A 60,953-nucleotide genomic window follows, 5' to 3' on the forward strand; every position below is an offset into this window, starting at 1 on the left:
TCGTATGTGGTTAACCGAAGCGAGGAAGAGAATTAAGAGAAAAAAAAATGGACAGGATCAGACGATAGAAAATGGTTTAATTGGGGTGGGACAGGACATGTCGCCCGGGAGTGTATGGCTCTCTGTAAACATGGTGACTGAGTAGGAGACAACCACCGAAATTACTGAGTAGAGAAAGGGTGAGAGTAAGTTTAAAGAAGGATATCAGCAAGGGAAAAATGATGTGCGTGTGAGATAGGTTCATTAACAAGTCAAGAGTCATAAGAAATGATAATTTGCCCAAGTGTGAGACCTAATAACTTATCAAGAGTCACAATAGTAACTATTCCTAAATTTTGATAGAAGAGAGTGAGATTAATGAGAATCCTCGCTGATGAAAAGCTTGGGTTTTTAAATTTAGGGCTATTTTTGTTGTCTCGGTGCCGGCGTTACAAACACAAACAAATGTAAAGTGGGTGTATTTGCGGAGAGTCTTGGTTATCCAAATAGCTTTGGTCGTTCAGTGGTAGAATTCTCGCCTGCAACGCGAGAGGCCCGGATTCGGCTCCCGGTAAATGTTTGACTAAAATTTTTGATTTGATTGATTGTAATTCAACTATTTGTATGTTTTGCCTAGAAAGATATGATCGCTAGTGTTTGTATAAGATATAAATTGAACTTTTTAATAGATTGTTTAGGTTAAATTGAGTGACTAAATTTTTTTTTTTTAAATAATAGGGAAACGAATTCCGATGCAAGACGGTGTCTGTTGCCTAAATTATCTGTTTGGATAATGTATTGGGAATGGAGTCGTAATTAAAATGCTGAATCAAAGAAGAGACAGTTACCTAAATCTAATGAATTCTAAATAATAATGAAGAGACAATTACGATAGATTTGTGCCCATCGAAATGTTCTTATAAATTTAGCGAAGTACATGGTACGTTTAAATTTTGGAGTAGGGAAAGTTTGATTTACTTTGACCATAGAATTAAAGCAAAATTAAGCCAAAGGTACACACTTTTCTGTACTTCTGGCAGTACAATTTTGATTGAGAGATGTTAATTGATGTTGTAAGTTCTATTCGAGGTTCTATTTGTGATAAATTGGGTTTATCGAACCCGTACTACTGCTGCTGCAGAGAGCCAACAATGATTTGCAATTCGTTGAAAGTCGCTGCGGCTTGGGCACGGGCTGAGCGCCTGTTACTGACATCCCTCACAATGCACTTTTGCCGCCACGGCAATGATGTTGTAACTGAGGGTGACAGAGAAAATTGTTTGTGTCAATTAGAAGGAAAATGCGTGCATTATAGCTCTGAGTCACCTTTCAGAAGTTGATAAAAGTTCCAAATACATTTTTAAAAGTAGCTGAATATCGTCAGGGTAGTCTGAAAAGATGCTAAAACTAGCAACAAAATTGCTAGGTGGCCATCACTGATTGGTGGCGTTCACTGGGCTATATTTGGGTATAGGAGAGGGAGGTCTGAATAGTTGAATCGTAAATGTTTGTGATAGTTCCCGGTTATTGATTTTTGGTTTGATTGTTTAGGTAACACCAGTGAATTTTAACAAGAGTTTAATGTATTCTAAACGTTATCTGTTTTCATTACGGGGAACAATGACAGGTCCGCAAAGTTTATTGCTGGCTGAGTTTGTTTTATTTTAAAGGGACAGTGCACGTTTATCACAGTTGTGTGGGTCTAATGGCAGTGTATTCCTAAAAAGTATTTGGAGAAAGACTGAATGAGTTACATGAAACATTGAGGAAATCTTAAAGGGGTACACTCACATGGAATATTAGGAGTTTTATTTTCTGAGTTTTAATTACACAAGTTAATTTTTGTTTAGATAAAGGGTTCTTTAATATGTCTAATATGGTATGGAACATGACTATAAAGGGTGGTATAACCTTTGACCTTTATCATGGCTTTCTCTTGTGGTCTGATCAGCCTCAGGGGAGGGCCATTTGGATAATGAATTTGTGGTCATTTGGGATACTGGTTTAAAGGAAAATGAATTACAATGGAGTTTATAGCTCTCGGACATAATTATAGTTTGAACCACAGAGGAAAAAGTGGAATTGAGGTAGGACAAATTATGGGGAGCGGGGGAATAAACTCTAGTGAGGAAGAGGAAGAGGTTCAGGATTCTGTTTTTAAACATTGGCTGTGAAGGTTTTGAATTGGCTATTATTGATTTGGTATTACAACAGAATAAAATCCTATTTATCATCGATAATAAATGGGGGAAGATATGGTACGTTTGGACAGGAGACATTTTAAGCCAATAGGGCAGGAAAATACAAAAATAATGATTTTATAAGCATTACAATTATTAATGAAAATAAATAAGTTTCAGTTCTTAGGGGTGGTAAATTACTGTAGATAAGGTATCCCACACTATGCAACATATATTAAATTATTGATGAGACTGATTTTAACCCATGTTATTGTTAGATAAAATACTGTGGACCCCTGAAGGAGAGAGCTTATTAGTATAGGAAGGATTTGATAGGGTTAGCATTTGTTTTGGCTTTATTTGACCATTAGAAGTGTTTTATTTAAATAGTATTCAAGTTAACAGGGATATATGACTTCTGTGATGATTTAGGATTATTGATAGGACTGAGATAGGTTGATTAAGGTTATGTAAGGACTTTAGAGATTGACGCCATAGACATGTTTTTTCTAAAATCAATGATTTTAGATAAAGCCAAACAGTGTGACGCTTAGTTAATATTTGAAAGATAGGAGAAAAAAGGGTTACTGTTTAAATCGATAAATATATTTAAGAACATATATAAGCAGCACAGATACCTCTTAAAGTAGATAAGAGACTTGTCCGAGAATTGGTAAAGGATAGATATGAATGGACGCCCAAGGGAGAATTGGACATGTGGAGAATGAAAGGGGCGCTCCTACATGATAATGTCAGACATAATGATAATTTATTAATCTGACCTAAGTCATTGTTTAGAGTAGGCAAGGTTGTTACCTGGGCAGAGCCAGGTATCAAAGGGGGGATGGGTAAGTTGTGGTCTAGGATAGGATGTGGCCTATTGGATAAGAAACTAATAATAAATAAATAAATAGCTAACAAGTAGGCATAGAAGTTAAAGATATAAACAGAAGAACAAATGAGAAACTGTTTGTTAAACAACCTCTTAGAACCACCCATCCCGGATCCGGTATATTTGTCATCAGCAACGTTGAATAGCATAGCGCAACAGTCAAATAATATTACTAGAAAATATTCCAATTCATGAAATCACAAGTGAAATATAGCGAAACACAGCTTAGCCTTTTGTTAATCACCCTGTTGTCTCAGATTTTTAAATTATGCTTTGCAGCGAAAGCAATACAAGCGTTTGTGAAAGTTTATCGATAGCATAACAAAACAATAAGTACACCTAGCATCAGGTAACTTGGTCACGAAAATCAGAAAAGCAATCAAATTAATCGTTTACCTTTGATGATCTTCGGATGTTTTCACTCACGAGACTCCCAGTTAGACAACAAATGTTCTTTTTGTTCCATAAAGATATTTTTTATATCAAAATACCTCCGTTAGTTTGGTGCGTTATGCCCAGGAATCCACCGGGAAGAGCGGTCACGACAACGTAGACAAAAATTCCAAATTATATCCACAATGTACACAGAAAGATGTCAAACGTTTTTTATAATCAATCCTCAAGGTGATTATATCTATTCGATAATATATCAGCCGGGACAGTTGGCTTTTCACTGGGACCGGGAGTAACAATGGCCGCCTCTCTCTTTTGCGCACAAAGGGCCGGTGTGGATAGTTCAGATGAAAGATTTTAAGGAAGTAATTGAGGTGGAAACTGGTTATGGGGATTCTAACCTATGGTTAGAATGGATTCAGTATAAAGCCAGATCAGTAGCGAAAGAAGAATGTTAGGCCTGCGCCTCAGCAAAACCTCAGTTCATAACCATTCCCTTTCCATTTGATGGAATTGATACACCCAGGGGAATGGCCTGTATGGTAATACAGTTCAAGCGGGCAGGGAGCTGAACAATGACAGTTGCATTGATATATGATATCTGTGTCCCCAGGTGCCGATTACATCCAGACTTTCCTCCTATCACAGTTACAGGAGGATATTATTAATGTATGGCTCGCTACATAACACACGGATGGGAAGTAGGGGAAGTCAGTACATGCAATAGGACGGAGAGTGTTACTACTGATGAGACTATGAGTGATCTGACAGGCTGGTTGAGCTCTGGGAATTTCAGTAAGATTAAGTGGCCCAGGGCTGACATCTGGTGGTTGTGTGGGGGACTGACGTTATGGCCAAAAATTGCCTACCAATTGGACCAGTAGTATGCATGCCCTTTACCCTTACCCAGAGCCAGGTAGAAGAGAGAAGGAGTGCTCAGTCAGGATCTTTTGACAATAGAGTTTACATTGATAGTATTGGTGTTCCAGGGGGGTGCCAGATGAGTTCAAAGCAAGAAATCAGATCCTAGCAGGATTAGAGTCAAGTATTTTCTGGTGGTCCACTCTCAATAAGAATGTGGACTGGATCAATTATATTTATTATAATCAACAGCCCTTCGTCAATTATACCAGAGATGTAATGAATGCCTTGGCTGAATAGAATAGTCTTGGATATATTACTGGCTGAAAAGGGTGGGGGGGTGTATTGGGGTAATTTAAAGCCCGATGACACAGCTCCAGATGGATCAGTGACCAAGGTCTTGGCTGGTTTAACCACCCTAGCTCACAAGTTGGCAGTGAACTCAAGGGTGGATACTTCTCTGACTAATTGGGTTGACAGTATGTTTGGAAAATGGAAAAATTTCATGATCACTGTGTTTTGGGCAACCTTCACCTGTGTGAATGTGTTAGTTTTTTGTGTGTGAATGTGTTCGTTTTTTGTGGATGTTGTGAGAAAGGTATTCATTTCTAGGACTCTGGAGTATTTGATGACAACAGATGGTGATATACGGACCAATCCTAAACTCTGACCAGTGGAATGATGAATACATGGTTCCGGACCTAGTAGATGAATCCGTATCTTTCACTCACGAGGAGACCATATTTGATATTTAGGAAATTTAGATGGTTACTTGTTTCAATGTGTAGATTGTTTCTTTGATGAAGATTGTAACGAAAATCCTGATAAGAAGAGTTATGATTCTGATGTACACTGTAGGCCCAGAGCATTCAATGTAAATACATATATTGATATTTGCTAGGTTGATTTTGGAGAACAATAGATGTGTAATCCTTACTATTTAGTCAAAGTGTGGAGTGTTATCAAATAAGAATAGATGTGTGCTAGTGAGTATAATATTTAGTCAAAGGGTGGATTCTTATGGGATTTTTTAATCAATAATGACTAGATGAGGTATACTGCACTATAACTGGCAATAATTCTACCCTGTCTTTCTTGTAGTATTAAATAATGTTTGTTCATTAGGAAGGGGTTATATGACATGTACCTAGGAAGAAAGGAATGTATGTGGAGATAGGAAAGGACTGGGAGAGCTCCTCCAGGGTTATAGTGTCTGGGGGAGCCTGGAACCGTCAGCTGAGGGGTTATAAACTGTGGTTAGACTCACGAGAAAATCCCTGTTGGTGTGTATGTATGTGTGTAGTTGAGGATGGTATAAGAAGAAATGTAATTGTCAAAACTTGGGAGCTCTCGCAAATGAATTGGGATCTGATAAATTGTGAGCTGGGAATTCTGTCTGTTTTATTTAAGACCAGAACTTTACAAACTCTGGGTATCAGACAGATAAATATAATTGGAATTTATGAACACTGATTAAATAATTACTTGACAATTGTTTAATAATTGCGCCAACAGTTGTTGCCTTCTCACCAAGCTGCTTGCCTATTGTCCTGTAGCCCATCCCAGCCTTGTGCAGGTCTACAATTTTATCCCTGATGTCCTTACCCAGCTCTCTGGTCTTGGCCATTGTGGAGAGGTTGGAGTCTGTTTGATTGCGTGTGTGGACAGGTGTCTTTTATACAAACAGGTGCAGTTAATACAGGTAATGAGTGGAGAACAGGAGGGATTCTTAAAGAAAAACTAACAGGTCTGTGAGAGCCGGAATTCTTACTGGTTGGTAGGTGATCAAATACTTATGTCATGCAATAAAATGCAAATGAATTACTTAAAAATCATACAATGTGATTTTCTGGATATTTGTTTTAGATTCCGTCTCTCACAGTTAGATCTGGGCTCCATTCAGACTGCAGTGTAAACCCCTGTGTTCTGCAATGTTTCTCAGATCCTGATCCGATGGTTTGAATCAGAGCTGGCTATATATCTAGAATTTTGAATAAGATTTTTGACGTTGCTGTCTAACCCTTCCTTATGTCATTGTAATTGTCTCTATGTTGTAAAGCTTTACAGAATCTTCTGTGCCTTGCTGAATATCTATACTACATGTACTGTATGTCTTCCTAACTCTCAGATCCTGAGATACTGGATACAGATACTGTGATATGAACTATGACCAGCCCTAACAGCACGGGCAGTGGGTGAGACACACACACATTTTAAATATTTTATTTGAATCCACCAAAATGTCAAGGTCCGCATGGTACTCAAGAGTACCGAAAGCATTCTCCAAACGACTAGGCTGCCCATGACAGCTGAAACAGAGCAGTACCTAGCAAATTGCTTTGCCCTAGTTTTTGTCAGTCCTGCAGTCTGGAGGTCACACACTGCAAGCCTGTGTACGTGGCTGAGACTGCCAAATATCAGAACCACCAGCTTGCACCTCCACCCCAGGCTGTCCCAGCATGCCTCTAGGGGCTGGTATTTAAGCAGGTTCTCTGCAAAGGCCTGCTCCATGTAGGCGTCCAATGAGCAGCCCACTTCCAAAATGAGCGCCTCCCCAAACAACAACAATATCTGGTGTATTTGGCACACAGGTGTATTCATCAACATCAAACCTGGTTCACCTTTTGTGCTGTTGGTGAGACTACTTGTCAAAAAGACGGTAATGTCTGAAGGATTGCACAGTGATCCACAGCAGAGTGCTGCTGTCCATCCCTACCCACTACGTCACTTTTAAAACCCTCAGGTAATGCAGTGTCTTACAGGTAACATAGCATGACACACCTCATCAATGGTGACATTACATTTCATCCAATACAACTTGATTATTTGCCTCCAGAGTTGTTTAAGAAGGTGAAGAAACTTTGATCTCCAGTCAGAGTGAGTGTGAGACTCCAGAGTCTGGCAATGCGAGACTATGACCTTGGAGAACAAGCTAAAAATTCCATAGCCCAAATGCATAAATCTTATGGACCAAACTTAATTTTAGGAATCAGAAAACACAATAGCCTGTGTACATAACAATCAGGAAGACAAAAGTAGTACTAAAAATATGATATTATATAATATACATATTGTGCTCAGAAGTGTAATATACTGTGTGTGTCCTCTTACTGTAATCCTAATATAATAACAATATATATCTCTGGCAGATGAGAGAATCTGTAAAGGCTCATGTAGAAATATGTGAATAGGAGCAGCAGTAACCAGAAGCTCTTGGTTTGGTATTTGGTTTTCGTCGTTGATTATTTGGAGGGATCAGGATTGGGCGAAGGCGGAGCTTAAACTGATGCAGTAATTTTCAAGCCTGTATGCAGATGATAAATCGTTTCCACTAGATTCCACAGCCACAATGTCAAAATTGGCTGTATTGTCAAAATGAATGAAACAAAAATGTGCTTTTTGGCCATGATAAACATGGGTGAAATCTACGGAAGGGAGGGGTTTGCTCGAGAGTTTCCGTTTACGAAGGAGTCGACTTTTGCTTCATTCCTTTGCACAAAGGAACACACTCATACACACACACACACACACACACTCATACACACACACACACACACTCATACACACACACACACACACACACACACACACACACACACACACACACACACACACACACACACACACACACACACACTCTCCCTCTTCTCTCCCCTACAGACCCAGGTTAGATGACCATTCCGTCAGTGTTTGACCCTACTCTGGCTCCCCCTGGCTGTCACTTAGTGTCACTGTTCACCCAGTTTTCTCCATAATGTTTGGACGGAAGGAGAGTGTGGACAGACCAGGACAGAGAGGCCTTCCCAGACTCAGGTTACAACGCACACACACACACACATACACACACACACACACACATGGACACGCACACACACTCTTAGAGCAGTGGTCACTAAAGCTATATAACTTAGGTGAATAGACAGCAACACATACATTGTCACAGAACGTGATCAAATGTCTGCGTGTGCCTGTGTATCTTTGTAGCATTTAGTTGGATTGAGCAGTACGCCCCTGGGTTCAAATCATCCATTGTTGGCAAGACATCCTGACTCCTTCTGACCTGGAGAGGATATCTGGCCTAACTGGAGGGGTGTGTGAGTGAATATTTCTGTGTGTACAGAAATATAGAGTAAATAGTGTTCCACTGGGATGGATTTGCATACCGCTAAACCACTGGCTCTGGACCAGAAAGTGATTTGTATAGCAGCGGCTCCCTTCCTCCTTCTGCTTTCCTTTAGAGAGAGAGAGAGAGAGAGAGAGAGAGAGAACAGAACAAAGCATATAACTAATGGCATTGAACAGTTAATGCTTAGGCCAACAGTTACCATTATACTGTCCTTCAGAATCAAAGTTCATATCTGATATTCAAAGTAGTTCAAGCACTTGGGTCTGCAGTATTTGTGTAAGTGTTTATCATATGTTGGAGGTTGATATTGTAGTATGTCCGTATTTGCATGCTTAAACTACTGATGAGTTTACAGTTCTGCTTTCACAAAGCCGATGAATGGACTCTGAAAGTGCATTAAAACTTATTGAGGGCTGGTGGCAGTATTCAGTATTTCGGATGACTGACGTGCCCAAAGTAAACTGCCTGTTCCTCAGGCCCAGAAGCTATGACTTGGTAGTATTTGATAGACTCTGAAGTTTCTAAAACTGTTAAAATAATTTCTGTGAGTATAACAGAACTGACAAGGCAGGCGAAAACCCGAAGAGAATCCATCCAGAATATTTTTTTTGAGGTGTCTGCACATCCAAATCCTTTTTTATGAGAAAATCTAAGGAATTCCTCCCATATTGCAGTTCCTATGGCTACCAGTAGATTTCAACAGTCTTTATAAAGAGTTTCAAGCTTGTTTTATGAAAAATGAGCTAGAATTTGTAGTTTTTCCAGGTGTCTCCCATTTTGACTGTAGTATTGTGTCACGCATGGATGATGGCGCACACTTCATTATTTTCCCCAGTAATGAACATGCTATTCTCCGTCTTAAATTGTATCGTTTATTTACATATTAGGGTACCTGAGGATTGTTAAAGAAATGTTGTTTGACTTGTTGAACAAAGTTTATTGGTAACTTTTGGGATTCATTTGTATGCATTTTGAACGAGGGAAACAGGTAGATTACTGAATCAAGCTCGCCAACTAAACAGACTTTTTTGGGATATAAAGAAGGACTTTATCAAACAAAACGACCATTTGATGTGTAGCTAGGAACCTTGGGATGGCTTAAAAGGTAAGTGATTCACTTTATCGCTCTTTCTGACTTTTGTGACACATCTGCTTGTTTGGAAAATGTTTGTAATGCTTTTGTATGCGGGGGGCTGTCCTCAGATAATCGCATGGTATGCTTTTGCCGTAAAGCCTTTTTGAAATCTGACAAAGCGGCTGGATTAACAACAAGTTAATTTTTTAAACTATGTATTTTCATGAATGTTTAATATTACAATTTTGTATTTTGAATTTGGTGTGCTCCGATTTCACCAGATGTTGTCAAATTTGATCCCGTTAACCTCTCTGGGATCGTTCGGGATGCTAGCGTCCCACCTCGCCAACAGCCAGTGAAATTGTAGGGCGCCAAATTCAAAACAACAGAAATCTGCAAAAGTACAATATTCAATCATCTGAGAACAGCGTTCAGCCACAAAAGCAAGCCATACAGTTACTTGCCAAATTGTGGAGTCAACAAAAGTCATAAATAGCATTATAAATCTTCACTTACCTTTGCTGATCTTCATCGGAATGCACTCCCAGGACTCCCACTTCCACAAGAAATGTTTGTTTTGTTCAATTACGTCCATGTTTATGTCCAAATACCCCTATTTTGTTTGTACGTTTAGTTCACTATTCCAAAGGCACAATGCGCGAGCGCAAAATCCAGACGAAAAGTCAAAAGTGTTCCATTACAATTTGTAGAAACATGTCAAATGATGTTTTATAATGAATCTTCAATAATATTCCAACCGGACAATAGCGTCTTCATTACAGAGGAAAAAGAAGGAACTGCACGCCCGCGTGACTGCGCAGTAAACAACTGATTGGCCTCAGCCTAGTCCACTTGTTGAAACAGCTCTTATTCGACACCCTTCCACAATAGAAGCCTCAAACAGACCGTTGACATCTGCTGGGAGCCTTGGGAAGTGCAATCTGGCCCCATAGACACAGCATATTGGATAGGCAATCACTTACATGAAACTACAAACCTCAGATTTCCCACTTCCTGGTTGGATTTGTCTCAGGTTTTCAACCTGCCATATGAGTTATGTTATACTAAAAGACATCATTCAAACAGTTTTAGAAACTTCAGAGTGTTTTCTATCCAACACTACTAATAATATGCATATATTAGCATCTGGGACAGAGTAGTAGGCAGTTTACTCTGGGCACCTTATTCATCCAAGCTACTCAAAACTGCCCCCCTGTCACCAAGAAGTTAACGGGATTTCCATGCTAAGAGTTAAGGACTTAAGTCTTAGACTAGTGCAGTTAGTACTGTAAGTCCAAGTCTATTACTATCTTGACTGTATAAATCAAGATGTTATCAACAGAACTAACGTTCCCTTTTTCAATCTCCTCTACTCATTCAGAGACTCAATTCCATTTCTGCTTTTTTCACTCAGTTCTGTTCTTTTCACTCTCTCGGTTCCCCCTCAGGGGAATCCCTCAGAGACGAGGATGAGTGAAACAAAGCCCCTGTATTCTTAGTCATGCCTAAATGAGAAGTGTGGTTAGCAAAGTTATGCTCTAAACCCTTATTGTTTCTCCGTTCCCTAAATTTCAATCTTTTATCCTTCCTCCTGAAGTGTGCACTCGTATACTCACCATGTATCAAGGCATAGAGCCTATCCACACAATCAGAAACTCCCTATTCTACTTGCATGGCTAAAAGTTTCAAAAGGATGGAGTGGTGTAAGAAATATGGTGGGAACTCTCCCTAGCACATGCTCACTCCAATAGAATGCTTTGATCATTGAGGGGGTTTGAACAAGAGGGCACTTTAGGGAGAAGGGTGAAATTGGACTTGGGTTTATGTAGTATGTTCTTTTATCCTTTACAGAATATCTTCCACGGAGCGATGTCATTGGATCAGCTCTACCTCGCTCGACCTTTGCCCTCCCTTTCAGACTACCGTCCACCAAAGGACTTTACCTGTGTGGCAGCGGCTACCATCCAGTTTTGTAATTGGTCGTAAATGGTTTATTGGTGTTTTATCCGGTGTCAGCTCCAAGTCATCCTAGTGTGTGTGTGTGTTCTACACTTGGCACCATATTGTTGGACGTGTACAGTAATATCACTTTTGGAGCTTTGGACATTGTAAGAGACAATTCTTTAAAGCTACAATATGTACCTTTTTGGGCAACCCATCTACATTCACATAGAAATGTAAGTTATAGATCTGTCATTCTCTTTGAAAGAAAGCCCAAGAAGTGGTAGATATGTTCTATGTGTGGTATTTCTATGCTTCCCGTACTTAAGTTTTGTTTTTGTTTTTGTGTCTTTTACTTTCGGTTTTGTACACAAACTGCTGAAAATATAATATTTTTGGTTATTGAAAATATATTTCACAGCGCTTTAGATGGTACAAAGATTGCTTGCTTTGGCACATAAATAGAAATTAGGTAAACTATTAGAAATTTAGCAACCAGGAAATTGTGGAGCGATTCCAATATACGGCACCTTTAAGATAAGAGAATTGGATTAATGGGGAGATGTAATTGCTGTTACTGCAGCTGTTCTCATATGCAACACACAGATATAGAATTACTAGAATGTTACTAGAAGTTCTGTGTACTCTGTGACAGGAGAAAAGGCTTGAGTGAGTGTGTGTTCTCAGGTGTGTATGTTCCATTCTCAAGTAGGTGAATGAATGCACAGTATGTAGATCTAGAGTATATGCTTTCAGGTTATGTCGATATAGGACGTGTTTTACTGTGGATATAGATACTTTTGTACCCGTTTCCTCCAGCATCTTCACAAGCTCCTTTGCTGTTGTTCTGGGATTGATTTGCACTTTTCGCACCAAAGTACGTTCATCTCTAGGAGACAGAACACGTCTCCTTCCTGAGTGGTATGACGGCTGCGTGGTCCCATGGTGTTTATACTTGCGTACTGTTGTTTGTTCAGATGAACGTGGTACCTTCAGGCGTTTGGAAAGGCGTGTGTGTGTTCCACCTTTAGGTGGTGGAGTGATGGGTTCTCTGGGGTGGAATGCTGCTCTGGCTGCCATAACTGACCTGAAACGTGGCTGAAACCTTACCAACCCACTCTGATTGGAGGGAGTGATGGAGAAATAGGGAGGTGGTCCATGCCAATGCCTCAACACTAGATTCCCAGCTGTAGGTGCTTTATAGCTCGCTTCACCGTTTGGGCGGAGTTTGCGCTTTAGGATTAGGATAATGACTAATGATGTGCAAAATATGCCCACCCGGTAACCATGCAGAGCTAAAACAAACACTCTCACTGATGTCTCTTTCCAGAGGAATGATCTCACATCCACATAGATCTCCATCCATTTGCATGGTACGGGGACACCATGACATGCATTTTATTGAACATTCAACTCATTACGACTGATGACATTCCAAAGGGCTGCTAATTCAATCCTTAGCAAACTAGATTTGTAGAATAGAACACTGTAAGGGTATCACATTTTAGGAAAGACCCATATGCAGACAGTGTTGAAGTAACACAAGTTTATTACTAGACCAGGGTGCAGGCAAAACAACAGGTCAGGGGCAGGCAGAGGTCAATAATCCAGTGTGATGTGACAAGGTACAGAATGGCAGGCAGGCTCAGGGCAGGCAGAATGGTCAAAACTGGGAAAACTAGAAAACAGGAACTAGAAACAGACAGGAGCAAGGGGAAAACCGCTGGTAGGCTTGACGAACAAAACAATCTGGCAACAAACAGAGAACACAGGTATAAATACACCGGGGATAATGGGGAAGATGGGCGACACCTGAATGGGGTGGAGACAAGAACAAAGACAGGTAAAACAGATCAGGGTGTGACGATGGGGTTGAATTCTGGAATAGAACACTATAAGGAGTCGAATTCTGGAATAGAACATTATAAGGAGTTGAATTCTGGAATAGAACACTATAAGGAGTTGAAATCTGGAATAGAACACTATAAGGAGTTGAATTCTGGAATAGAACAAAAATGACTGAACAAAAGCTCAAACTCAAAAGCTCTCAGCCTAATTATAATGTTAGAAAAGACTGCACTCTCTGAGTGACACATGCATATGCACGCACGCATGCACGCACACACACACACACACACACACACACACCCACACACACATGCTAAAGCTGTGTGGTATGGAGAATGATACGTTTATAACATTAATGTGCACCACAGTTTTGTTTTTTTATCATCCTTTAAACTACTACTACTAGTTTGATGGTTGTAGCCATCAATTGTCCCCAGTAACAATCACCCATATTAGCTAACTTTTTCATTTCAAACTTCACATTTCGCTGGCACAGGCTACTTCGTAATGAACGATATCAGCAAAATGTCTGTGATAAGTGATCAGTTTGGTCGGTGTCGATCATTTTTGATTTATCGTCCCAGCTGTAACACACACACACGATTCATCTGCTGCAAATGTTAAACATTGACATTCAAACATGTGGTCTAAAGCACTGCATTTCAGTGCTAGAGGTGTCACTACAGACACCCTGGTTCAAATCCTGGCCCAGTGTTATCTGGGTTTGGCTGGTGTAGGCTGTCATTGTAAATAATAGTTTGTTCTTAACTAACTTGCCTAGTTAAATAAATAAAAAGTGTTTTGTGAATGAATATACTTTGAACAATCCTTTCTAATGTGAATAAAACTCCACCTCTATTGTTTACAAATGTTGTAAAAAATACATTTTATGAACTTTGAACCAAATGTCTAAATTGTAAAAATGCAGCTGAAATGACAGTCTGTCTGTCAGTTTTTCTGTGAAGATGTCAATATAATATTTTGGTCCAAATTAAAACATCTTAAACTGAAAGGCTACTGTCAAACATTAGGTGAGGTTTGGGAATCCCACTGGTCCATGTAAATTAGGAGGTAACTATCAGGGGTTGAGAGTATCGTACACTAATTAGTGGCCACCACACTTTTATTTTGAAAAATAACATTCTATAGAATCTATTGAAAGCGAAATCATTTCCATGGAAATTTGGGATGTTATATCAATTGATGCTGAATTGTCATGTAGAATGTTCATTCAAATTATGCTAACTGATGTGGCTCATGGAATGGAATGTAGGCCTATTTGTTGTAATGTCAGTAGAGTTAACGCAAAACATTACAGCACAGATTGAAGGGAACATACGTACACTTCTAGATTCTATTTATGTGTGAAAACGAATTAAATTTAGGATTTAGTCGTGAACTGCCTCTTTAAGACGTGAGCATTGGGTGGTACCTCCAACGAACCAAATATGCCGACTCATGACGCCCAGGAAGCCCTGACCAAACCTCCCAAATTCCCGCAGATCTGAGACAGCTAAGGTCCCCATGTTATAAGCGTTTTTTACTTTGTAACAATGTGTGTGGTTTTGTTAACGGGTATTTGAGTCGATAATGCTGAATGGTCGGTGTCATGCGGTTCACATGGGATATTTACAGGCTGTTGGGGCTTGGGAGCGGTAAGAAATCTCCCCTTTTTTTACAACTCTTTTCGAACTTTCCTCTCAACTCGTTAACAGTTAGTCGGCAAAAAAAAAGTTGATTTGGCCTTTGAACTAGGATTACAAAACATTTCAAGGGAGTGTTTGGAGTTACACTGATAGAATAACGAATCTGCAATAACATACTTCGGCGCTTTTGTTGCTTGTTTATGATTAGAAGTTAAAATACATTCAAACAAGTGGCTACGCTTGCCACTCTCCCGCTAGCTTTTTCGACGCTACATTGGTACATTATAAAATGTAACGATTGCTACACGAATTTACTTCTGAGTGTTCATGATGTGGATTGTTTAATGGCCCACAAAAATACTTGTAACGTGTCAACTATATTTCATTAAAGTATGTCGGTCTATACTGAGAACAGCACAGGGATTTAGCACATTTGCATATCTTACTGAATGAAGGAATCTGAATGCATACCTATGACGGCTTGGCTATTAGAGTAACACTTCTTCTCATCGCCTCGTCCAAAAACACTTTAATGAAGCACAACTGATAAGAATTGCTCAATCGATAACATGGCATAGCCTTGCTCTCCAGAACCCAATGCATTAAAGCTGCAATGTGTAGCAACCAGACAAAATTCACATAGAAGAGTGTTATAGACATGTCATTCTCATTGAAAGCAAGTCTAAGAAGCGGTAGAACTGTTCTTTGTCAAATCAAATTGTAATAGTCACATGCGCCGAAAAAGGCCTTACAGTGAAAAGCTTACTTACGAGCCCCTAACCAACAATGAAGTAAACAAAAATATGTAGAATAATAAATAAAGTAACAAGTTATTAAAGAACAGCAGTAAAATAACAATGGCGAGACTATATACAGGGGGGTACTGGTACAGAGTCAATGTGCAGGGGCACCAGTTAGTTGAGGTAATATGTACTAGAGGTCGACTGATTTATGATTTTTCAAAGCAGATACCGATCATTGGAGGACCCCCCAAAAAACGATGCCGATTTTTACATGTATATATTTGTAATAATGATAATTACAACAATACTGAATGAACAATGAACACTTTTTATTTTAACTAAATATAATGCATCAATAAAATCTATTTAGTCTCAAATAAATAATGAAACATGTTCAATTTGGTTTAAATAATGCAAAAACACAGTGTTGGAGAAGAAAGTAAAAGTGCAATATGTGCTATGTAAAAAAGCTAACGTTTAAGTTCCTTGCTCAGAACATGAGAACATATGAAAGCTGGTGGTTCCTTTTAACATGAGTCTTCAATATTCCCAGGTAAGAAGTTTTAGGTTGTAGTTATTATAGTAGTATTTCTCTCTATACCATTTGTATTTCATATACCTTTGACTATTGGATGTTCTTATAGGTACTTCAGTATTGCCAGCCTAATCTCGGGAGTTGATAGGCTTGAAGTCCTAAACAGCCTACCACCACTCAGTCAGACTGCTCTATCAAATCATAGACTTAATTATAATATAATAACACACAGAAATACGAGCCTTTGGTCATTAATATGGTCAAATCCGAAACTATCATTTAGAAAACAAACGTTTATTCTTTCAGTGAAATACGGAACCGTTCCGTATTTTATCTAACGGGTGGCATCCATAAGTCTAAATATTGCTGTTATATTACACAACCTTCAATGTTATGTCATAATTATGTAAAATTCTGGCAAATTAGTTTGCAACGCACCAGGTGGTCCAAACTGTTTCATATACCCGGACTCTGTGTGCAATGAACGCAAGAGAAGTGACACAATTTCCCTAGTTTAATATTGCCTACTAACATTAATTTCTTTTAACTAAATATGCAGGTTTTAAAAAATATACTTCTGTGTATTGATTTTAAGAAAGGCTATCTAAATGATGTTTATGTTTAGGTACAGTCGTGGAATGATTGTGCAATTTTCGCAAATGCGCTTTTGTTAAATCATCCCCCGTTTGGCGAAGTTGGCTGTCTTTGTTAGGAAGAAATAGTCTTCACATAGTTCGCAACGAGCCAGGCGGCCCAAACTGCTGCATATACCCTGACTCTGTTGCACAAAATGTTAGAGCAGTGACTCAATTTCCCTAGTTAAAAGAAATGTATGTTAGCAGGCAATATTAACTAAATATGCAGGTTTAAAAATATCTACTTGTGTATTGATTTTAAGAAAGGCGTTGATGTTTATGGTTGGGTACACATTGGTGCAACGACAGTGCTTTTTTCGCGAATCCGCTTGTTAAATCATCCATTTGGCAAAGTAGGCTGTGATTCAATGAAGAATAAACAGGCACCGCAGGACAAGCTAGATAAACTAGTAATATCCTCAACCATGTGTAGTTAACTAGTGATTATGTTAAGATTGATTGTTTTTTATAAGATAAGTTTAATGCTAGCTAGCACCTTACCGTGGCTCCTTGCTGCACTCGCATAACAGGTAGTCACAGCCTGCCACGCAGTCTCCTCATGGAGTGCAATGTAATCGGCCATGATCGGTGTCCAAAAATACAGATTATTGGCCATTCCGATTAATCGGCCGACCTCTAATATGTACAAGTAGGTAGAGTTATGAAAGCGACTATGCGTAGATGATACCATCTATGCATAGTCACTATGCATTGCTATGCTTTCCGTTCTTAAGTTTCCATGTTGCATCTTTTATTTTCAGTGTTTGTACAGCAGTCTCAAACGTCTGAAACACCTGAATTTCCATAACCAAATTATTTTCATCAATGCTTGCAAAAAAATGCTCATGGCCATGACTGAAGACAAACGAGTTGTCTTTGGGCTGTGGTTTAATGTGGGTGTTCCTTTGGTGTGTCTGACTGATTTCATGTCAACTGTAATATGGTTACATTTTAAACTCTAACAATGTATTTGAGAGACAACAAGTGCTCATTGTGCAAATGTATTTATGCATTCAATAAACATTTGGAGACTAAATCTAGTTTACATGTTGTCAACAATCTAAGCCAACCCTGTCTGTTTTGTCCCATAGTGCACACACTTCGGTTGTTGCTAAACAACCAACCCGTCTATGGAGAGATTTCAATTTTGAATTTGAGGACTTCTCCCCTCCTGACTGACTCACCATCTCAAGATTGTCAGCTAATTAGGTTCAACATGTAGGCTAAAGACCTTGTATTTAGCCAACCTGACAGCAGATAGCTTGGTGAAATGGTAGCCAGCTGCAGCTATATTTCTCTGTCAAATCAGTTATGGCAAGAATTAGTTTCTGTAATGTGTTAAATAAGACACACTTGCTACAAAAGTAGCTTGCAACTTAGTTTCAACATTTCATAACATCATGTAAATAAATACATGTTATCTTGGAAACAATATAAACTACTGCCAGTTGAATGCCCATGGTCTTCAGTCAGCTCACCTACACAATATTCTATAACTGGCAAGTTTTGTCTCTCCTTATGTCCACTGTTAGATCTTTCCCGGGAAACAAATCCTAGAACTAATCTCCCTACTGGTGCAGGCTACATGTGGACATTGAACATCACCCAACTTGAGTGTAGATGCATCAACAAAAAAATCTAAGGATGTGTTTGTGTTACAAAGACAAAACATTTTCTGCTGTAAATATCATATTGTTGTGCTTATATAGACTGTATGCCTACACTTTACCTAACAAATCAAATCAGTTGTGTTTAGAGCATAACTTCAGCTCTCTAACCAGAACTAGAATGACATTTCTATGGTCTATTTGCCCAAATCTAAGGATTATTTGACTATCTAACATACTGACATGCACACCTCTCTGGGTGAGGTTCTGTCTTCAGGTCACCAGTGAGTGATACATCCCTTCCCTCAGTGTAATGTATTACAGGTTATGGACAGGTGCAGTCAGGGGGCAGGAGGGGTGGAGTGTATGACACTCCATCCTGGATATGACAGCGTTTGTCTCATGGGTCCAGCAGACAGAGTTCAATAACTACAGACAGATGTGAGATGCCACTCTTCTCATACTGAGTAACCTACAGTGGAATATGACAAAAATGCAATAGCTGAACTTATGTAGATATTCTAAACAGTGTTATGATAACAAAAAGAAAACATGAAGCAGAGAACTCTTTGGTCCTTTAAAAACCTACTCTATGTAAAAGATTGTGTGCTAATAGCTTGGAAAATATATAAATGTGACTCTGGATGATAGCATAATGATGTTTGTTTGCAACATTAGGGCTGTTTTCCTAAAGAAGTTTAAACCACCTTCTGTTTTATTTCCTTGTCACGATACTAAAGAGTATCCTGATACTGGTATTGTGCCAGCCCTAGTGGTTATGTCCTCCATTACTCTAAAACGGACTGGTGTCTCATCACAGTCTCCTTATCTGGTGATCTGTCATCATTTTTTGCCCTAGGAAATACACACTGTTTCTTGTTGGCACTTTTTCAAATCAAATCCAATTTTATTTGTCACATGCGCCGACCTTACCATGAAATGCTTACTTACAAACCCTTAAACAATGCAGTTCAAGAAATGGAGTCAAGAAAATATTTACTAAATAATCGAAAGTTAAAAAAATAAAATAATTATGGTAATAAAAAGTAACACAAGAAATGTACATAACAATAACGAGGCTTTATACAGGGGGTACCGGTACCGAGACAATGTGTAGGGGTACAGGTTAGTCAAGGTAATTTGTAAAGTGACTGCATATATAATAAACAGCCAGTAGCAGCAGTGTAAAAACAAATGGGGGGGGGTCAATGTTAATAGTCCGGGTGGCCATTTGATCAGTTGTTCAGCAGTCTTGGGGGTAGAAGCTGTTCAGGAGCCTGTTGTCTATTGATCAGTCTTATGGCATGGGGGTAGAAGCTGTTAAGGATGCTTTTGGTCCTAGACTTGGTGCTCCTGTATTGCTTACCATGCAGTAGCAGAGAGAACAGTCTGTGACTGGAGTCGTTGACACATTTTTGGGCCTTCCTCTGACGCTGCCTAGTATATAGGTCCTGGATGTCAGGAAGCTTGGCTCCAGTGATGTACTGGGCTGTACGCCCAGTACATTACTGGGGCCAAGTCTAGGACCAAAAGGTGAGAATTTTTGGACGATAAACAAATGACTTGCTTGGACACAGTTTTATTTAGGAATTTTAGTTCCAACCGGACCAAATGGAAAGAATACAATGTAACAAATAGTCAAACTATGTGTGAAAACACCATTACTGTAGCAGGTTTGCACAGATCCTTATGACTGTGTGCCTCCAGCCAACAAACTACACTTCCTCCCAGTTACATTTACACATGGGCAGTGGTAGAAAAAGTACCCAACTGTCATACTTGAGTAAAAGTAAAGATACCTTAACAGAAAATGACTCAAGTAAAAGTCAGTCACCCAGTAAAATTCTACTTGAGTAAAATGATTTGGTTTAAAATATACTTAAGTATCAAAAGTAAAAGTATAAATAATTAAAAATTCCTTATATTTAGCAAACCAGCCACATTTTTATTAGGGATAGCCAGGGGCACGCTCCAACATTCACGCTCCAACATTCACACATCATTTACAAGTGAGTCTGCCAGATCAGAGGCAGTATGGATGAATTTGACTATTTTCCTGTCTTGCTAAGCATTCAAAATGTAACAAGTACTTTTTGGTGTCAAGGAAAATCTGTCACCCATTGGATGGAAACCTAGTTACAGTGTGTAAATGGTAATGCATTAGTGCAGAAAAGAAATACATTGATTAAAATGCTGGAAATAAACAATTGAACTATACAAAAGGTTGTGTGAATTAAAGAAATAGATGCTAGATGCCTGGCTCAAAAAGGGCCCCGTTGTGTTCAGTGATTTAAGCAAACATCTGGGCTATTTTAAGTTTTACGGTATTCTGTTTGTGGCCCATGTGGGAATCAAACCCACAACTGCCCCAACCAACCAACCAAATTGCGGGAACCACATAACATTTTCGAAATGTTTAAACTTTCTACAAAGTTTCCCTCAACATTTTTTGTTGACAATTTTTCTTTCTCTTGTAGATATCAGAGATTAGTTACATAACATGATACACAGAGAGCACGGGAGGTTGGTGGCACCTTTACCAGGAGCCCCTCTTCCCCAGTTATGGCTGGAGTGGACCAGGTGGAACGGTATGCCATTTCATTCGCTCCGTTCTAGCCATTATTATGAGCCGTCCTCCCCTCAGAAGCCTCCACTGACAGAGACAAAATACTTTCCCCCTTCTCATTTGTGCTAAATACTGACATGCTGTCCCTCTTTTCTTTTTGATCGCTAACTTTACTCTCGCTCTAAATTTGCAACAACTTGTTGGGTAGCCCGAGTGGCACAGTGCTCTAAGGCACTGCATCTCAGTGCTGGAGGCGTCACAACAGACCCTGGTTCGGTTCCAGGCTGTATCACAACTGGCCATGATTGGGAGTCCCATAGGGCAGCTCACAATTGGCCCAGCGTCGTCCAGGTTAGGGTTAGGCCGGGGTAGGCCGTCATTGTAAATAAGAATTTGTTCTTAACTGACTTGCCTAGTTCAATAAAGGTTCAATATAAAAGCTGTGATTACAAAGTAGCTCTTTGAATCCCCTGGTTTCTGATCTCTTTGTCTAGGCCTGATTCCAGTTGCAGAAAGTGTAGCTTGCAGCCCTGTTCCTCTTTTTGGTATTTGTATTTTTTTCTTTGTAACTTGATGACGTGGTTATTACGTAGGTACAGTACATTGTTTATTTTATTAGGATCCCCATTAGCCGACGTCAATGGCAACAGCTAGTTTTTCTGAGGTCCGACGCAAAACGGAAAAGACAGAGACAAGACTTTACAATTTACATAGGATAAAGAAATAAGACTCTAAGCTGCAACTCAATACTACTTGTCAAACATAGAGAACTGATAATATATATACTGGTTGTTGGGGTGGGGTTCCGTGGGTGGCTTTTCACCATTTTTCTTTGGAATCCTCATGTCTTGCTCATTGTTAGATTTTATTTATTTTTGGTCCAAATTGGATGTTATGTACCCTATTTATTTGATATGAATCCAATAATTTAAAATGGCCAATTAGCTTAATTTCTCAGAGATCAAATTATATTTCAACAAAATGTTGTAGGAATGCTAATCTAATCTTTTTCTAACTACAGATATGATTCCCGAACAATCTTGAGATGGTGGCAGTCATTCCTCTTTCTGGTGCTTTTTTGTGGCGGAACGACCCAACAATCTCTCATAGTAGAATTTTGCGCTTTCTCACACACCTGTGATCTGAGATGTTAGATGATTTCAGTCATGCAAATGTCTAGCAGGTACAATTATAGAGTATGATGAGTCCAAAATGAGTGCTGGGGTTCTTAGTGCTAGGCTGGAACGAAAGCCTGAACACAGTAGGCATAGCTCTCCAGGACAGGGCAGAGTAGGAGAGCTCTGATTTGGGTAGTGAGTGAATAGCAATGACGAGGGAGGCTGACTACCGTATTTAGCTAGATGTTGTAGCTAGCCTCCCATAGTTTGGGATGATATACTGTATATTTTACATTCTTGTGTCAGCAAAATCCCCTTTCAGCACTACTAATTTCCTACAAGAGGTAAACACTGGATCTTTTGTTGCTATTGGCATCAGATCTGGATAATTTGTTGGGCAGAGAACATTCCTTTATGATGGGGATTGAAGGAACAGTATGATTTAGTAGGTAATGGGTACTCAGACGGTGCAGTAAGAACATGCGTATCCTGCCATTTAAGTAGCAGGCCGGACACTGACATAAAATTAGGACTGGGTGGAGTTTTTACCATATTTCCTAGTGTTTAGTCTATGTCTATCCTGTCCTCTCAGATCTCAGGGTTTCTGGATGGGACCAGATGCTGAGATTTACTCCATCCCTATATGGTCTGGTGGTGAGTCACAGACGGATAGTTAGTCACTGTTGGTGTTTGTATGTGTGCGTTTGGGAACTACTGCAAGAAATGCCACAGATCTTCCACACTGAGGAGATGGACATTTCAACAGTGTACAGGTCTATGTATAGATGTCAATCCAGTGTTTTATCTAAACATCCCCCCTGTTCACTTTCCATTTTGGAAACATTTTGCTACATTGTGCCCTATTGAACATGCCCACTGTATCTGTATCTGTATCCCATTACCTGTATATTTGTCCTGGTGTCTTCCAGGGTGAATGAACTGACACAGTGGCCCTGACTTGACCCCTAGCAGCCCAATAGGAAATCAGCATACTGTCATGTGAGGGGAACTTATGACATCAGCCACTCTAGTATTATATTCATCAATGGACTTGTACCCTACTGACATCATGGCCATTTAGATTACAGGAACAGCTTTCTGAAGAAGAAAAAGAAAGAAAATATATATACCTTTGACTACTTTTCACTGAGCTCCTTTTGAGGTTAGAAGACCATAAATATATACATTTATCATATAACTATCCCTTTAAATGTCTTCCCTTCTCCCCTAAGAAGTTTGAACTCAGCTCAGGGAAGGGACTGCGGGCCCTAGTCATGAGGCTGTGACATCACAGGTCAGCCAGCTCCCCAGAACTTCCCTGCCCTCCCAGAACATATTGTTGGATGACTTTGTCCCTGTTCAGCCATTTGAAGTCATTTAGAAAAGATGGCTGTGTTTTGATAAGGCCGTAGCCCAGAGCAGGGATCATCAACTAGATTCAGATCGCTAGATGTGTTTTTTTTTCTCTTTTTCTTGAGCTGATGGTCAGGGGGCCGGAACATACAGTAATTACAAATCATTTGTAAAATGCAAATTACGGCAAGAAGCACAAACAAATATAGCATTTGACTAAAACATAATAATTTCAAACTTGCTGACATTTGTATATAGTCAAATATCTCTTATGCGTGGGAATACATTCTAACAGATTTCCTCAATTAAATACCAGCACTAATTTTGGCCTCTAGTACAGAGACTAATACATAAGATTTTGATGTGTGTTGGTTTGATCTTAGCAGATGTTCTATATATGGATACCAACCGTCCCCACCCGCCTTCTTCTTGTCTCTGTGTTTACACTCAGAGATCTCATGATCTGCATCATCATTAAACTCACATTCACCCTTTCCCACCATTTACTAGGCTCACACAAACTCTGTTGGGGTTTTAGGCTGGGTTTCTGTATAAGCACTTTGTGACATCTGCTGATGTAAAAATGGCTTGTATTTATTGATTTGTTTCTACAGAACTCCCACACCTGTGCTTACACATGTTTCACATAGAGGCTGCCCTTAGACACAGATCTAGAAAACGTTTTTTCTAGAACGTTTTTTGAATATATTATTTATTTATTTATTTGTGTGTGTGTATGTGTGTGTGTATATATATATATATATAAACACACACACACACAGTGGGGCAAACAAGTATTTCGTCAGCCACCAATTGTGCAAGTTCTCCCACTTAAAAAGATGAGAGAGGCCTGTAATTTTCATCATAGGTACACTTCAACTATGACAGACAAAATGAGGGAAAAAAATCCAGAAAATCACATTGTAGGATTTTTAATGAATTTATTTGCAAATTATGGTGTAAAATAAGTATTTGGTCAATAACAAAAGTTTATCTCAATACTTTGTTAAATACCCTTTGTTGGCAATGACAGAGGTCAAACGTTTTCTGTAAGTCTTCACAAGGTTTTCACACACTGTTGCTGGTATTTTGGCCCATTCCTCCAAGCAGATCTCCTCTGTTGCTGGGCAACACGTACTTTCAACTCCCTCCAAAGATTTTCTATGGGGTTGAGATCTGGAGACTGGCTAGGCCACTCCAGGACCTTGAAATGCTTCTTACGAAGCCACTCCTTCGTTGCCCGGGTGGTGTGTTTGGGATCATTGTCATGCTGAAAGACCCAGCCACATTTCATCTTCAATGCCCTTGCTGATGGAAGGAGGTTTTCACTCAAAATCTCACGATACATGGCCCCATACATTCTTTCCTTTACACGGATCAGTCGTCCTGGTCCCTTTGCAGAAAAACAGCCCCAAAGCATGATGTTTCCACCCCCATGCTTCACAGTAGGTATGGTGTTCTTTGGATGCAACTCTGCATTCTTTGTCCTCCAAACACGACGAGTTGAGTTTTTACCAAAAAGTTATATTTTGGTGTCATCTGACCATATGAAATTCTCCCAATCTTCTTCTGGATCATCCAAATGCTCTCTAGCAAACTTCAGACGGGCCTGGACATGTACTGGCTTAAGCAGGGGGACACGTCTGGCACTGCAGGATTTGAGTCCCTGGCGGCGTAGTGTGTTACTGATGGTAGGCTTTGTTACTTTGGTCCCAGCTCTCTGCAGGTCATTCACTAGGTCCCCCAGTGTGGTTCTGGGATTTTTGCTCACCGTTCTTGTGATCATTTTGACCCCACGGGGTGAGATCTTGCGTGGAGCCCCAGATCGAGGGAGATTATCAGTGGTCTTGTATGTCTTCCATTTCCTAATAATTGCTCCCACAGTTGATTTCTTCAAACCAAGCTGCTTACCTATTGCAGATTCAGTCTTCCCAGCCTGGTGCAGGTCTACAATTTTGTTTCTGGTGTCCTTTGACAGCTCTTTGGTCTTGGCCATAGTGGAGTTTGGAGTGTGACTGTTTGAGGTTGTGGACAGGTGTCTTTTATACTGATAACAAGTTCAAACAGGTGCCATTAATACAGGTAATGAGTGGAGGACAGAGGAGCCTCTTAAAGAAGAAGTTACAGGTCTGTGAGAGCCAGAATTCTTGCTTGTTTGTAGGTGACCAAATACTTATTTTCCACCATAATTTGCAAATAAAAAAATAAAATTAAAATAAATGTAGTCTCAAATAAATAATGAAACATGTTTAATTTGGTTTAAATAATGCAAAAACAAAGTGTTGGGAGAAGAAAGAAAAGTGCAATATGTGCCATGTAAAAAAGCTAACGCTTAAGTTCCTTGCTCAGAACATGAGAACATATGAAAACTGGTGGTTCCTTTTTAACATGAGTCTTCAATATCCCCAGTTTAGAGGTTTTAGGTTGTAGTTATTGTAGGACTATTTTTCTCTATACCATTTGTATTTCATATACTTTGACAATTGGATGTTCTTATAGGCACTATAGTATTGGCAGCCTAATCTCAGGAGTTGATAGGCTTGAAGTCCTAAACAGCGCTGTGCTTCAAGCATTGCAAAAAGCTGCTGGCAAACGGAGGAAAGTGTGGTTTGAATGAATGCTTACGAGCCTGCTGCTGCCTACCACCGCTTAGACTGCTCTATGAAATATCAAATCATAGACTTAATTATCAAAAAAAGAATCACACAGATAGGTCATTAATATGGTCAAATCCGGAAACTCATTTTGAAACAAAACAGGGTAGCCTAGTGGTTAGAGCGTTGGACTAGTAACCGGAAGGTTGCAAGTTCAAACCCCCGAGCTGACAAGGTACAAATCTGTCGTTCTGCCCCTGAACAGGCAGTTAACCCACTGTTCCTAGGCTGTCATTGAAAATAAGAATTTGTTCTTAACTGACTTGCCTAGTTAAATAAAGGTTAAAAAATAAATAAAAAATCTTTCAATTAAAAATGGAACCATGTAAATATTGCTGTTACATTACATAACCTTCAATGTTATGTCGTAATTACGTAAAATTCTGGCAAATTAATTATGGTCTTTGTTAATTAAGAAGAAATCGTCTTCACACAGTTCGCAACAAGCCAAGACAAACTGCGGCATATACCCTGACTCTGCTTACACTGAACGCAAGAGAAGTGACACAATTTCAGGCACCGCATTGATTATATGCAACGCAGGACAAGCTAGTTAAACTAGTAATATCATCAACCATGTGCAGTTAACTAGTGATTATGTTAAGATTGATTGTTTATTAAAGGATAAGTTTAATGCCAGCTAGCAATTTACCATCTCTCCTTGCTGTCTGCACTGCCACGCAGTCTCCTTGTGGATTGCAATATAATCGGCGTCCAAAAATGCCGATTACCGATTGTTATAAAACTTGAAACCGGCCCTAATTAATCGGCCATTCCGATTAATCGGTCGACTTCTAGATTCCATGTCAACCCATCCCATCGGAGCTCATTTCCTTCTGTTATTTTAGTTTCCCTATTGTCTCCCCTCAGACAAACTGTAGGCAAATGTCACTAGATCAGACAGATGTAATGTCTAGACTAGACAAATGACACATGATTCCACAACAATTAGTTTCACTCCTTAACCACGGAACTTACTGTTTAACCACTGAACTCTGTTTTGTGTCAACTGTTTGTTGTTGCCCAGTGCATAACCATGGTTTTTGTTGCCCAGTGAAGGACAGATTTTTCACTTAGAATGTATACCAAACAAAAACCATTGATTTAAAAGTTTAACAAACCATACAACTCTATGCACAATGACTCCTTTTAACAATGTACATTGACATTTTTACAGAAACACACTTACTGGAAGAACTGTGCAGATGCAAATTTTGGTCACAGAATTTCTGTAAAATCCCTCAATTAAAAAAAAGAAAAGTCTGTTAAATATCTGCTCTGAATTAAGATGCAACGATGTCAGCCAAAACAATGGTGTGTCATCTATGACACCACACCTTGACATTGAAAAAATCTATTTGGTTTATTGAGTAAGTAAAGTGGATTTACACCCTGTCTGTACAACATAGATGTTATGAATATCATTCTCTTCATGGTGATGTATCCTAAATAGGTACACTAAAGTATACGTATGAAATATCTTCCATTGCATATCTGGGTATTATTCTACACACTGGCTATTATTTTAATGAGCTCTGCTCTCAAACAAGACCACATTTTGTTGTTCCGGACCAAATCTGAAACAATCATAGATGTCAATGTTTCACAAGTTTGAACATCAAAGTACAGCACGGTAGAGATCAGTGCAGTTGAGCACAGTACAGTACACTTCAGCACAGTAAAGTATAGTACAGAACATTATAGTGTTCTCAACTTGTGTGCCCTACTGTGTACTGTGCTGAACTGTACTGTACTGAACTAATACTAATGCTCTACTGTGCTGTCCAAACTTGTGAACCCAACTGTGGTTTGACTTCTATGATTTCCCATTGTAGCCAATTCAATTGCAGAAATCCGTTACTGATTTTGGTTATTTTAAAAGTAACTTTTTTAATCACTATCATAACTCTGCATTGTTGATGAAGGACCCATAACTATTTCACAGCACCTGTTGTTTATGAAGAATGTGACAAATACATTTTATTTGACTTAATAATTTATAATGAAAATGTATATCAGTAAAAACACTAACTAATTGATAGGTCTACCTTTAGTTGTTACTTCTGTTAACTTTCATTATTGTCCCTCATGAGGGAGAGAAATTAGAACATATCTTAAAGATGAGTGGGATTTTGGTAATGGAATATCAAGGCACAAGCAATGTATCTAAAACTTACACAAGGCAGAAAAAAATGATCCAAAGCTAAAAATACAGTTCCTATAGAAAGTCTACACCCTTTCAAAATGTTCACCTTTTGTTGCCTTATAGGCTGGAATTAAAATACAAAATACACTGCTCCAAAAAATAAAGGGAACACTTAAACAACACAATGTAACTCCAAGTCAATCACACTTCTGTGAAATCAAACTGTCCACTTAGGAAGCAACACTGATTGACAATAAATTTCACATGCTGTTGTGCAAATGGAATACACAACAGGTGGAAATTATAGGCAATTAGCAAGACACCTCCAATAAAGGAGTGGTTCTGCAGGGGGTGATCACAGACCACTTCTCAGTTCCTATGCTTCCTGGCTAATGTTTTGGTCACTTTTGAATGCTGGTGGTGCTTTCACTCTAGTGTTAGCATGAGCCTGAGTCTACAACCCACACAAGTGGCTCAGGTAGTGCAGCTCATCCAGGATGGCACATCAATGCAAGCTGTGGCAAGAAGGTTTGCTGTGTCTGTCAGCGTAGTGTCCAGAGCATGGAGGCGCTACCAGGAGACAGGCCAGTACATCAGGAGACGTGGAGGAGGCCGTAGGACGGGCAACAACCCAGCAGCAGGACCGCTACCTCTGCCTTTGTGCAAGGAGGAGCAGGAGGAGCACTGCCAGAGCCCTGCAAAATGACCTCCAGCAGGCCACAAATGTGCATGTGTCTGCTCAAACGGTCAGAAACAGACTCCATGAGGGTGGTATGAGAGCCCGACGTCCACAGGCGGGGGTTGTGCTTACAGCCCAACACCGTGCAGGACGTTTGGCATTTGCCAGAGAACACCAAGATTGGCAAATTCGCCACTGGTGCCCTGTGCTCTTCACAGATGAAAGCAGGTTCACACTGAGCACGTGACAGAGTCTGGAGACGCCGTGGAGAACGTTATGCTGCCTGCAACATCCTCCAGCATGACCGGTTTGGCGGTGGGTCAGTCATGGTGTGGGGTGGCATTTCTTTGGGGGGCCGCACAGCCCTCCATGTGCTCGTCCAGAGGTAGCCTGACTGCCATTAGGTACCGAGATGAGATCCTCAGACCCCTTGTGAGACCATATGCTGGTGCGGTTGGCCCTGGTTTCCTCCTAATGCAAGACAATGCTAGACCTCATGTGGCTGGAGTGTGTCAGCAGTTCCTGCAAGAGGAAGGCATTGATGCTATGGACTGGCCCGCCCGTTCCCCAGAGCTGAATCCAATTAGCACATCTGGGACATCATGTCTCGCTCCATCCACCAACGCCACGTTGCACCACAGACTGTCCAGGAGTTGGCGGATGCTTTAGTTCAGGTCTGGGAGGAGATCCCTCAGGAGACCATCCGCCACCTCATCAGGAGCATGCCCAGGCGTTGTAGGGAGGTCATACAGGCACGCGGAGGCCACACACACTACTGAGCCTCATTTTGACTTGTTTTAAGGACATTACATCAAAGTTGGATCAGCCTGTAGTGTGGTTTTCCACTTTAATTTTGAGTGTGACTCCAAATCCAGACCTCCATGGGTTGATACATTTGATTTCCATTGATAATTTTTGCGTGATTTTTGTTGTCAGCACATTCAACTATGTAAAGAAAAAAGTATTTAATAAGAATATTTCATTCATTCAGATCTAGGATGTGTTATTTTAGTGTTCCCTTAATTTTTTTGAGCAGTGTACTTAACACCCTTTGATCTACACATCCTACCACACAAGTGACATTTTTTTATGTATTCTTTTGAAAATCAATAAATGGAATAGCTTGGTTGCTTACTGTAAGTGTCCACCAACCTTGTAATAGCAATCCTAAATTAGCTCAGGGCAAACCAATCACATTCAGAATCACACACCAAGTTTATTGGCCTCAACCTGTGTTAAATTGTATTGATTCATAGGATTTCAGGATTCATTCAGCAGTTCCTGTAGGTTCTGTCTGCTAGTAGTGACTTGCAAAGCAAACACTCAATCATGAGCACCAAGGATCTTAAAAAAACAACAACTCAGGGACAAAGTTGTGGAAAGGCACAGATTGGTGTCACAGCCAGGCATACAGTGCATTTGGAAAGTATTCAGACATTTTGTTACATTACAGCTTTATTCTAAAATACATGAAAGAAGAAGAAAAAAACATGACAAAGCGAAAACAGTTTAAAAAAAAGTTTGCACATTTATTTGCATAAGTATTCAGACCCTTTGCCTTGAGACTCAATATTGAGCTCAGGTGCATCCTGTTTCCATTGATCATCCTTGATGTTTCTACAACTTGATTGGAGTCCACCTGTGGTAAATTCAATTGATTGGGCATGATTTGGAAAGGCACACACCTAAGCTCCCTCATTTGACAGTGCATGTCAGAGCAAAAACTAAGCCATTAGGTTGAAGGAATTGTCTGTAGAGCTCAGAGACAGGTTTGTCTTAAGGCACAGATCTGGGGAAGGGTACCCAAACATTTCTGCAGCATTCAGACCCTCCATCATTATCAAATGGAAGGAGTTTGGAACCACCGGGCGGCCAGCTCTCCTTGGAGCTGAGCAATCGGAAGGAAAAGGGCCTTGGTCAGGGAGATGACCAAGAACCCGATGGTCACTCTGATAGAGCTTCAGTGTACTTGGGAGAACCTTCGAGAAGGACAACCATCTCTGCAGCACCACCAATTAGGCCATAATGGTAGAGTGACCAGACAGAAGCCGCTCCTCAGTTAAAGGCACATGACAGCCCGCTTGGATTATGCCAAAAGGCATCTAAAGGACTCTGACTATGAGAAACAAGATTCTCTGGTCTGATGAAAGATTGAATTATTTGGCCTGAATTTCAAGCGTCACGTCTGGAGTGAACCTGGCTCCATCCCTACAGTGCATCACGGTGGTGGCAGCATCATGCTGTGGGGATTTTTTTCAGCGGCAGGGACTGGGTGTCAGGATGAACAGAGCAAAGTACAGAGAGTTCCTGGGTGAAAACCTGCTCTAGTGCGCTCAGGACCTCAGACTGGGGGCGAATGTTCACCGTCAAACAGGACAATGACCCTAAGCACACAACAGAGACGACGCATGAGTGGCTTCGGGACAAGTTTCTGAATGTCCTTGAGTGGCCGAGCAAGACCCCGGAATTGAACCCGATCGAACATCCTATTTTCAGGAGAGACCTGAAAATAGCTGTGCTGCGACGCTCCCCATCCAACTTGACAGAGCTTGAAAGGGATATGCAGAGAAGAATGTTAGAAATTCCCCAAATACAGGAGTGTCAAGCTTGTAGCGGCATACCCAAGAAGACTTGAGGCTGTAATCGCTTCCAAAGGTCCTTCAACAATGTACTGAGTAAAGGGTCTGAATATTTATGTATATTTCAGTTTAGTATTTTTTTATACATTTGCCAAATGATGGAGTATTGTGTGTAGATTGATGGGGAAAAAAACTATTTAATCATTTTTAGAATAAGGCTGTGGAAAAAGTCAAGGTCTGAATACTTTTCGAATGTGCTGTACTAGAGAAGTCACATGTACACCTCTTGACAGCTGTTTCACTTCTCGTTTTGGTCCATCAGAATTCAGAGCTTGAAATGTAAAACACAGAAGATGGAATCCTGTCAGTGTAAGACACATGTCAAACTCATTCCACAGAGGGCAGAGTTTCTGCGCTCCTCCCTTGGACTTGATTGATAACTATGGTCACTGGTTAGTAAGGAACTTCCCTCATCTAATTGTCTCGGTCTTAATTGACAGGATAAAAAACAAAAACCAGCAGACACTAGGCCCTCCATGGAATGAAATTGACACCCCTGTTTTAAGGCTTTGACCATAAACAATATTTAAAAATATATATATTCTCAGTTCTCCTTTTGCAGAAGGAACTGTTCAGTCGTTAGATTATGTGCGTGACAGACTGACTTGAATCCGATGTCAGCGAAGCCGTGACCTGGTTCAAGCCTGTATCGGACCGCACAGTTCTGTTAATGTTAGCTAGGTTTCAACCAATTCTCTATTTCAGACATTGATTGGCTTACCTCTTTGAGCATGCAACGTATGAATAGAACCCTGATGTACACATTAGGAACACCTGCTCTTTCCGTGATATAGACTGACCACCTGAATCCAGGTGAAAGCTATGATCCTTTATTGATGTCACTTGTTAAATCCACTTCAATCAGTGTAGATAAAGGGGAGGAGACAGGTTAAAGAAGGACTTTTAAGCCTTGAGACAATTGAGACATGGATTATCTATGTGTTCCATTCAGAGGGTGAATGGGCAAGACAAAATATTGATGGGTTTGAGTGTGTCAAGAACTGCAACGCTGCTGAGTTTTTCACGCTGAACAGTTTCCCGTGTGTATCAACAATGGTCCACCACCCAAAGGATATCCAGCAAACTTGAAACAACTGAGGAAAGGAAGCATTGGAGTCAACATGTGCCAGCATCCCTGTAGAATGCTTTCAACACTTTGTAGTCCATGCCCTGATTAATTGAGGCTGTTCTGAGGGCAAATGGGGGTTCAATTCAATATTAGGTTGTTCCTAATGTTTTGTACACTCGTATGTTTTTGTTTTTTGCCCAGAAGCCCCCAGTGCCCAGGGCCAGGAGGAGATGGAGTGTGGCGCAGTGACCCCTGACCCCACCGATGACGTCACACTGTCTCAGGTAAGGTAATCATCTTCAAATCATATTTTTTGCAGGAATCTCCATACGAATGATTTTCCTGAAAATAATGTGACACTATCAATCAGAGGTAAGGACATGTTACACTGAAGGGCAATGTATGTTTGATAGTGTACGGAGCATTGTGGTCTTAAAGTTAAATGGCATGCTCTGGAACTTAGGCGATGACTTTAACCTCCCGCTTTGTGCTGGATGTGCCAATGTGTAGTTCATACATGCATAATCTATGAGCGGAATTACTGTCTTACCTCAATTAGCCACGAAATCCCTAATTTCAAAGCAACGCTTTGTCTGGGAGCTGTGCTGCACCATTTTTCCCTACATTTTCCCCCACGGCTACCAGCCTCCTAGCAATTTGACTTCTAAGCCAATGAGCTTCAGTCCCTCAGCATTTGAGTGACAGCCAACAAGTGTTGCGCACACACAGTAGAGGGAGAGCAATGATGTGGTACACATATCTGCACAAATGTGACGTAGTATGCAATTTTCGAGGACCCCTTACGGTTCGTGAGCACTACTTTCAGAACTACTGGCTAGAAAGTATACAGTAGTACCAGATAATGTCTTTAAGGAACAGGACATCAGTGGGGAGGACAGTCTGAGTGAGGAGGAGAAGGCCAAACGCAGAGTGGAGCGACGCAGAGCCAAGAGGAAGGTGAGCAACACGCGCACACACACACCTACTCCTCCTGAGCCATAGTGAACAACATAGTCATCTGTATTCGTGATGCGTGATGCTGTTTCTATGTTTCTCTCAGCGTCAACGGGAGCGCAAGAAGCTGGAGCAGGTGAAGATGCCTGAGAGCACCGAGCAGGTAAACTACAAACCAATGTCTTCTAAATTAATCTGAATCATATGATGATTAGCACCCTAATTTGCAATAATCGAAAAAAGGAATGGTTTGTATAGAAAGGAATGGTTGTTATAAAAAGGAATGGACAGTTGGCATTCCAGCTAGGTTATAATATGCTCTCTCTAACTGTGTGTGTTTACCAGGATGCTGAAGATGAGGATGATGATGGTGGTGAATCTGAGGAGGAGGAAGCAGAGGAGAGCGATTCTGAGCTTGAGGAGGAGGAGCAAGAAGAAGAAAAAGAGGATAGAGCAGCCATTCCTTGCTCCAAGGAGCCTCCCGCCCCATCCCCAGCCCCCTCGGGGACTAAAGGACCCCAGAAGACCACTGCACGACACTCTGAAGAGGTAGGGATAGATTGACTCCATCTTGGCAATGGCTTAAGAGCCTGGTCCCAGGTCTGTTTATGCTGTCTGTGACAATGACTATAGGAATTGTAAAGACTGCACAAACTGAGGTGGAACCAGGCCAATTATGTAGTGTTGTTGATTCAAGAAACAGTCTGGGAAGCTACCCAGGCTAGTTTAGGGGAGCCGTCTCTACTTGAGGAGTCTTAATACACACTGATGGGTACCTTTTAGTAAACTACTCTCTCTCTCACACATATGCCTTTATTTTTGTCTCTCTACTGTAGGAACCGGAGTGGGATGTGAGCAGTGCATTCTTTGCCAACGCTGCTAGCCACATCAGGCCAAAAGGCTGGACCAAACCTGGGCGCAAGTCCAAGGAGAATGAGGGCAGAACCAGAGAGGTAAGTGGACCGTGAGCTTTGGGATATCTACCTTGCTGGCTAGTTGCTATGGTAAGAGTGGTGCTAGCCAGGATATCTAGCTAGATGGGTGTTTTGTTGATGTCTGTCTGTAAGAGTTGTTGTGGCAACGATAGCTAGCTAGCTACTTAGAAGTTGTTGGGGTTAAAGATGTTTCTGTGGTAGGAGTGTTGATGATAGCTAGTTAGCTGTCTGCTGTGAGACTTAGGATATCTTGCCATCTAGAAGTCACTGCGTTGTAGAAGTGTTGTTGGGGCTAAGGATAGCTAGGTAGCTAGCTAGTTGGTGAAAGCTTGCTGTTTGATAGCTGTTATAGCAGTGTTGGTGATTACTTGCTGTCTGCACTAAGAGTGTTGATGGCTAACTGTCTGATCTGGTGGTAGTGTCAGGGCTAAGGATAGCGAGGTACAGTAACTATTTACTGTGGTAGGAGTGTTGGGGCTAAGGATAGCGAGGTACAGTGACTATTTACTGTGGTAGGAGTGTGGGGTCGGGGTCTAAGGATAGCGAGGTACAGTAGCTGTTTACTGTGGTAGGAGTGTGGGGGCTAAGGATAGCTAGATACAGTAACTGTTTACTGTGGTAGGAGTGTTGGCAATAGGTTGCTGTCAGTAGTAGGAGTGTTGATGGCTAGCTGTCTACTGTAATAGGGGAGACCAGGGGTAAATTGGACGCCTTAGTCTAGAGTGCTGTGTTAAATTGTGCTCAGGAGCATTTTTTACATCTCAAAATGGTTAAAATAGGAACTAATTGATGTGATGATTGAAAGAAAATCTGTGTTTGCACCTTTTACTATCATTCTAAATTGTCACTTCTCTTTTTTGGATTGTCCTGTGGAACATTCCATGTGTCTAATGATGTATCATTTTAGAGTAAGAAAAGGTCTTTTGATTGGTATAGTTGATGAAAATATGCTGAACAAAAATATAAACGCAACAATTTCGTTTTTGTCATTAGTTTTCATCAGGGAAAAACAGGTAGTTGACTAATATTTTTCATCAATAGTTATTGTTGACAAAATTAACACTGCCCTGCAGCCTGTTACGTTTACGGGGTCAATTGTAACATTTCACTTCTGCCACTCTCGGTTGAATTGTAAACGACTAGTATGTCCAAGAAACGCAGTTGTTGTGTAATGGTAGCTGAGACGTACAGTACCAGTCAAAAGTTTGGACACACCTACTCATTCAAGGGTTTTTCTTTATTTTTACTATTTTCTACATTGTAGAATAATAGTGAAGACATCAAAACTATAAAATAACACACATGGAATCATGAAGTAACCAAAAAAGTATTTCATATTTGAGATTTTTCAAAGTAGCCACCCTTTGCCTTGCCTTGATGACAGCTTTGCACACTTGGCATTCTCTCCACAAGCTTTACCTGGAATGCTTTTCCAACAGTCTGAAGGAGTTTTCACATATGCTGAGCACTTGTTGGCTGCTTTTGCTTCCCTCTGCGGTCCAACTCATCCCAAACCATCTCAACTGGGTTGAGGTCGGTTGATTGTGGAGGCCAGATCATCTGATGCAGCACTCCATCACTCTCCTCCCTGGTCAAATAGCCCTTATACAGCCTGGAGGTGTGTTGAGTCATTTACCTGTTGCAAAACAAATGATTATCCCACTAAGCACAAACCAGATGGGATGGCATATCGCTGCAGAATGCTGTGGTAGCCATAATGGTTAAGTGTGCCTTGAATTCGAAATAAATCACTGACAGTGTCACCAGCAAAGCACCATCGCACCATCACAATGGAGATCCTCCGTTTACCTACTCTGCGTCTCACAAAGACACGGCGGTTGGAACCAAAAATCTCAAATTTTGACTCATCAGACCAAAGAACACATTTCCACCAGTCTAATAATGTCCATTGCTCGTGTTTCTTGGCCCAAGCAAGTCTCTTCTTATTGGTGTTCTTTAGTAGTGGTTTCTTTGCCGTAATTTGAACATGAAGACCTGATTTCACGCAGTCTCCTCTGAACAGTTGATGTTGAGATGTGTGTGTGTTACCTGAACTCTGTAGCATTTATTTGGACTGCAATCTGAGGTGCAGTTAACTCTAATGAACTTATCCTCTGCAGCAGAAGTAACTCTGGGTCTTCCTTTTCTGTGGCGGTCCTCATGAGAGTCAGTTTCAACATAGCACTTAATGGTTTGTACATGTAGGTAGGGGTGAAGTGACTATGCATAGATAATAAACAGCTAGTAGCAGCAGTGTACAAAACAAATGGGGGGGGGGGTTGTCAATGTAATAGTCCGGAGGCTATTTGATACATTTTTCATCAGTCTTATGGCTTGGGAGTAGAAGCTGTTAAGGAGCATTTTGGTCCTAGACTTGGCGCTCCGGTACCGCTTGCTGTGCGGTAGCAGAGAAAACTGTCTATAACTTGGGTGACTGGAGTCGCTGACAATTTCATAGGCTTTCATCTGACACCACCTGGTATAGAGGTCCTGGATGGCAGGAATATTGGCCTCGATGTACTGGGCCGTACGCACCACCCTCTGTAGTGCCTTACGGTCAGATGTCGAGCAGTTGCCATACCAGGCGGTGATGCAACCGGTCAGGATGCTCTCAATGGTGCAGCTGTATAACTTTTTGAGGATCTGGAGACCCATGCCAAGTCTTTTCAGTCTCCTGAGGGGGAAAAGGTTTTGTCGTGCCCTCTTCATGACTGTCTTGGTGTGTTTGGACCATGATAGCTCATTAATGATGTGGACACCAAGGAACCTGAAACTCCACTACAGCCCGTTGATGTTAATGGGGGCCTGTTCGTCCTGTAGTCCACAATCAGCTCTTTTGTCTTGCTCACATTGAGGTAGATGTTGTCCTGCCACCATACTGCCAGTTCTCTTACCACCTCCCTATAGGCTGTCTCATCGTTGTCGGTGATCAGGCCTACCACTGTTGTGTCGTCAGCAAACTTAATGATGGTGTTGGAGTCGTGTTTGGCCATACGGTCATGGGTGAACAGGGAGTACAGGAGGGGACTAAGTACACACCCCTGAGGGGCCCCAGTGTTGAGGATCAGCGTGCCAGACGTGTTGTTGCCTACCCTTACCAGCTGAGGGTGGCCGGTCAGGAAGTCCAGGATCCAGTTACAGAGGAAGGTGTTTTCGGCCCAGGGTCCTTAGCTTAGTGATGAGCTTCGTGGGCATTATGGTGTTGAACGTTGAACTGTAGTCAATGAACAGCATTCTCACATAGGTGTTCTTTTTGTCCAGGTGGGAAAGGGCAGTGTGTAGTGCGATTGCGTTATCTGTGGCTCTGTTGGGGCGGTATGCGAATTGGAGTGGGTCTAGGGTATACGGGAGGGTGCTGTTGATGTAAGCCATGACCAGCCTTTCGAAGCATTTTTGATTACTGTCCAATACTATGGGGCGGTAATCATTTAGGCAGGTTACCTTCGCTTCCTTGGGCACAGGGACTATGGTGGTCTGCTTGAAACATGTAGGTATTACAGACTCAAACAAGGAGAGGTTGAAAATGTAAATGAAAACACTTGCCAGTTGGTTCTCGCGTGCTTTGAGTACATATCCTGGTAATCCATCTGGCCCTATGGCTTTGTGAATGTTGACCTGTTTAAAGGTCTTGCTCACATCGGCTACCGAGAGCATTATCACAGTCATCCAGAACAGCTGGTACTCTCGTGCATGCTTCAGTGTTGCTTGCCTTGAGGCAAGCATAAAAGGCATTTAGCTCGTCTGATAGGCTCGCGTCACTAGGCAGGTCGCGTCTGGGTATACCTTTTTGTAGTCCGTAATAGTTATCAAAGCCCTGCCACATTGGAAGGGGGTCAGAGACTGTGTAGTAGCATTCAATCTTAATCCTGTATAGTTGATGGTTCATCTGAGGGTAAAGCGGATTTCTTATAAGTGTCCGGATTAGTGTCCCGCTCCTTGAAAGTGGCAGCTCTAGCCTTTAGCTCAATGCGGATGTTGCCTGTAATCCATGGCTTCTGGTTGGGATATGTAGGTACTAGAGGTCGACCGATTAATCGGAATGGCCGATTAATTGGGACCGATTTCAAGTTTTCATAACAATCGAAAATCTGTATTTTTAGCAGATTAAAAAAAATATATATAATAATAATAATTTTATACCTTTATTTAACTAGGCAAGTCAGTTAAGAACACATTCTTATTTTCAATGATGGCCTAGGAACGGTGGGTTAACTGCCTTGTTCAGGGGCAGAAGGACAGATTTTTACCTTGTCAGCTCGGGGATTCAATCTTGCAACCTTACAGTTAACTAGTCCAACGCTATAACCACCTGCCTTACATTGCACTCCACGAGGAGCCTGCCTGTTACGTGAATGCAGCAAGAAGCCAAGGTAAGTTGCTAGCTAGCATTAAACTTACCTTTATAAAAAAATAATCACTAGTTAACTACACATGGTTGATGATATTACTAGTTTATTTAGCGTGTCCTGCGTTGCATTTAATCTATGCGGTGCGCATACGCGAAAAAGGACTGTCGTTGCTCCAATGTGTACCTAACCATAAACATCAATGCATTTCTTAAAATCAATACACAAGTATATATTTTTAAACCTGCATATTTAGTTAATATTGCCTGCTAAGATTAATTTCTTTTAACTCTGAAAATTGTGTCACTTCTCTTGCAACAGAGTCAGGGTATATGCAGCAGTTTGGGCCGCCTGGCTCGTTGCGAACTAATTTGCCAGAATTTTACGTAATTATGACTTAACATTGAAGGTTGTACAATGTAACAGCAATATTTAGACTTAGGGATGCCACCCGTTAGATAAAATACAGAATGGTTCCGTATTTCACTGAAAGAATAAACATTTTGTTTTCGAAATGATAGTTTCCGGATTCGACCATATTAATGACCAAAGGCTCATATTTCTGTGTTATTATGTTACAATTAAGTCTATGATTTGATAGAGCAGTCTGACTGAGTGATGGTAGGCAGCAGCAGGCTCGTAAGCATTCATTCAAACAGCACTTTACTGCGTTTGCCAGCAGCTCTTCCCTGTGCTTCAAGCATTGCGCTGTTTATGACTTCAAGCCTATCAACTCCCGAGATTAGGTTGGTGTAACGAATGTGAAATGGCTAGCTAGTTAGCAGGGTGCGCGCTAATAGCGTTTAAATCGGTGACGTCACTCGCTCTGAGACTTGGAGTAGTTGTTGCTTTTGCTCTGCAAGGGCCGCAGCTTTTGTGGAGCGATGGGTAACAATGCTTCGAGGGTGGCTGTTGTCGATGTGTTCCTGGTTCGAGCCCAGGTAGGGGTGAGGAGAGCGACGGAAGCTATACTGTTACACTGGCAATACTAAAGTGCCCAAAAGAACATCCAATCGTCAAAGGTATATGAAATACAAATGGTATAGAGAGAAATAGTCCTATAAATACTATATTAACTACAACTTAAAACCTCTTACAATGAATATTGAAGACTCATGTTAAAAGGAACCACCTGCTTTCATATGTTCTCATGTTCTGAGCAAGGAACTTAAACGTTAGCTTTTTTACATGGCACATATTGCACTTTTCTTTCTTCTCCCAACACTTTGTTTTTGCATTATTTAAACCAAATTGAACATGTTTCATTATTTATTTGAGACTAAATTGATTTTATTGATGTATTATATTAAGTTAAAATAAGTGTTCATTCAGTGTTGTAATTGTCATTTATTACAACAACAAAAAAAATTGTCAGATTAATCGGTATCGGCTTTTTTTGGTCCTCCAATAATCGGTATCTGCGTTGAAAAATCATAATCGGTCGACCTCTAGTAGGTACGGTCTCTGTGGGGATGACGTCGTCGATTCACTTATTGATAAAGCCATTGGAATGTGTTCCCGGGATTCATCCAGTCTGTGCTAGCAAAACAGTCCTGTAGCGTAGCATCCGCGTCATCTGACTACTTCCGTGTTGAGCGAGTCACTGGTACTTCCTGCTTTAGTTTTTGCTTGTAAGCAGGAATCTGGAAGATAGAATTATGGTCAGATTTGCCAAATGGAGGGTGGGAGAATGCTTTGTATGCATCTGTATGCATGTGTGGAGTAAAGGTGGTCTGTAGGTTGTTGTTTTTTTTCCCTCTGGTTGCATGTATGACATGCTGGTAAAAATTTGGTAAAACTGATTTGTTTGCCTGCATTAAAGTCCTTGGCCACTATAGGAGCGCCGCTTCTGGGTGAGCATTTTCTTGTTTGATTGTGGCCTTAGAGTTGGTTGAGCGCAGTCTTAGTGCCAGCATCGGTCTGTGGTGGTAAATAGACAGCTACAAATAGTTTAGATGAGAACTCTCTCGGTAGGTAGTGTGGTCTACATCTTATCATAAGGTACTCTACCTCAGGAGAGCAATACCTCGAGACTTCTTTAATACTAGACATTGCGCACCAGCTGTTATTGACAAAAAGACAACACACCCCCACCCCACACCACACCCCACCACCACTTCTCTGTTCTGCTTGTGCATTGAAACTCCCTCCAGCTCTATATTATCCGTGTTGTCGTTCAGCAACGACTCAGTGAAACATAAGATATTACAGTTCTTAATGTCCTGTTGGTAGGATAATCGTAGATAATCAATTTTATTTATTACATGTTAGCAAGTAGAATTGATGGCAGTGGGAGTTTACTCTGATCGCCTACGGATTCTCAGAAGGCAGCGTGATCTGCATCCTCTTTTCCTCCATGTTTTCTTCACGCAAATGACATGGATCTGGGCCTGTTCCCGGGAGAGCAGTATATCTTTCTCGTCAGACTCGTTAAAGGAAAAAGCTTCTTCCAGTTTGTGGTGAGTAAATCCCAGTTCTGATGTCCAGAAGCTATTTTTGGTCATAAGAGACGGTACCAGCAACATTATGTACAAAATAAGTAAACAAATAAGCTAGAAAATGAACAAAATAGCACAATTGGTTAGGAGCATTAAAACGTCAGTCATCCTCTTCGGCACCATCTTACTATATGTGTTATTCAATAGTTTTGATGTCTTCAATATTATTCTACAATGTAGAAAATAGTAAAATATAGAAAACCCCTGGAATGAGTAGGTGTAAACTTTTGACTGGTACTGTATGTTTGTATAAAAATACTATTCATCTAACTCCAACAATCTTTTCATGAATAAGCAAAAGGCTTTTATCTGGTCTCCCATCGTGTTGATATCTGTAGGCCGTGGCAGGTTCAATGCCCTCCCTAAGATGAGGTGAACTCTGCATCTGGAAGGCATGGTAAACAGTTATTGGAACGTTTATGTGTTTGATCTCGCATAGTCTCACACACACATACATAGATACACATACACTGCCTCAGTGCACAGGCTAGAGCACGGTCAGTCGTGTCACTGGGTCAGAGGTTACCAACACTTTTATTTATGTGTATGTATGTATATATACATAGGCCTAGGATACATCAGTAAGATGTGACTGACTTTCTAGGAAATTATATATATATGTATCCTAGGCCTACGTGCTTTTTATCTAACACCTTTCCACAAAGTGCTAATTAGCATGTTATAACAGCAACCCAGGCCTAGAGCTGCAGGTTACAGTGACAGTAAACATTTTCCTAGGTAGGACAAACTCTAGGGAGCTAATATGCGAACAAATTAATGTATTTGCCTTACTTTTTTGGGAACATGTTCTGGTTTCTTCAGGTGAATGGAACAGATGCTGTGACTAAGAGAAGCGCCTCGTTGACAGGTGAGTGTGTGCGTTTATACTACTCTCTGTACACACCCTCAAACACATACGGGTGCACACACACACACCTTGCTGTGCAAACATGCTCAGATGTTGTTTGTACATTTGAGCCTCTGGCTGTGTATGTGCCCTGTAGAAAAAGGGATCAAGCTGGTGCAGGAGGGCCAGTATTCTCAGGCCGTCGTTATGTTTACAGAAGCCATCAAATACGACCCAAAGGATTACAGGTAATGTCACACCATTATATGTCTGCATTATATCACTTACTACCGCATGACCTCTGACCTCAATATGCTAGTTACAGTGAGCTCCAAAAGTATTGGGACAGTGACACCTTTTTTGTTGTGACAGGGGAGGTTAGCATTTTGGGGGGGTATTATATTTATGCCTCTAACTTTCTCACTCACTTATTCACGATTCATTAAGGATTATCTGTAACCATGGTAGCATCCACATTCATGTAGAAGTGTTGAGAAACATACTATTCTTATTTACAATAAAAGTGACTCCAAGATGACACTGCATTAATTACCATTCATTTCTATTGGGCACAAAATAATCTGAAACACAACCAAAACAAACAGCAAATGCATCCAACAAGTTTGCAGAGTCACAAGCTTGATGTAGTCATTGTATTTTAGGAATATGGAACCAAATACTCAACTTTATATTTCTTTAATACACAAATAAGTGAATTTGTCCAAATACCTTTGTTCACCTAAAATGTACGAAAAGTGCTGTAATTTCTGAACAGTTCACCCGATATGATTGAAAATACCCTCAAATTACTGCTGACAGTCTGCAATTTAACCTCCTAATCATTGTATCATTTCAAAGCCTAAACAACAAAGCATGTGTCACTGTCCTAATATCAATCAATCAAATGTAGATATGAAGCCCATTTTACATCAGTAGATGTCAAAGTGCTATACAGAAACCCATCCTAAAACCCCAAACAGAAAGCAATGCAGATGTAGAATCACGGTGGCTAGGAAAAACTCCCTAGAAAGGCCAGAACCTAGGAAGAAACCTAGAGAGGAAACAGGCTCTGAGGGGTGGCCAGTCCTCTTCTGGCTGTTCCGGGTGGAGATTATAGCAGTACATGGCCAATATGTTCAAACGTTCATAGATGACCAGCAGGGTCAAATAATAACAATCACAGTGGTTGTCGAGGGTGTAACAGGTCACTTGGCTTTTGATAGCCGAGCATTGAGAGTTCGAGACCGCAGGTGCTGTAGAGAGAATTATTAGAAAACAGCACGACCAGGTGGACTGGTCCCAGGGCTCAGGTCCTCCGGGAGGGGGAGAGAGCGAGAATTAGAGGGAGCATACTTAAACTCACACAGGGCACCAGATAAGACAGGAGAATTACACCACATATAACAGACTAGCACCCGACACAAAAACATAGATACTGGAGGCTGACTGTATCTAGCCGACATCAATACATTGGTACAGTACGGCATAGACAATAAACCACAATTTACCCTCTGTGTGTCTCCGTGTGTGTCTGTCTCCGTGTGTGTCTGTCTCCGTGTGTGTCCATGTGTGTGTGTCCGTGTGTCTCTGTATCTGTGTGTGTGTGTGTGTGTGTGTGTGTGTGTCTATGTGTGTGTGTGTCTATGTGTGTGTGTCTCTGTGTGTGTGTGTCTCTGTGTGTGTGTGTCTCTATGTGTGTGTGTCTCTATGTGTGTGTATGTGTGTGTGTGTGTGTGTGTGTGTGTGTGTCTCTGTGTGTGCGTGTGTGTGTGTGTCTCCTTGTATCTGTGTGTGTGTGTGTGTGTCTGTGTGTGTGTGTGTGTGTGTCTCTGTGTGTGCGTGTCTCCTTGTCTCTGTGTGTGTGTGTCTCTGTGTGTGTGTGTGTGTGTGTGTGTCTCTGTGTGTGCGTGTCTCCTTGTCTCTGTGTGTGTGTGTCTCTGTGTGTGTGTCTCTGTGTGTGCGCGTGTGTGTGTGTGTGTCTGTGTGTGTGTTTATCTGTCTGTCCGTCCATCCAGGTTCTTTGGGAACCGGTCGTACTGTTATAGCTGTTTGGGGCAGTACCCCCAGGCCCTGTCTGATGCTGAGAGGTCCATCCAGCTGGCACCTGACTGGCCTAAAGGACATTTCCGCAAGGGCAGTGCACTCATTGGGATGAAGGTGGACCACAAACTGCATAACTGTCCTCTCCTCTTCTATTGTATTCTATAGGAAGCACATTCTCCGTATAGTGATTATTCACAAATGATATAATATATGCTTATGCAGGCTTGATGTGTCTTGACCTCCTGTGTGTGTGTGTGTAGCGGTACAGTGAGGCGGAGAAAGCCATGGAACAGGTGCTAAAGCTGGATAAAGACTGTGAGGAGGCTGTCAATGATCTCTTCAACTGCAAAGTCTTACAGCTTATGGTGAACACACATTTTTGAATACACATGCACATGTTCAAGCCTGCACACACACGTGGCTATGTGCTACCAACGTGCTCACGATACGTATGGGAAATGGCAATGTTTAGCTGTTACAGATCTCCTAAACTGTTTCCTAGTCTCCTTTCTTTTATGAAAAGCAGCGGAGGACAGAAAGACTGGAGTTTAGGTTTAGTGCTTTTCACACCGCTACTCTGGGACCCACAGCTGTTCCATGTGTAGTTCCGTGAAAAAGTATTTGCCCCCGTTCTCTATTTTTGCATATTTTTGATACTGAATGTTATCAGATCTTCAACCAAAAACCTAATATTAGATAAAAGGGAAAATGTCGCGCTCTCTCGCCCGCTGTGTCGCGCCCGCTGTTCCTCGCCCGCTCTGTTCGCGTTCTCTCCCGCTGTGTCGCGCCCGCTGTTCCTTGCCCGCTCTGTCGCGCTCTCTCGCCCGCTCTGTCTCCCATCAGTCAAACAAAAACCCACAAATTCTGACAAACTCCATGCATTGATTATGCAAGAATGGGCTGCCATCAGTCAGGATGTGGCCCATAAGTTAATTGACAGCATGCCAGGTCAGATTGCAGAGGTCTTGAAAAAGAAGGGTCATCACTACAAATATTGACTCTTTGCATCAACTTCATGTAATTGTCAATAAAAGCCTTTGACACTTATGAAATGCTTGTAATTATACTTCAGTATTTGTTCGGAAAATTATGATTAAATGACTGAACAATAGTCTTATTTTAAATTAAACTGTAACTAAGTAAATTTATACTCTGTTTTATTATATCTGATTAACAATATGAGTTCATAAGAAGGGATTGTGTGACACGGACAAGGAGTAATTAAAGTTAATGAACACCATTCCAACTAGGAAGAAAGGAATGGTTTGTGGATTAAGTAAACAGATAAGGTAGTTAACCTATGGTTGAACCGACGAAACTGAGCTCTGGGGTCTTTTAGATAAGGCAGTGAGTGCATTCTTAGGTTCTCTGTTAATTAGAACTGTCAGCTAAGTGGTGATTGATAATAGTGAGGAGTCAAAAGTTAATTCCGTTGTGTTGTGTGTCTTGTGTTAGTGAGTTGGAATGAACTTTGAATTAACTTTTTAAAGTTCCCTTTGTCCCGGTCGAGAGGAGGAGATTCATTTTAGAAGCAATGAAATAACGTCATGTTATTGTATATAAACTGTTGCTCGTGGTAACGTGGCAGCGCGCTCCGGGAATAAATTCTGTTATTGAGTCTCAGTCTATTTTATGCAAACAAAAATCTTACAAATTCTCATAAAATAGATTAAGGGAATTCAATTAATGAAAACATATTGGAGTAACTAAATTACAGTAACAGTGTTCCATAGTAACATCTGCCAAAAATATCTAAAGACACTGAAGCAGCAAACTTTGTGGAAATTATTATTTGTGTCATTCTCAAAACCTTTGGCCATGACAGTGTTGTAACGATGTGCAAATGGTTAAAATACAAAAGGGATAATAAATAAGCATAAATATGGGTTGTATTTACAATGGTATTTGTTCTTCACTGGTTGACCTTTTCGTGTGGCAACAGGTCACAAATCTTGCTGCTGTGATGGCACACTGGTCTTTCACCCAGTAGATATGGGAGTTTATCAAAATTGGGTTTGTGGATCTGTGTAATCTGAGAGAAATATGTGTCTTTAATATGGTCATACATTTGGCAGGAGGTTAGGAAGTGCAGCTCAGTTTCCACCTCATTTTGTGGGCAGTGTACACATAGCCTGTCTTCTCTTGAGAGCCTGGTCTGCCTACAGTGGCCTTTCTCAATAGCAAGGCTATGCTCACTGAGTCTGTACATATTCAAAGCTTTCCTTAAGTTTGGGTCAGTCACAGTGGTCAGGTATTCTGCCGCTGTGTACTCTCTGTTTAGGGCCAAATAGCATTCTAGTTTGCTCTTTTTTTGTTAATTCTTTCCAATGTGTCAAGTAATTCTCTTTTTGTTTTCTCATGCTTTGGTTGGATCTAATTGTGTTGCTGTCCTGGGGCGTCTGTTTGTGTTTGTGAACAGAGCCCCAGGACCAGCTTGCTAAAGGGACTCTTCTCCAGGTTCATCTCTCTTTAGGTGATGGCTTTGTTATGGAAGGTTTGGGAATTGCTTCCTTTTAGGTTGAAGTGCTCCCTCTCACTCTGTCTCACTCTCGTCTCCATCTCTAGGATCTGGGTTTTGAGGAGGGGCAGAGCATGTCTCTGCTGGAGCGATTCACCACTCTACAGGCTGTGCTGACCTCACCTGAGGCTTCTAGGGGTGAGGACACACACCACTGTGCAGGCCGTGCCAGTGGTATGGAAAAACATGCCATTTCTCTTCTTAAGCCTAGAGGGCAGCAATGTCAGGAAGTTGTCTAATTTAAATGACATGCGAAGGAAAGGGAACACATTTCTGAGCTATTGCTGAAATGTAGAAGATCATACATAAATGTTTTTGTGTGATCTAATTCAGGTGTCTTCACTCTTTTCCTCAGTGGTGAGCCAGGATTCCTCATTGGGCTTGCCAGGGTAGGTGGATATTAGCCAATCTTGTTGACCCAATAAGGGTCAGGGGTCATGGCCCCAAATAGAAAAACATACATTTTTGATTTCCTTATTTGGTGTGGACAAGTATGTGTAACTTGATTGCCTGTGGACATAAGTGATGTCTCTTCCCTGTTCTGCCTCTCTTCCTCCTCCAGGGCCCCGTGTGTGTCTCTCTGGGTGGGGAACGTGACCGCTGAGCTGACTGAGAAACACCTGTTGGACCTCTTTAAAACTTATGGGGAGATAGACAGCATACGAGTTCTCCACGAGCGGTTCTGTGCCTTCGTCAACTTCAAGAATGCCAACATGGCATCGCGGGCCATGGAGAAACTCAACGTCAGTGACCTTCATAAGATGCTGTGGCTTTTTTGTTTTTTATTTTGTATGTCTATATGTTTTAAAACTATTTTATATTCTATTGACCTTAATGTATTAGTATGTGTTTCTCCCACAGGGCTACAGTATAGAGAACACAAGGTTGGTGGTTCGCTACCCAGACCATCGCAGCCAGAGGCTTCTGCCCATCCCCCTCAAGACCAGCCCCCTTGCATTGCAACAGACAGCTGCTGGGTAAGAAAACACACCTTTAAAGCTGAGATCAGTGAAAGGTGAAATGGCGCTCCGCCCCCTCCGCACACACACACACACACAGGCGCTTGACCTAAAACTTCAAAAGGTGGAATAGTTATCCCTTACTTCTCCAGAGTCAGATGAACTCATTGATACCCTTTTTATGTCTGGATCCAGTATGAAAAAAGTTGGAGGTAGTTTTGCGAGCCAATGCTAACCAGCCGTAGTGCAATGACTGGAAGTCTATGGTATCTACTAGTGTGCTAGCAGTTACTATAGACTTCCAGTCATTGTGCTAATGCTAGTTAGCAATTGCACACAGAGACATGAAAATCTATTCCACAAGTTAATCTTAGGGTTCAACCCAAAGAATGTAAGAGTGCCCTCTAGTGCCACCTTGCTGACTGTCTGTGCCACTATGTTAAAAATATTTTTTTGCCCTAGATTACAGGTGTTCAAAAACACAATCTCGGCACTGGCCTCCCAAACAGCCGTACTCAACAGCATCATCTTGTTAAAAAATCCATATGAAAAGCCCTCATCTGACTCTAGGGAAGTAGATAAAGGGCTTCATCTGATTCTGAGGAAGTAGAGAAAGGGCTTCATTGCCAAAATCATTAAGTATCCCTTTAAAATAAAGCAAGAGGAAATCTGTTGACAATGAGCTACGTCGCCCACTTTAACATTTTGTATAATTTCATCCCAAAATCAAATTTTCGTAACCTTCTTGTCCCTTCTCCAGTCCCAGACGTTGTGGCCCAGTGAACGGAGACGAGTGTTACTTCTGGAGGACCACCGGCTGCCATTTTGGGGACAAGTGTCGCTACAAACACATTGCTGAACAGAGTGGCAAAGACAGGAAGCCCTGGCAGCCCTGAGCACCGTTTCAAATTGAATACATTTTTATTTGTCACCTGAACCCAATACAACTGGTGTAGACTTTACCGTGAAATGTTTCCTCCTCAATTCTGACCTTCTATAAAATTGGGACCCCGTTATGACGATGGACTCAATATTAAATGGACAGTGTAGGACTGTTGTTGTGATGGAGTAGAATGTTCAGACTAATAAAAATGGAGGACAGCATAAGGAGTGCTATAATAGAAGAGCATTAGGACTGTAATAATGGACCAGAAGACATCAGCAGTCCCCCTTGACCACAGCTGGGCCTTTAGGCTTTGCATGGCAACGAACCTCAACACCTTGAAGCCTTAAAACCTTGCTAGCCTTACAGCTAGTCCTACGGCTGGCATCAGTTATCCCTATGGCTAACATCAGTACTATTGCTGTCTGGGGTTTGTGGCATAGGGAACTGGGCTCTCCACCTCATCCTCATCTCCCATCCATGTCTCTCTCTTCCCATGCCAATACCACCAGACCAGAACGGACCAGGCCCGGCCTTGCTCTCCACACCAAAGGACAACCAATAACCACCCGGACCACCACACCAAAGAACCAGCAGCCATCCAGCCTGCAGCAGATTCAACCTGATGTTTCAGTTCATCCCTAAGAAAGAGGTTCCTCCCTTCCACTCTGCCTTGGTGCTAAGTAACATGCCTCCTAAAATGGTCATGTTAGTTAGGCACCAAATGGAAATAAATCGACTGAAACAGAGAGCGACTACATGTATTTCTCCAATATGAAACACAAATTTTCCTTTGCCACACATTTTCAAACGTTTTCCTTGTCATGCCCTAATGAACATGTCCCAGGGCTTGCAATACAGTGGGCTATGGGCTCTGTGCTATTGGCTTTAGCTAAATGGGCCATTGCAATGTGTGAGTGGAGCAGAGAGATGTACAACCAATTTAACAGAGAACCTTGTTTTTCAATGTATTAACCCATGTTTCATTTTACCACTGTACCTGATGGCAAACAGCTTAAATGCACACTCCAAATCTGTTGGGTGATTTTGACACAGAACTGACACCAACTTTTTTCTATGTTAGGGTTTGTTTAAAGTTTAGTTCGCCAGCCCTTAAAATATCTGGAAAATAAGCATCTTGTTTGTAAAATGAACCAAATATGTTTTTTGCTCTGTTTCAATCTACCCTCTCTAGACCTTGCACCTTCTCAATGTGTCCCATTAAAGGAAAGTGTCACTGAATGTCTGTAGGCAAGACCGAAGCTTGAGGGTACATCTCAGCAGTCTAAAGTTGCTAGCTGAAGCTATGTAAGACCAAGCTAGCTGCGTCTTTGGTTTATAGCTGTCTGATTTTACTAATGGTACAGTAGGAGGTTGGTTTTCAGGAATGGGTTCACCACTTTGCAGTAAAAGCCCTCTTAGGCTCTTCTCACACTATCGTTTGTCCCTGCAGCGTTAGGCTGTCATTCTGTCCCTCTGTCATTTTTAAGCTGTCAAGAGCTGTCCGAGTGAGGGTGACAGTCAACTCAGTAGGGGAGAGGCTTTGGACACGGAACTACACCTACTTTCCCATTTGTGTGTTCCTCTTCAGATTTTCACCATTCTGTAGACCCAAGGCTTCCATTCAGTATTTAGTCTGAACCAAAGAATGCTTGTAGACAACCAAAGGCTGTCTGCACTGGCAATACGTGTAAGCTGTTTCTTTATTCTGTCACTCAAGCCTTCAAATGCAAATGGGTAACTTCTCCGAGACCCAGTGACTCAAAACAAGCCTCTCGTGGTGAGGAGCTGTAGCTGCCACTAGAAATGGAATAGTTATTATTCTTAGTCCACACTACTCTATATCTCAAACTGTGTGTACAGACGAGTGCAGGCTATTTATTTGCGTATTTATATGTATATTTGCTTTACCTGTGAGACCATAGTGGTTGGTTGGTATATGATTTAAATGATGACTTACCAGACGCTAGAACTTTCTGGGCCGGTTTGTAGTAGTACAATGGATATTCTCCATTGAAGTGATTTTTAGTCCAGGACTAAGCTTAGTCTGGGAAATCAGCCCGATCTGTTTAGTAACTGTTGAGAGAAAGAATTGTTATTAAATGTGGTGGGAGTTTCTGCTTTTTTTGTGGTTGCCTGGTTTTTGGCCTCGTAGAGATTGGTCAAAGAAATCAGAACTTCATATTAGGATAAAGTCACATGAGAAAACACTATACTATTATCTTTAAAAGACTCGCAGAAGTGTGTTTTCTTAGTTCAGTGATCCCAAGTACACAGTTTTCACTAATTTGGGCAAATGCATGTTTTATGAGTTTGATAGAAATTAATAATAAAGTATTTATGTGCGAAGCCCAGTTTTAGTATGAGTCCATTTCTCTCTAGTCCCAATTTCAGGAGAAAGTGTTTTTTAATGACTATGTACTCCCCAAAACTTTTAACTCAAGCAATGTAATCTCTGTTCATTCCAAATTGACAAAATATTTTAAATGTGTGAAAGTCTGCCAAAGAGTCCTTTTGTACATAATATATTCATTCAAATAATTTCAGCCTCTCAGTCAATGTTTCTGTTTTCTTCCTGCCGTTATGGTATACAGTGCATTAAGAACCCTTGAATAGTTCTTAATTTTGTTACGTTACAGCCTTATTCTAAAATGTATTTTAAAAAATTAAAAAAAGATTCATAAATCTACACACAATACCCTACAATGACAAAGCAAAAACAGGTTTTTAGAATGTTTAGCTGATTTTATAACAAAATAAAGACATACCATATTTACATAATTATTTGCTATGAGACTCTAAATTGAGCTCAGGGGCATCCTGTTTCCATTGATCATCCTTGATGTTTCTACAACTTGATTGGAGTCCATCTGTGGTAAATTCAATTGATTGGACAGGATTTGGAAAGGCACACACGTGTCTATATACAAATCCCACAGTTGACAGTGCATGTCAGAGCAAAAACCAAGCCATGAGGTTGAAGGAATTGTCCATCGAGGCACAAATCTGGGGAAAGGTACCAAAACATTTCTTCAGCATTGAAGGTCCCCAAGAACACAGTGGCCTCCATTAATAAATGGAAGAAGACTTCCTACAGCTGGCTGCCTGACCAAACTGAGCAATTGGGGGAGAAAGGCCTTGATCAGGGAGGTGACCAAAAACCCGATGGTCACTCTGACAGAGCTCCAGAGTTCCCTCTGTGGAGATGTGAGAAACTTCCAGAAGGACAACCAACTCTGCAGCACTCCACCAATCAGGCCTTTATGGGAGAGTGGCCAGACTGAAGCCACTCCTCAGTAAAAGGCACATGACAGCCCGCTTGGAGTTTGCCAAAAGTCTCCTAAAGGACTCTCAAACCTTGATTAACAAGATTCTCAGGTCTGATGAGACCAAGATTGAATTATTTGGCCTGAATGCCAAGCGTCACGTCTGGAGGAAACCTGGCACCATCCCTATGGTGAATCATGGTGGTGTCAGAATCATGCTGTGGGGATGTTTTTCAGCGGCAGGGACTGGGAGACTAGTCCAGATCGAGGAAAAGATGAACGGAGCAAAGTACAGAGATCAAAGGACAAGTCTCTGAATGTCCTTGAGTGGCCCAGCCAGAGTCCGGACTTGAACTCGATCAAACATCTCTGAAGAGACCTGAAAATAGCTGTGCAGCGTTGCTCCCCATCAAACCTGACCGTGCTTGAAGGATCTGCAGAGAAGATTGGGAGAAACTCCCCAAACACAGGTGTGCCAAGCTTGTAGCGTCATACCCAAGAGGACTCGAGGCTGTAATCGCTGACAAAGGTGCTTCAACAAAGTACTGAGTAAAAGGTCTCAATACTTATGTAAAGGTGATATTTCAGTTTTGTATTTTTCAAAAATAAATGAGCAAAAATGTCTAAACCTGTTTTTGCTTTGTCATTATGGGGTATTGTGTGTAGATTGATGAGGGGGATTTAAAAAAAATCAATTTTAGAATAAGGCTGTAACGTAACAAAAAATGGGAAAATTCTAGAGGTCTGAACACTATCCAGATGCACTGTATGTTAACCAGTGGAGTCATCCTCCTCACACAAGTACACACCCTATTCTATTCACTGTATTCATGGCACCACACAACTGTCCTATGCTGGTACATATTCTGCACTTGTGGTTATTTATCAACTATAAAATATGGTTATGCAGACCACTGAAGGTAAGTGTGCTTGTCTGTGTGGAGAGGTACAGTGAGGCGGAGAAAGCCATGCACAGGTGCTGAAGCTGGATAAAGACTGTGAGGAGGCTGTCAACGATATCTTCAACTGCAAAGTCTTACAGTTTATGGTAAACACACAGATGACTGATGATAGTGGGTAAGGAAGTAAAATCAGCAAAAAAAGAAATGTTTCTTTTTCAGGACCTTGTCTTTCAAAGATAATTTGTAAAAATCCAAATAACACAGCGCTAGCTGTGCTACCAGAGACTCTACCAGAGACTCTAGGTTCGCGCCCAGGCTCTGTCATAACCGGCCGTGACCGGGAAGTCCGTGGGGCGACGCACAATTGGCCTAGCGTCATCCGGGTTAGGGAGGGTTTGGCCGGTAGGGAAATCCTTGTCTCATCGCGCACCAGCAACTCCTGTGGCGGGCCGGGCGCAGTGCGCGCTAACCAAGGTTGCCAGGTGCACGGTGTTTCCTCCGACACATTGGTGCGGCTGGCTTCCGGGTTGAATGGAGCTGTGTTAAGAAGCAGTGCGGCTTGGTTGGGTTGTATATCGGACGACGCATGACTTTCAACCTTCGTCTCTCTCGAGCCCGTAAGTGAGTTGTAGCGATGAAACAAGATAGTAGCTACTAAAAACAATTGGATACCACGAAAAAGGGGTAAAAATTTCAACAAAAAACACACACACAAAAAAAATAGCTTCACAGATCTTCATTGTAAAGGGTTTAAACACTATTTCCCATGCTTGTTCAATGAACCGTAAACAATTAATGAACATGCACTTGTGGAGCGGTTGTTAAGATACTAACAGCTTACAGACGGTGGGCAATTAAGGTCACAGTTATGAAAACTTAGGACACTATAGAGGCCTTTCTACTGACTGAAAAACACCAAAAGAAAGATGTGAGAGTGCCTGCTCATCTGTGTGAACATGCTGGCATGTAGGCATGCTGCAAGGAGGTGTCATGACGTTGGCCTGGGGGTAGGTTTATGACAGTCATAAATACCTCTTCCCCTCTTTTTCCTCTCTCTACCCTACTGATGTTACATTTGCCAAACCCTTGGTTAACATAGAGATTCTGGGAACATCAGAAGGTGGGGGGAAATTAACTATATTCTGGTAATCCGACCAATTGAACATATGCGGTGGTACTTAATGAATATGATGTCAGTTCAGTTGTCATCTGAGACATTCTCATCAATTGATAAGATGACAAACTCTACAGTGGAAAGTCTACACATCAGAGTTATCGGATTCACATGGAATTGTTGTTCAAATTAAATGTTTGAATATGAAATTATTCGTGATGGGATGAAATGTGATTTTAGCTTCTAAAATGTGATATTTGGGTTATCTGCTCAATCAGTGGCCCGTCCCTGTGAAGGGGCATGGGCTATACAACTTTTCAAACACGCCCTCCTCTCCCTTCCTATATAAAGCCTTGACGACAATATAACCTTCTGTTCCGAGGATGTGAAGACGACGGTCCGATGTCAGAATGGTTCAGATAATAACTACAGAACGAAGCCAACATCAGCGTGAGCTTTGGTTGCGAATGGTATGAACTTTGAACTCTTATTCACGACAGAAGTGATACCTCCTAGCCGTTGAGTTAGCAACAGCAGCTGCAAACGCAGGTTAGGAAGGAACAGACAGAGTATCCTGTTTACCACACAACAACGTTACTACAATGTATCCAATTTACCAGCAGAGACATTCTTCAAAGGACTCGGTTGGGCAACACGGCCTTCCATCTACCACCAACCTACCAAAGCGCAGCTCAGAGTAAATATTTGTTGCATTTTCCTTTTCCAAATGAGCGGTAATTTAGAATTCATAAGATTCTGTATTTACGATAGCACAGCTTCGGCCTTTGTTCCTCAGTCTTCCCGCTCTTTCACTCAAACCCAGCCCTTTTCTTTTGTGTAACCAGCTGTCATATCTGTTCCGCCCGCTAGGGACGTTTCCTTTATGATGTCATTTGTAATCAAGTTATGACTTAATTATGTGTATGTGTAATTCTGTGTGATTAGTTAGGTATTTAGTAAATAAATAATTAAACCCAATTTCGTATTGCTGATTCAACTTGTTAGACAGGGTTCATGCAGATAACCAAGAATTTACAACTTTCAGATGAGACTGAATTAAGGTGAGGATTAATATTGACTGCTATTGATGTAAAATATTACTAGGTCGGAAGATAGCAGCTCTATAAATATTATTTTTCGTGGTGCCCCGACTCTAGTTAATTACATTTACATGATTAGCTCAATCAGGTAATATTAATTACGGAAAAATAATTTTATAGAATAGCATGTCCTTTCACTTAATCTGGCATAGCCAAAGACACGACAGAGGCATGAGGACTGCAGATGTGGCCAGGGCAATAAATTGTAATGTCCGTCCTGTGAGACTCCTAAGACAGCACTACAGGGAGACAGGACGGACAGCTGATCGTCCCCACAGTGGCAGACCACATGTAACAACACATGTACAGGATCGGTACATCCGAACATCACACCTGCGAGACAGGTACAGGATGGCAACAACAACTGCCTGAGTTACACCAGGAACGCACAATCCTTCCATCAGTGCTCAGACTGTCCGCAAGAGTGGCTGGACTGAGGGCTTGTAGGCCTGTGGTAAGGCAGGTCCTCACCAGACATCACCGCTAACAACATTAACTGTTGCTGGACCAGACAGGACTGGCAAAAAGTGCTCTTCACTGCCGAGTTGCAGTTTTTCTCTCACCAGGATGATGGTCGGAGGAATGAGCGTTATACCCTGGAGCAGGATCGATTTGGAGGTGGAGGGTCCGTCATGGTCAGGGGCGGTATGTCACAGCATCATCGGACTGAGCTTGTTGTCATTGCAGGCAATCTCAACACTGTGCGTTACAGGGCAGACTCCTCCCTCATGTGGTACCCTTCCTGCAGGCTCTTCCTGACATGACCCTCCAGCATGACAATGCCACCAGCCATATTGCTCGTTCTGTGCATGATTTCCTGCACAACAGGAATGTCAGTGTTCTGCTATGGCCAGCGAAGAGCCCAGATCTCAATCCCATTGAGCACAGTTGGGACTTGTTGGATCGGAGGGTGAGGAACATGGAGGTGCCTTGGTGGAAGAGTGGGGTAACATCTCACAGCAAGAACTGGAAAATCTGGAGCAGTCCATGAGGAGGAGATGCACTGCAGTACTTAAAGCAGCTGGTGGCCACACCAGATACTGACTGTTACTTCTAATTTTGACCCCCCTTTGTTCAGGGACACATTATTCCATTTATGTTAGTCACATGTCTGTGGAACTTGTTCAGTTTATGTCTCAGTTGTTGAATCTTGTTATGTTCATACAAATATTTATATGTTAAGTTTGCTGAAAATGAACGCAGTTGACAGTGCTAGGACCTTTCTTTTTTTGCTGAGTTTATTTTATGTTCGCAGAGTGTGGTTTAGCTTGCTTAACACCAGGGGGCGTAGTATAATCTATTAATACTAAACTCCACACAAACTGAAGGGAGAGTGAGCATTTATATATACCTTGTATATTTAGTTTTCCAGAAAAGACATTGACATTTTGGTTTAAGTCACTCCTGTGACACTCACTATTCGAATTCAGAGCTGCTGATGATCAGATGTGCTATATGGTGGCCATATCATCACACACAGAAGGAAGCTGAGTGGAAACAATGGAGGAATGTGTATGTAAGCAAGATAAAAGCGTATGGTGGTTAGTATGCGTGATGGATTGTGTGTGTGTGTGTGTGTGTGTGTGTGTTTGTCACAGATAAAAGTTTGTGGTTAGTATGTGAGGTGGATGCAATAGGGAGTATGTAACCACTAACCAGGTGGAGAAGGATAGACACTCAGATTACAGTATTGTTAAAAGCATGGGGGAAATCAACTGCATACCCTAATTCCAATTTTTTTTAAACAAAGGTGTGCGTGTGCATGCTTTTGTGTATCTGAAAGAGCGAGAGAGAGCATGTATTTCTGGCCTGCCTTGGCTGATTGTGGCTAAGGGCAGAGCAGGGCCGGGCTGCGTAATTAGAGAGGTGGAGATGGCGAGAGAGCTCAGCCACAGCAACTATACTCTTAAAGACTGTGTGTGTCTCTCGCTCTCTCTTTCTCACTCTCTCACACACACACACACTCTGCAACCTCCTCTTCCAATCTTTAGGTCAGGCACATTAGCTACACATACACTGCTCACACAGTCAGTTCCTCTTTGTCTTCACAGATGTTTCTCTCTCTTTATCTCTCTCTCTACATATTTCTGAGCACCTCCAAGATGTATGATACCTACTAATGGTCTAGTTACTTTAGACAGAGACGAAAGTAGGGAGGTTGGTTGGGGAGGATGGGTGGGCGTAATCTGTGACCGTCTAGCAATCAAAGATTGCATGTTCGAGTCACATCGGTGACAACAGTAGCATTTTAGCTAACCTTTCCCCTAACCCTTATTCTAAACTTAACCCAATTCACCTAACTTGCTACCTAAATGACCTAACCTTTGTCATTGTAGTTCTAACCTTAACTGTAAATTATCCAAACCATTGTTGTTAGTTCCCTTAACTGCTAACATAAATTCTTCCTGTCATTTTCCTTTGTTGTCATAGCGCAACAAGCAACCTGGTAACAGAGAAAGGTGTATAATACTAAACGTCCTTCAAAATGTATCATGAGTTATTAATCCAATTTGTAAGCTATTATGTGACTAGGTAAGACGTATGAAACTATACATCCTATAAATCGTATGACATTTTACGACCGCTATTCCATTCATAATGTAACCTAACGTAACGTAATATATAATACGAAAGGGAGTGTCGCAGATCAACATACAGAATAATACGAACTGCCCTGAGTTCCCGTTGCTCTGTGTCGTCCAGTGTGATCTCTCGTAGCCTTGCGTTGGGTGTCCCGGACATGTATATTTGGCTGCTTTCCCTATCCCTATTTTCCTATCTCTCTGATAGGGGCCTGTTCCTCCAGTGTGGTCTCTCTGATAGGGGCCTGTTCTTCCAGTGTGATCTCTCTGATAGGGGCCTGTTCCTCCAGTGTGATCTCTCTGACAGGGGCCTGTTCTTCCAGTGTGATCTCTCTGACAGGGGCCTGTTCTTCCATGTGATCTCTCTGACAGGGGCCTGTTCTTCCAGTGTGATCTCTCTGACAGGGGCCTGTTCTTCCATGTGATCTCTCTGATAGGGGCCTGTTCTTCCAGTGTGATCTCTCTGACAGGGGCCTGTTCTTCCAGTGTGATCTCTCTGATAGGGGCCTGCCTGTTACAGGGGCCTCCAGTGTGATCTCTCTGATAGGGGCCTGTTCTTCCAGTGTGATCTCTCTGATAGGGGCCTGTTCTTCCAGTGTGATCTCTCTGATAGGGGCCTGTTCTTCCAGTGTGATCTGATAGGGGCCTGTTCTTCCAGTGAGATCTCTCTGATAGGGGCCTGTTCTCCAGTGTGATCTCTCTGATAGGGGCCTGTTCCTCCAGTGTGATCTCTCTGATAGGGGCCTGTTCTTCCAGTGTGATCTCTCTGATAGGGGCCTGTTCTTCCAGTGTGATCTCTCTGAAAGGGGCCTGTTCTTCCAGTGTGATCTCTCTGAAAGGGGCCTGTTCTTCCAGTGTGATCTCTCTGATAGGGGCCTGTTCTTCCAGTGTGATCTCTCTGAAAGGGGCCTGTTCTTCCAGTGTGATTTCTTTGATAAACCTCTCTGATAAACAATTTAGATTTTAGTGGCCAAAATCTAAATTGTGCCTGGGCTAGAGTAATACATAATACATAATAGTAATACATATAGTACAAAAAAATATAAAAAAACGCATGTTTTTTTCTGTGTATTATCTTTACCAGATCTAATGTGTTATATTCTCCTACATTCATTTCACATTTACACAAAGTTCAAAGTGTTTCCTTTCAAATGGTATCAATAATATGCAGATCCTTGATCCAGATCCTGAGCGAGAGGCAGTTAGATTTGGGTATGTCATTTCAGGTGAAAACTGAAGAGGTTTTAATTAAGTACATTTTAGCAATCCCATTTACTTTTGATACCTAAGTATTTTTAAAACCAAATACTTTTAGACTTTTACTCAAGTAGTATTTTACTGAGTGACTTTTACTTGAGTCTTATTCTATTCAGATATCTTTACTTTTACTCAAGTATGACAATGTAGTACTTTTTCCACCACTGCTGCTACGTTAGGTTATTCCGGTGTTGGTTTACCGGCCATGCAGGGAGGGACCGCCACTCAAGCATCCAGTCTCACACACCCTGTCCCGGCCTGCCTGGCTGGCACAAACAACTAGATTGCTGGTTCTAGATTCACACAGTCACAGGAACATGCATGCAGGCAGGCACGTGCACACACACACCCTACCCTAGGCGGCATGTGGTCTTAGAATGAGGGCTTGCAGTTGATTTTTTCCCACGCATTCAATATTACTGTAATCTACGTTTATCTTTCTCCCCCTGGTTAGTGGTTACACATTCTCCCTGCTGCATCCAACCTTCACCACACATCCTAACCACTGAGTTTTTATCTTTGACACACACACACACACACACACACACACACACACACACATCGACTAAAACGGAATCAAAATTATACTGAAAAAAGATATAAACTCAACATGCAACAATTTCATCGATTTCTTTTTACTGAGTTAGAGTTCATATGAGGAAATCAGTCAGTTGAAATACATTCATTAGGTCCTAATCTATGGATTTCAAATGACTAGAATACAGATATGCATCTGTTGGTCACAGACACCTTTAAAACAAAATGGGCCTCAGGATCTTGTCACAGTATTTTTGTGCAATGAAATTGCCATCTATAAAATGCAATTGTGTTCATTGTCCGTAGCCCATACCATAACCCTACAGCCACCATGGGGCACTCTGTTCACAATGTTGACATCAGTAAACCACTCACCCACACAAAGTCATACATGTGGTTTGTGGTTGTGTGGCCGGTTGGACGTACTGCCAAATTCTCTAGAATTACATTGGAGGCGGCATATGGTAGAGAAATGAATATTAAATTCTCTGCCAACAGCTCTGGTGGACATTCCTGCAGTCAGCATGCCAATTGCATGCTCTCTCAAAACTTGAGACATCTGTGGCATTGTGTGACAAAACTGCACATTTTAGTGGCCTTTTATTGCCCCAGCACAAGGTGTACCTGTGTAATGATCATGCTGTTTAATCAGTTTCTTTATATTCCACAACTGTCAGGTGGATGGGTTATCTTGGCAAGGGAGAAATGCTAATAGGGATGTAAACATTTGTGCACAAAATTTGAGAGAAATAAGCTTTTTGGCATACAGAAACCTTCTGGGATCTTTTATTTCAGCTCATGAAACATGGGACCATCAATTTACATTTTGCATTTATATTTTGTTCAGTGTTCAGTAGATCACGGTTGTGTTCATTAGGGCATGCAATGGAAAATGTTTTACAATGGAAACAAATGTTTTTTTGTGTGAAATTTATATGAAAACATATCTGTTTTATAAATATTTTAGAAATCTGTAGAGCCATGCCATCTGTGTCCACCTGTGAATTTACGGTCATCGCCGATGAGAATATGAATCCTATGAATACACCCTGTCCTTCTCAAAATGGAGCTCTGAGGTTTGTGCTTGCACTGAAATACCTTTATCAACACAGCAGTCAGGGGCAGAATATTCCAGGTGGCTAATTCTGTAAGAAATCAAATAAACACCTTTCCAACAAGCAGACAAACAAACCTGGAAACCTGGAGGAGGGACCAAATAGAAGAACATTTACTGAAACAGGTAGGGACTGTGGGACTTCTTATCGGAAATGCCCAATAGGAAACACAAAAAAAGTTTGTTTCCATTGCAAAACGTTTTAAAACATTTTCCATTGAATGGCCTAATGAACACAACCGTGATCTACTGAACACTGAACTGATCCCAGAACAGACTAACTTGCTGTATTACATATAGAAGCCATAAAGACATGCTGTATGTCATACAGTGTAAGGGTGAAAGCTAATATACAAATTAGTTCTAGAAAATGTATCATTCATGGGGGAAGAACAGAAGAATCCCTAACGTAT

At 41.4% G+C, this 60,953-nt stretch overlaps 1 protein-coding gene across 4 annotated transcripts; it reads left to right on the top strand.

Moving 5' to 3' along the window:
* The first annotated feature begins 14,694 nt into the window (after positions 1-14,694).
* On the top strand, positions 14,695-51,209 carry LOC112253194 (stress-induced-phosphoprotein 1). 4 transcript variants are annotated; one of them, XM_042323666.1, is made up of 15 exons: positions 14,695-14,950; positions 32,887-32,969; positions 33,559-33,642; positions 33,746-33,802; positions 33,985-34,188; positions 34,476-34,592; positions 42,241-42,286; positions 42,423-42,513; positions 44,281-44,422; positions 44,569-44,673; positions 46,874-47,000; positions 47,182-47,215; positions 47,389-47,569; positions 47,688-47,803; positions 48,546-51,209. In XM_042323666.1, exons 1-15 carry the CDS (start codon positions 14,893-14,895, stop codon positions 48,679-48,681), a joined length of 1,581 nt encoding a protein of 526 aa, XP_042179600.1. In that variant the 5' UTR covers positions 14,695-14,892; the 3' UTR covers positions 48,682-51,209. The 4 variants fall into 4 exon arrangements, with proteins under 4 accessions (XP_042179600.1, XP_024280982.1, XP_042179602.1 ...); XM_024425214.2 differs by having other exon boundaries at positions 46,874-46,964; XM_042323668.1 differs by having other exon boundaries at positions 33,565-33,642.
* Positions 51,210-60,953: the final 9,744 nt, after the last annotated feature.

Source organism: Oncorhynchus tshawytscha, linkage group LG06 (genome assembly GCF_018296145.1).
Source record: "Oncorhynchus tshawytscha isolate Ot180627B linkage group LG06, Otsh_v2.0, whole genome shotgun sequence".
NCBI classification, from domain to species: domain Eukaryota; kingdom Metazoa; phylum Chordata; class Actinopteri; order Salmoniformes; family Salmonidae; genus Oncorhynchus; species Oncorhynchus tshawytscha.

Bases quoted from the DNA above. Each gene is read 5' to 3' on its own strand.
- LOC112253194 (XM_042323666.1), top strand. From the start codon at position 14,893: ATGGTCGGTGTCATGCGGTTCACATGGGATATTTACAGGCTGTTGGGG. The intron at 34,189-34,475 runs GTAGGGATAGAT...TCTCTACTGTAG, and splicing joins CTGCACGACACTCTGAAGAG to GAACCGGAGTGGGATGTGAG. The intron at 42,287-42,422 runs GTGAGTGTGTGC...TGTGCCCTGTAG, and splicing joins GAGAAGCGCCTCGTTGACAG to AAAAAGGGATCAAGCTGGTG.